The sequence below is a fragment of the Salvia miltiorrhiza genome, chromosome 4 (genome assembly GCF_028751815.1).
Source record: "Salvia miltiorrhiza cultivar Shanhuang (shh) chromosome 4, IMPLAD_Smil_shh, whole genome shotgun sequence".
Classification (NCBI taxonomy): Eukaryota; Viridiplantae; Streptophyta; class Magnoliopsida; order Lamiales; family Lamiaceae; genus Salvia; species Salvia miltiorrhiza.
In genome coordinates, this window is record NC_080390.1 from 35553466 (window position 1) to 35615958 (window position 62493).

At 37.5% G+C, this 62493-nt stretch overlaps 2 protein-coding genes across 2 annotated transcripts; one reads left to right on the plus strand and one right to left on the minus strand.

Annotated features, from left to right (window-relative positions):
* Window positions 1-43805: 43805 nt before the first annotated feature.
* Window positions 43806-44725, minus strand: LOC131021347 (protein SMALL AUXIN UP-REGULATED RNA 51-like). The gene has a single exon (XM_057950510.1). The coding sequence runs from the start codon at window positions 44555-44557 to the stop codon at window positions 44060-44062; it is 498 nt and encodes a 165-aa protein (XP_057806493.1). The 5' UTR covers window positions 44558-44725; the 3' UTR covers window positions 43806-44059.
* Window positions 44726-53880: 9155 nt separating this feature from the next.
* On the plus strand, window positions 53881-56590 carry LOC131023364 (uncharacterized). The gene is made up of 3 exons (XM_057952903.1): window positions 53881-54379; window positions 54831-55676; window positions 55889-56590. Exons 1-3 carry the CDS (start codon window positions 54221-54223, stop codon window positions 56588-56590), a joined length of 1707 nt encoding a protein of 568 aa, XP_057808886.1. The 5' UTR covers window positions 53881-54220.
* The last annotated feature ends 5903 nt before the right edge of the window (window positions 56591-62493 follow it).

The following is a 62493-nucleotide window of genomic DNA, read 5'->3' on the forward strand; positions in this document are numbered from 1 at the left end:
ATTATAAAATATTTTGATATGCATATCTAATTAAAGATCATGACAAGAGCTTTAATTTGATTTATCGTATATAAATATTAGATTTCAAATGTAACAATTATACTCCTCCGTCCCGCTTCAAATGACCCAAAAAATTTGGGCACGAAGATTAAGAAATGTGTGATATAGATTAAAACTTAAAAATAATCTCTCCCCAAAAAATAAGTTCATCTTTCAATTTTTTTTATTTTTATTTTTACATTTTCTTTCCTTTTACTTTAACTTCGTATTTTCTTTTTCTTTTTATCTTTTTTTTTTACTTTTTCATATTATAAATTTTTATTATTGTGAATTTTTTTTTCTATATTCAATACAAATATATTTAGTTACTTATTAATTTTTAAATGATAATCGAATTAGTGTCTATTACTATATACATACATATATATATATATATATAAAGAAATATAAAAATATTTTTTTTGTGTATTGTACAATAACAAATGCTAGTTATTTACATTAAAATATCTATTTCTTTTAGTTTAATTTAGTTGTATGTTTTATTAGGGCGAGGCTGAAAATTAGTACTCCCTCCGTTTCAATAAGCTTGTCTCATTTCTTTTGGGCACAGTTGTTAATGAGAGTTAAATTAGTTTATAAAAGTGTATAAATGTGTGGGGTCATATTATTTGTAGTGTAAAATCATTATCAATAATAGAAACATGATAATATTATTAGGATAATTCAAAAAAAAAAATATGACAAGATTAATTGGACGGAGGAAGTATTATATACGATGTTGGTCTCAAATCGAGTTTGAATAATTGTATATGGGTGGAGGGGGTGGAGAATACATGATATACATCTGATTGCAAATTATTTTGATTTAAAAATTAAAATGAAAACAATTTGTTCATTTATTAAACTAGTTTACTTATGTGGGCTGGGCTTGGTAGTGTTTTTTCTTTTTGTTACAAATTAATTGACCAGACAAATACAGACTTGGAAGCCTAATACGTAATAGCCCAGATGAATAAGCAAACCAAGTTTTCTGAAACATGTTATCCTAACACTCGACCAATTCATTACTGAAATATCATAAAACAATGATTTTCATAGTCAATTAAAATGATTTTTTGTGTGTGTTTGATAAGGAGGACTAATCAATTTAGTGACAGACATTTACAAGAAAACAAGATATTTAAGTGTGTGTTGTTCTAGTAATAAAATAATTAATGATCTTTAAAATTATTATTTTATTTTAAAAATGAGAGACTTGATAGAATAGCAAGAACTTGTTCTTCGTTATAGCGCATTAGATAAATTCACATTTAAAAATCAGATGTGACATTTTCAAGCCTATAGAGACATTAGTGTGATTCAAAACTATGACTTCTAACTTTGAAAATGCACACTTTACTACTAACTCGTTCCAATTAGATAGAAAAATAAGGATTAGTTTGAATGGAAGCTATGAAAACTTGAGAAATTGATATAATGCACAAATAGATAGAGAAGAAGTAGGAGTAATTGCTAATAATATACACACACAATGAAAAGGCAGAAAAGGAGATTGGGGCCTAGAACGGCAGATGAAATGCGTTGGAGAGAGAGAGAGAGAGGGAGAGCGTGGGGAAGCACGCGGAAAGCGAAAGGACGTAGAAGTGTTTGGTAGTTTGTGGTAAATTAGGAGGGACAGATACGGAAGCACAAAATCCGGACGAGATTCCCAAAAAGCAAAAGTCACTCACTTTTTTGACTCTCACACTAAATGACTTTTGGCAGTTATTTCTTTAATCCCTAAATTCATCATCGTACCCCGCAACTGTCAACCCCAACGATTTTCTTCCACTTACCTATGTCACGTGTTGCTACCCCTTTTCATTTCATTTTCATATTCTACTCTTTTGCTAAGAACATCCACATTGATTAACTCATGCGATTGATTTAAATCAAATCAATCGGATCGATAAATTAACTGTGTAACTCGAGGCCCAACTTAGAGCACTCGCATCGCTCTACTCGAGTAGAGGCGACATCGAGTAGGGCGATGCAGCCCATCGTCACTCGAGGACTCCTCGATGCATCGTATAGCACTTGAGGAGGAGAAATTCGGATAGCACGCGCCGAATTAAAAAAAAATTCAGATTTTCAAAATTGGTGGAATGTGAGCCTTGGTACTCGGTCTTTGACCGATTTTTATTTTTATTTATTTTTTCTTTTTTTTTTCTCTTCCTTTTTTGGTATGTTGTAGGATTTTAAACTTATGCAATTTAAATTTGAATTAAATTGTGTTATTAAAATTTAAGCAATTAAATTTAAATGAAAACCATAAAAATCAAACTAAAAAAATCAAGTAGGCTATCAAGTAACCCCAATGTAGCCTCATCTACTCAATGTGGTCCCCTACTATCAAGTAAGCTATCAAGTAAGCCCAATGCGAATGCTCTTATGCCAATAAACTTAGCTCAAAGACGTAAATATTGGACGTATGTATTCCACGTTCTTAATTAATTAAGTTTTTTTGAAATTAACATTGCAACGGGCTTTTGAACGGTTATACTAATTCTTTTTTTCCCTTTTCCCTTTTTTCTTTCTATTTAAACCATATCTTCTTCACACATTTTTTCACATTAAGTTTCTTTATTTCTCAACTATTTCACAATAATTTTCATTTCCTCTCTCAAAATAGTTTTACTTTACTCTTTTTCTTTTTCATCTGACGGGGAGTCGGAGAAAGTAACAAGGTTGTGAAGACGTAAAAAATTGTCCAAAAAGTTTTCAAGAACCAAGCACCCCAAAGAGCTCCAACAAGGGATTCATGTACTGCGATATTCAGGCCGTCCATAAACGGCTTCTTCAAGATTATTTTAACGACTACCAGATGTATGGCCCAACCTTTTTCAGTCGCCGTTTTCGAAAGAAGAATGTGTTATTTTTGCACATAGTTGATGGTGTCGAAAGGGTGGATGCTTACTTCCGAATGGGCCAAGATACTACGGGCTGGGACTTACTTATGCTGTTACAAAAATGTACACTAGCTATCCAACAACTAGCCACTGGTGTTTCTGTGGATACTTTTGATGAGTATCTAAAGATTGCAGACACTACGAGCCGGCTATGCCTCAAAAAGTTCTGCAAAGCAATTATCAAGGCATATATCGTTGAATATCTCATCGCCATACACCGGCCGATGTCACAAGCTTGCTTCAAATGCACAAGAAACGACACATGTTTTCCAGGATGTTCGGGAGCTTGGATTGCATGCATTAGGCGTGAAAAAAAATACAGAATGTAGACTTTGACTGTATATGAAAAGATGAAATAAAATACAAGAAAATATCAATAATAAATGAAACTTGGTTTGGGCATAGTCTAGTTAGGTATGGGGTGTATTTTTCGTCATCTGTTCAAGGTTATTCATTGTGGCTTCGTGTCATTGGTTATGGACCATTTGATCAGTGAGATATGCCTCCATTTTCACGGTGTCACGAACACAAGCTTACCCAACCCTCATTCGCGCCATTTGTATTGGGTGGAAGTGGTCCATTTTTCTCTATCTGCTCTGGTAGATTCCCCGCATCAAAACTTAAGTTGTGCGGGTATTGCCTAGAACGCATTACCAAACAGCTGACCCAAATGGTCAAAGGCATGCCCAACGGCATACTACCACCGCTCGCATCAGCCACACTTTACGGGTAGGATTTCTCCAAACTTTTGTCTGCGTACGGTTTTTAACTTGACCTTGCCCACAATGTTATCGGCCAAACAATATTCTGGTTTGCCCAAGTTGTTTAGAGTTTAAGCCAAATGCTTCGAGAACATGTTTGCATAGTTATTAAGTCCGACTTAGACCTCACAATTTACTACTCTCTATACTCATCATTGACTTAGCCCATACCAGGTATATGAACTTAACTACTCATAATAAAAGCAATAAAGGCAAAGCAAATGTAAGGGAAAAACATACTTGTATTTAAATGTTGCAAGTCTAAGCAAAAAGCAATCTTTGTCCGGAACCAACTTCGGGCAAAGCAAATAAAAATATAAAGTAAAAAATAAAATGCCTTTCGAACTTGTTTCTTTCTCACTTCACTGAAAGCATAATTGATAAACAAAAGAACAAAACAAAGAAGAATCTGTGTTGGGGGAAGCTCTGGGAACTGCAGTTGTGTTGAACTTCTTCTCGCTGAAGTAGCTCCCATATTTATAGAGAGGCAGTGGGCTGGGGCCTTGGCCCAAGAACGTGGCTGACGGCTATGCTGAAGATACTTTCCTTCGACGTCAAACCTTAGTATTTGCAAATCTTCTTGTCTTTTGGCAAGAATCTCTCTTGGAAGGCAAGTAAATTTCCTTCATTTTCTGGATCTGCGTCAGAGTCTGCCTCATTTTTCCCATGTTCTGCCATTTCCTCTGTCTCTCTTTAGCCTTTTCTCCTTGCCTTCTGTTCTTTTGTTTTGATCCCGTCCCTGTCTTCTGGGCGCCAATGCCCTGAACACGACCCGATCCCACACGGTACTCAGTCTGGGCAAAGTGCAACGACGTTTTGCCTTCATTTGACTTTGAGTTCTTGCCTCTCTTGTGGAATGGAGCCCGTTCTACCCTCATACATGCATGAACGTCCCTTTGCCCTACAATGTATCTTCCCAGACACAAAAGATGCAAAAAGATACAAAAACAAAGTTGATCTAGACCTAAGCGTGTACTCCAAATAGCACAAAAATGAGTTCTCACTGATTGTAAAAGACAAGTGTAGAAGTAAGGAGAAGTTAATAAGTAAGTTACTACATACGGTCATGACTGCATAACCCGTGTGATCAACATAGCATAACTTGGTGGTCAAGCTGACTTTCATCTATAAAACAAGGAATTCAAGGTTAACATATTCCCCTGTATATCAGGGTCTTGGACGTAAGAGAGTTTCTCTGAACCACATTAAACTGCTTGTGTCATTTACTTTATGCACTTAAGTTTATGATTACTCATATATTGCTTATTGCTCTACCAACTGACATCACATTCATATTTAACACAAGTATTGAATTGCATCTTAGCATATATTGCAGAATTAACTCAAGTCACTAACCTTTGAACTGAATATTGCTAAACTGAAAAGATAAGTTAAAAAGATTTTCTATAAATAAGTTTTCCAAACCACCATTTCCGCACTTAAGTTAATAGTCCAACTAATAAACTTTCAAGCAGTCAGTATGATTAATAACTGATTCAACTGATCATATTTAGCACAAGTATTAAACCGCATTTGTTAGACCGATTCATCAGTCAGTTAGTGTTCGGAATTAATGAAATATCCTTGTCCTTGTTTTGATGATACCAAAACCCTTAGATTTTTCTTCTCTGGACTATAACTTTTTGAACTCAAGGGTTAGAGTTCAGTTTACTAGCCAGTCTGAAGAATGAAGACTATTGGACTGAAGATCATAGGACTGAAGAACACTAGACTGAAGATTGGAACTAAAAAAAGGCTAAAGACAAAATACAGAAGTATTTGAAGGACGAAATATCACTGAAGATTCAGTTATGACTGAATACTAGTGTTGGTCACGTGGAAGAAGCGGACTGATACTTGAATCAAGTATCGGTAGAATTTTTGAAAGACATTCTTCCTCGGACTGAAGACTTAAGTTCAAAACATGCCACATACACAAGTCTAGTACAACCACATTAAATGCGATTGATACGAAGATCGTCCTCGCCTGAACAAAGTTTTCTATTTCGTGCTATCTTTTCAGAAGCACCATGCTTCTACTACCAAGGTCACCCGTTCTTCAACCAATCAGGAGCCTTAAAGATTGAAGCCTCAGCTGAAGATTCAAATTTATCTCTCACAATGGCAGAAATCTTGAAGACCATCTCACCAACGAATCTATTCAAGACTCCGCCTATAAATAGAGCTTGAGGATCACCTTCAATCTTCACCGATTCAAACACTTAAGATGAAACTCTGCCAAATTTGCAACTCAGCCTACTCACTGCTTTCCAAAGTTTGAATCAAAGAAGAGAATAATCAAAGCCCAAATCAGTTCACTGATTACCAAAATTCTCTTACATTCTTAGGCAATCTCATTATAAACCCTTAGCCTAAGCTTCGATTACTGAGAGCATGTTCTCAGTAATCTAGTTGGTATTCGAACCCTTTTTCAAAAAAAGTGAAAAAAGAGTTTGAGAGAGAGAGTTCTAGATTATTGTCTGAACTCGAGAGTTCTTAGCCTCCGCAAGCAAGACATGTGTTGTCTTTGCAACTGCGAACTGAGAAGGAGAAAGAGAAGTCCGACCCAAAATGTTGGCACTGAAACGAGAGTTTCAATTTAAGGTTTGTTGTGCACCCGTAAGCATAAGCTTAGTGATTGTCAGTTTGATCAACTGACCGTGGACGTAGGAACGTATTTTTAAACCACGTAAAAATATCTTGTTGTTTACTGCTTTCAGTTTTATTGTTCCTTACTTGTGCACAAACCTTTTATCAAATCGAATTTGCTAAACTGAAAAGAGAAACCTAAAATTGACTAAGTGTTCGCAGATACTAGGTTTTGATGCAGAATGAGAGTATTTTCTGCCAAACCCTAGCCTAGTCGCTACCACGCTCCTGAGCTAGAGCCCTAGCCCATTGCTCCTCCATAACTACGGGAATCATTTCAGTCAAAGACACGATTTTTAGAGCTGAAGACTGCAGATCCCAGAGCGATCCCCTACGCAACCCCTTTACTTTATTTTGTTCATTTGTAATTTATTATGCTTTGAGTGAAGTGAGGAAATAAACAAATCTGAAAGGCACTTTAAATTTATGTTTATGTTTTTATTTTCTTTGCCCGGAGTTGGAGTTGGATAAAGATTACTTTTCATATAGACCTGCAACGTTCAATATAAGTATGTTTTCCCTTTACATCTGCGTTGCCTTTATTTCCATTGTTATGAGTAGCTAAGTTTATACACTTGGTATGGGCTAAGTTGATGTTGGGTATAGGAGAATAATAATCATGAGGTCAAAATAGATTTCATAATTGTGCAAACATGTTCCCGAAGCATTAGACCTGAATCCTATATAACTTGGGCAAACTCGAAACTTTATTCGGACAGTAACGTTCTGGGCAAGACTAGGTTCACACTGGCAAAAGCTTGGAGAAATCCTGCTCCATATAGTATGGTTGATGCGGGCAGTGGTAGTAGCTTTTGGGCATGTCTGTGACCATTTGGGTCTGCTGTACTATAATGTGTTCTGGGCATATCCTCACAACTACAGTTTGATGTTGGGAATTTACCAGGGCAGATGGAGGAAGAGAGACACTTCCACCCAATATAAAGGGCACAGATGAGGGCTGTGTGAGCTTGTGCGCAGGACACCATAACAATGGGGGCACAACTTACTGATCAAACGGTCAATAACCGATGACATGAAAGCACAATGAATACCCTTACATCGATGATAAAAAATATACCCCATACCTAACTAGACTATGCCGAGACCAGATTTTCTTTTATTATTATTGATAATTTCTTATGTTTACTTTCAGCGTTTACAGTCAAAGTCTATATTTTGTACTAGACCAAAGTTCTGGCACTTAGACCAAAGTGCACCCCATCAACCTTTGTGACACTGAGTACCGAGATACACTGATTCCTTATGGATTCGACCCTATTCTTGCCATTAACTAATCTTGATTGCAGGGCATAGAAAATACATATTTTATGTTGCCTGAGGTTTTGACGACGGGCTTCGGCAGTAATGTTGGTTTATTATTGTGACAGATAATCAATTAGTACAACAATATATATTTATAATTTCAAACATGTACATGTAATTAGTGAGTATATTAAACATGTTTGACATAAGAATGAGTAGTGAAATCACTTTTAGGCAGTTTGACATGGGGACGTGTGTGTGTGTGTGTATATATATATATATTCTAGATAGGTTTGTGCGATTGAATCCTGGATTCATAATTTGATATTTTAAGAAATTTCACAAATTGGATATTATAAATAAATTGGAGTCTCGCATGTAAAATATTTACACTATTTATTATTAATATTTAAATATTTGAGTTTATTGAGACACATATTTACTTTTATAAACTTTAACGAGTTCGAGGAGTCAGCAAAATGCGGGTTTGAGATAAGATTGGGTAATTCGCGAGTTTTTGTACTATGTATTATTAATGCTTATATTGTAATGTTTGAAATTTACTGAAACATATAATCAATTATTGTAATATTTTATATTTAATTACTTAGATATTTTATAAATATATAAATGAGTTTGAACAATTATTATAATAAAATACGAGTTTAAGATGAAATTGGTACTAAAATTATTTTTTTAAAAGAGTCTGAACATTAATTGACATGCCTACATGAATTTTTCTTTAATTTGTAATTTTGTTATTTATTCTATTTATTAATAATATTTACTTAAAAATGTTCAAATTATAATTGTGACAGATATTTAACTATTATAACAATGATATTTATACATTCTAAATGGTTTGAATAATTAGCAATGATACTCCCTCCGTCCCACTTAAATTGGCACACTTGTCTTTTTTGTTTGTCTCACTTAAATTGGCACTTTCTTAAAATAGTATGTGGTCCTTACTTTCTCTACACACATAAAATAAGTGGACTCCACCTACTTTACACTTTATTCTTAATCTCCGTGCCCAACTCAAAAGTGCCAATTTAAGTGGGATGGAAGGAGTACTATTTAAGACTAGAATGAGTAATAAAATCACTTTTTAATTATGTTTAAGACGGGTATGAGTACACAGATTTTATACGGGTGTGGATTAAGCCATAATAGTCTAATTATTTTGGTTCATCGTCATTGTCGAAGCCCGTCGTTGAGACTTCGGACAAATGATATTTATATTTCCATATGCCCTGCAATTAAAGTTAGTTTAATGGCAAGTAATAAGGTCAAACCCACAAGGAATCGGTGTATCCTCGTACTCGTGTGACAAGTTTTTTATAGGGTTGCCTGTCTCTGGGCAAATGAGTCACTCGCCAGTCTGTGGCCAAAACATAATTGAAATCTATTTATGGGCAGAATGTAAATGCTGAAAATAAGATACATGAAAATAATCAGTAATAGAAAGAACCTGGTCTGGGCATAGTCTCGGTGTGATATGGGATAATTCTTTCGGTCATAGGTTCAAGGATTGTCATTGTGCTTTCACATCTTTGGTTATGGACAGTCGTCAATAGGATGGACCCCTTTTAGGTGTCACGTGCGCATCCTACCCCGTCCTCATCAGCGCGAATGGCGGACTCAAATGACCCATAAGCATGCCCAAAGACATACGATCAACTTTCCCACATTTGCCGCACTATGTGGAGCCGGATTCCTCCTATTCTCCTAACTTTAGTCCACTTGTTGCTTGTAACTTGGTCGTGCCCAGAACAGTACCAGTCGGATAAAGCCCCAGGTTTGCCCAAGTTGTATTGGCATCATGCCAAATGCTTCGGGAATGTGATTGCACAAATCTTGTGCCCATATTGACCTCACGAATTATTGTTATCCCATATCAACCTTAACTAACCCATACCGGGTATAAGAACCTAACTACTCATAAACATAAAAATAAAGGCAAAGCAACTAAAGGAAAGAAACATACTTGAATTGAAATTGTCTGGGCAGAAATTAAACAAAGTACTTGCCAGCACCAACTCCGGGCATAGACAAACAAAACATAAAATTGAAAAGTAAAATGGCCTATGGCCTTGTATCTGCCTCACAGTCACTCAACACATGAACAGAAAACTAAGGCACAAATTAAAAGGAAAGTGGCCGCGTAGAGGGTTGGCCTGGATAAGTACACCGCCGGAGCTCTCCAAGAAGCTTGAGGTGCCGAACTTCCAAACTCTTTCTTCTGGGCAGGTGCAACCATATTTATAGTGAAGGCATGGGCTAGGGCTTGGCCTAGAACAGGCGGCGGCTGGGCTAGGGTTGCATGGTTGGCACTTTCCTTTCATGGCGTGCCATATGATCTGCATGGCCTACGGTCATGGCAATGAATCTCGGTTGGGAAGGTAAGTGGATTTTCTTCCTTTTCTGGACTCGAGGGGCAGATTTTTCCGCCTGTGCTTATTCACTCCAGCTGTGCCCACGTGCAAACTTCTCTTTTAGCCTTCTTTCGTTTGCCTTCATTCCCTTGTCTTTTGCTCATGTGACTTTCATCTGGGCCTTCCGCCCGAGCACGACCCGATCCCGCGTAGTACTCTTCTTTGGTGCTAGGACGTACCAAGCCTTTGCGCTTCACGACCTTTGGTTTTGATGTGATTGCACTTGACACTGGCTTTGCAGGGGCAATGATGTCGTCGGAGGTATAACTCTCCACTGTCTCGGTTCTCTTTGGGTCTACCTTCGTTGGTATCTCCATCTCCTTTCTTTTTTCCTTCTTCGGCTGCAGTAGGTTTCCTCGCCTTGTTTAGTGGCGTCGAAATCTCCACCTTAGACATCTGTTCCTTATCTTCTCCTCTCGAGGGTAACTCCAAATTTCTCTCATGTCCCTCATCACGGGACTCTTCAGCCATAGTCCCAAGAGTTGGAAGATTTCCAAAGACGTTTTTCTCATCAATGATTCGTTACAAGCAGCCAATACTAAGTTGTGGTTATTTCTCTGCATGCCTGTGACGAAGCTCTCCACCTAATCCTTTGGGGATATTTGATGATGGGGGCAGTTGCTCAACAACCGCTTGAATCTCGTTCAATACTCGTGGAAAGTCTCTAACCCATTTTGCTTAATACTCCGGATGTCCCAACGCATTCGTTCTACCCTTGACATAGGGAAAAATTCCTCCAAGAACTATTGTTGGAGTCCTGCCCAAGTCGTAACACTTCGCTCGGGTAGGTCATAGAGCCAACGCCTTGCTCGATCCACCAGAGAGAAGGAAAAAAGGATGAGCTTAACGTACTTCTGTTGCTCATTGCTAGATTGGTGCATAACGGTCATTTCAAAATCTTGGAGATGAGTATGTGGGTTATCTCATGCGTAGCCATTGAACTTCGGTAAGACCTGAATCATAGAGGGCCTCAGCTCATACCGTCGAGGTGTGAACGGGTTTGCTGGAAGAGTGATCCCGTTGGGCCTCAAGTTCAAGTTAGTTGGATAAGCCAACTGCTTCAAAGTCTGCACTTGCTCAGCTTTACCCATAGCAATGCGTCTTGCTATCCGTGCTAGTGCGCGGTTCCTTCGTTCGGTTCTGTCGATATCAGGAGAGAACAAAATTGTTACGCGTCACCCTTGACAACGGCGCCAATTTTGACACACACTTGTCGTGCGGTACGATCAAAATACTTGTGTTTGCCCAAGACGGACATAACACTCTCCTATGCCCACAACCAAAGATTAGTCTTAGTAGCAAGTATAGGGTCGAATCCCACAGGGAGTGATGAACACTTTGTTCTCCAAAGACAAACTGAGGTGTCACAAGTCTCAATTTGTATAACCTGCACAAATAAACTAAATGAAGATCAAATATATCAAGGGGTAAGGTTTCCGGTTAGGTCATAACTATTGTCGATATTTATGTTGGTCATAGGCATACTGATGATCCATCTATTATCCATATAACCTCAAGGCGTGGCCCAAAGACATTGGGGCGTTTCAAGAGATCATACTTCACACTTAGGATGGTTGAGTCCATTGTAATCAATTTTCCCGGTCACAAGGCTGTGCTTCACTTCTCCTTAGGTAGTAGTCATACCCGTTATCCACCAAGTATGACTTTCACCAACCTTCTCTCCTGAGGTCCACGATTTCGCACCTTCAGAAGGTGTACCATCATGGGATATTCATTTTCGAAACTGCATCCAACCAATCATGTGATACCCCTACGGATGCGTAGTGCTTCCCTCAATCGATAACCATGGCTTTATGCCTCGTCACAGTTGATGGGTAGTCCCTAGAGAAGCCCAAGATCGAGGAAGGACAGTGTATCCCATCTATCCTTTCCTCGCCTTCCGAATCTACAACATCTTTTATTGATGCTGCTCAGCTACTCGGCCATTGGCATTCTGGTTGTCACGCCCAAGTATGCCTGGCCTTTGCTTGACATGGACAGTCTTTTACCTAACGGAGATCACCCGTTAGGCCCCTACTGTCCATGGTTCGACATAGATCCATCCGAAATTACTAGACTCAACCGAAAGCACAAATACCTCACAATAGTTTTACATATCGACAACAGTTATTTCCACCCCTTAACCCTACCAAAGAAACTACTCACACATATTGATAAACATAAGTACGAAATAATATGAACGCAACATGTAGTAAGATAAATGCTTGAATTATAAAGAGTGCCTAAGACAAAAGTATTGATCTTGTTCCTTGCAACCGATTGAAAATGTCACAGGTTGGCCAAAAGATCAAAAGTCCTCAACAGACAGGACACATTATTCCTTTATACTCGCGTCTGGTGGAGGGCTAACCCTAGCTGCGCAGGCCTTCAAATCTACGTCAAGATCTTCTTTCCTTTTCTGGCTCCGTCCTTGATTGATATGATTTAAGATTCGATTGATCATTTCCTTCCGGCTGCAGATTAAGTCAACTCTCCACCCCTTCTGGATTCTTCTTCCTTCTTCCACAGCCTCCACGATCCTTCCTCACATTTCCTTACATTAGGTTCTAAATTCTCGCAATGGTTGGCTCCTGCTCTCGGTATTGGTCAGACGGATTGCATCTTCTAGTTCAGCTCATACCAGGTGGTACACTTCGGGTTCCCATGCCTCAAGTAACACTTGAGAGGTACTGCGCATCGGCTCCTTCTTGGTAAACATGACTTCTTGCAATCAGGCCTGGTAATGCCCATTCCGACCACATTTCTCCTGTTTGCTCTCTACGGGACTGCTTTCTCTTTACAATCTAGTTTTCTCCCGGAACGACCTGAACTGACACAAATAAAAGGAAAAAATAGGGCCAAATGGCCCAAAAGTCTAAGACGCATTAAAAGTAAGTGGATTTTCTTCCTTTTCTGGACCTGATGGGGAGATTCTCCCACCTCTGCCTATTCACTCCAGTTGTGCCCATGTGTAAACTTGTCTCTTGGCCTCATTTCATTTGCCTTCATTCCCTTGTCTTATGCTCATGCGACTTTCATCTGGGCCTTCAACCCGAACACGATCCGATCCCGCCCGGTACTCGATATTGGCACAACTTGGGTTGTGCCTCTGTCTGAAGTCGGGTACTTACCTCTTTCGCAGAATGGAGCTTGTTCCCTCCTTATGCCTCATGCACACTCTTGTGCCCAAAACATGCCCTCCCAGGCACAAACACACACAAAAACATGCAAAAAGACTAAATCTAAACCTAAAAATAGACTAAAAAAGAGCACGAAAAACAGACTTGTCAGTCGTGCTCCACTACAATCAACAATTTCAGATGATAGAATCTTACTCAAATACTCTCCCCGTCCTCATAAAAAGTATCCAATTTTCCTTTTTCGTTTGTCCTCATAAAATGTATTCAATCTATTTTTGGTAAGTTTTCCACTCACAATAAAGTGAGACCCTTACTTCACTCACAATATATTTAATTATTTTATTAAAACTCGTGTCATTTACAAATGGTTACTTTTTATAAGGACGAAAGGAATATAAAATTATTATTAAAATTTCTACATATAGATATTATAACTTAAAGTGATATCTCGTATATTTTATTAAATTGTTTGACAATTATTTGAATAACTTTTTATTGCTATGGATAAATACGCATTTTGAATAAGCTTCCACTAAACTGGCCATAAACATGTATATTAAATATTACACAATTTATAAAATGCACTGGGGCAAAGTTTATCCACCTGTATATAGCATCAAAAGTTGGAACCTTATCTTTACTTCCTTCGTTCATGAAAAAATAGTTACTTTTTTATTATTTTGATACGTCCGAAAAAAGATAGTTTATTTTTATTTATAGACATTGTGTTATAAAATATTACTCTTAATATATCAACTTATTTATCTATTTTACCATATGATTGACCATTTTTCACTCATAATAAAATTAATTATTATTATTAACACTACCTTTAAATTTGTTTCCACTCACAATAGAATCAACCTCTTTTATTAATATTTGTATCGTTACCGTCTAGACTATTTTTTTGGGATAGATGAAGTATTATCATTCACTAAAAAGCATTGGGAAGTGGCTACATTAGAGAATGAATGACCAAAAATGAGAGAATATTTTCTATAGTAAGAGCATCTCCAATGAGATGATGAATTGAGGATATACTTAATATCAATGGACTACATAAAGACAGAGTAACAGAGCTACGGGGTCCTGTAGGGACATTGGGCCCACTATAATTTTTCAAAAAAATAGTGTACATATATATAATGTATTTTTCATATTTTGTTTATTTTTTTACTTTTAATATATCAACTTATTTATCTATATTCTACCATATAATTGACCATTTTTCACTCGCAATAAAATTAATTATTACTCCCTCCATCCCCCAAATAACTCCTAGTAGGAGAAGGCACGGGTTTTAAGGAAAAATATTAAGTGTATTGGTAGTGGAGAAAAAGTGTTATAATTAGTACTCCATTCGTCCCAACGAAAGCGGTGTGTATTTCTTTTTTAGCCGTCCCAATGAAAGTGGTGCATTTCTTTTTTTGGTAATAATTTTAGACTACAAACAATGTGGCCCCACACACATTTACACACTTTTACACTGCAATCTTATTCTACTTAAATCTCGTGCCGAAAAGAAGCGCACTGCTTTCGTTGAGACGGAGGGAGCATTAAAAATGGTGAAAATGTATTGTGATTAATATTGGGAATGGTGAAATGTTGAAAAGTAAAAATAAGTAAAATATTATTAGTGGTGGGTGTACCAGAATGGATAGGAAGTTATTTAGGGAACGCCCGAAAAAGAAATATAGAAAGTTAAATGGGAGACGGAGATAGTATTATTAACACTACCTTTTAAGTTAGATTTTTTTTCCACTCACAATACAATCAACCTCTTTTATTTATATTTGTGTCATTACCTTCTAAACAATTTTTTTGGGATATATGAAGTATTATCATTTACTAAAGCATTGGGAAGTGGCAACATTAGAGAATGAATAATAAAAAATGAGAGATTATTTTCTACAGTAAGAGCATCTCCAATGAGATGATGCATTGATGATATACTTAATATTAATGGACTATATATAGGCAGAGTGACAGAGCTAGAGGGGTCCAATAGGGACATTGGTCCCACTGGAATTTTTCAAAAAAAATAGTGTTCATATATATATAATGTATTTTTCATATTTTTTTTATTTTCTTTATCTAATAGGTGAGTTTTGATTCCAAAAAAATTACTGGGTAATTTTTTACAGTGATCTCATAAAAAATTAAAATTTTATTTTAACTGTATAATTCTTTACAAATATACTTATAATTTATTTTTTACTAGCATTTGCATCTTGTGCCATGCACAGAAAACGTTTTTATATTTTTATATTAATATAAAATCTATACCAACTCAATTATTATATGTATGAATATAATAATAAGAAAAAATTAACTGAATATATTTAAGTTGAATATTTAAAAAAAATCACAACATTAAAAACAGGTATTATGAAAAGGAAAAAAATAAAAAGTTAAAAAAATAGATTTATTCAAAATAAGATGAGAGAGGAGAGATAATTTTTAAAAATTTTAATTTTTAAATAAATATAACTTTTTGTTGGGAACTTAATGAAATATCATAATCCTAGTTTTGAAAATACCAAAATCAATAGGTTTCAATTGTAATAGACTAGAACTGTTCGAACTCAAGTGTTAGAGTTCTTTTTCTAGTTTAGTTGTTGTTCTGAAGACTGAAGACTGAAGAACGAAGGACTGAAGACTGAAGTATCAGTCGAAGGATCAGTTTCGACTGATTACTTAATGCGTGCCATGTGGATTCAGCGGACTGATACTAAAGTCAAGTATCAGTTAAACATTCTTCCTCGTACTGAACCTCCAACGTTCAAAGGAAGCCACGCACTCCAGAAGTACAGCCGCATTAAATGCAGAGATCTAAGGATCGTCCTTTCTCTGCAGAGGCCATTCCTTTTGTGATTACCTTTTCAGAGATGTCGCATCTCCTGCTCTTCAAAGCAGCCGTTTTCACCAAACAATGAACCTCGAAGATTGAAGCATCGGCCCAAGTTCAAATTACTCTCTAACGGAAGAAATTTTGAAGATCATCTTCGCCAACGGATATATTCAAGACGTCTCCAATAAATAGCGCTCGAGGATCACTTCAATCTTCACCGATTCAACAACATAAGCTGAAACACTGTCAAATTTGTTACTCAGCTAAACCAAGCCTCTCCAAAGTTTGAATCGAAGAAGAGAATCACAAAGCCAAAAATCAGTCACTGCTGATTACATACATTCTCTTAGACCTTAGGCAAATATTGTATATCCAAAGCCTAAGTAAAACCGACTGCAAAGAACTTGTTCTTTGTGGTTTATTTGACAAGTTTTCAAACCTCTCTTCAACCAACCGAATTGAGTGTTTGTGTCGAAAATGAGTTCAGACCGGTGTTCTGTCTCCGTGAGGTCTTAGTGCCCAGTGTGCGCTAAGAGTGAGAAATCTAACCAGGTGCGTTGGTACTGAAGATAGGATCTTCAGTCGTCTCGGTTTGTGTGCACCCGCAAGCACACATTCAGGTTTGCTGTGCACCCGTAAGCACTAACATCGGTTTGCAGTGCACCCGTAAGCACTTGCCCAGTGAAGTTGTTGGTCTGATCAACCGACCGTGGATGTAGGAAGTATTTTTCGAACCACGTAAAAATCTTTGTGTTATATTTACAACTTTCAGTACTTACATTCTTACTTGCGTTCTTACCTTCTTAAACTGAAAACTGATTAATTGCAAAGAGAAACCTAACGACTGACAACGTGTTTAATTACACAGGTTATTTCAAAACAAAGTTTTCAGTCGCGTGTGTTATCAGTCTAACTGATCTATTTTCTGATAGTCAGTAAGATTCATAACATATCTTTGTTTATCAAACTCGACTGAAGCCTTACGTGTATCAGTTAAAGTATTTGACTTAACTGATAACTCCTTAATTAAGAGTATTCAGTATTAGTCGTCAACCCTGTTTTGGTCAAAACTCTTTTCAGTAAATAGGTTGAGTCAGTTTGTGTTTGAATTTTCGTTTTAACTCAGATAAAAATAGTCTATAGGTGTATTCTCTCCCCTATACACATATTCGAGACCCTCCAGACCTAACAATTTTACATTTGAAATTTAATATTTATATAAAATATATCAAATTGAAGCTCTTATAGTGATCTTTAATTTGATATGCTTATTTAATATTTTATAATTAGTCGAATTTTAAAATTTTAGAAAGAACAAAAAAAAAGATAAAGAAAAGAAAATAAAAAGAAAAATATAATTTACAAATAAATCTTCAATTTTATTATTACTACAAAATTGCCACTCAATTTTAAAATTGATTTGAAATTGATTTTAAATTGGGAGTTGTCTTTTTAATATAGTATAGATATTAAATTCTCTATGATTTTTTTATGTAATAGCTTGCTTCTTTTAGTTTATTCACACATTCAATTTTTATTATAATGTGAAATATTTAAATATTACTATATTAAATTAAAAAAAATAAATTGAAGAAAATATTATTAAAAAAGTTATAGGACAATAATAATGAGACGGATACGGTAAGAAACAAATTGGCATATAATCTAATTTGTGAGGTGTTAAGTCTATATTCGAAGTAAATTATTCCATTTGTTTTATTACCAATGTCCCATTTTTCATAATGAGATGTTCTATTACAAATGTCTTATTTTTTTTGGTAATATATTTTTTCTCTTTACTTAATATGTAAATAATTTTTATTAATTTATTTTTATCTATTTTCTATATATTATTTAATTTTTATATTAAAAATAATGAGATATTTGTAATGGGGGAGAGAGTATTTCTTCCGTCTTTTAAATAAACTATGAAAAGTAAAGCAAAGTTCTACGATTAGATAATGAAAAAGAATGGTGAGAATTATTAAAGTGAAAAGCTGATAGATTAATGAATCATTAAATTGGTGGAAGGCAACGCCGGCATGAGATTCGTAGCACTAATGGTACTTATTTGTACGTACATTGCCCTTTCGTACGTGTCCAACTGCAATAAACACGCATTAATGACTGGGTCCCACTTCTTAAACATTTGAAATTTTCCTCTCTTTTTTATCTCCCCCAACCTCCAACTCCAACTCCAACTACTAAAATATGAAGAATTCGATTAATTTAAACCAAATAGACAAAATCGAGACAATTTTCTTATATTCTTTTTCTAAAATTAATAGACAAAATCGAGATAATTTTCTTATATTCTTTTTCTAAGGATTTTTCTCTCATATTCTTATTTTAACATTTCCAGAAGCGCTATGTGAAATTTAATCGTAACGCATTCAAGATTGGAAAGTATTAGTCAAATGTAAGGAAGAAGGAATACAGCTATTATTGTGATTGTCTATTTGTCATGTTAAAAAAGACAGAAACACTGATGCACTATACTTGAGAATTTATAGATGCAAACATGATTTTCCAAATATTTGAGGAGGCAAGACAACTCATGTTTTCATTTGTTGTTTCTTACTTTTATTGGTAATTTGTCGCGGTAAAAATATTCACACTAAATTTATTGTTTATATTCATTAATTAGTGTGTAAGCTATCCAAATTCTACGGACAATTATTTTAGTTTTATTTATAGTCATAATAAATAAAATAATATTTATATCGAAGTAATATATTTAAATTTATTATGTAAATAATGATTTTACTATTTGTTCTTATCACAAAAATATATGTGATAACATGCGAAAATGTCCCAATCCTTAAGTTGTATGGTTAAAATGCCCACTTTTATAAATCAAAGCATTTTATACCCCTAGGCTATTTCCACTCTTAATTTTACTATGTCCAGAATTGTTATTTCCACTCTTAATTTGCGATGGGCAAGTAAGCTTAAGAAAATTCTCTTTACTTCATTTTATATATTAATCCGCGCTTGGAAAATTGGTATCAGAGCGAATTTTTATTGAGAAATTATATTATATTTAATTTATTTTGTAATTAACCTATGTTGGAGGAAACTTCATTTAAAATTATGGATCCGGACGATTGTCCGAGATGTATGGCATACATGAATTCCCTCCAACATTTGGAGAGAGAAACCACTCGTCTACTAGACGAACTCAACTGGAACAATCGAGTCCTCGTAACGAATATTCGTTGAGGAGAAGACGAGAAATTATTCGTGATATTATCACGAGTATTAGATCCTATCATGACCACCTACTGGAAATCGCCAAGACCAGAGCGACAATTAAACAAGCCAGAGCCGATACCCATCCACCTCATGACTGATGGACCAGAAGGACAAAGCTGGAGAAATCTACCCAAATTACCAGCCTATCAAGCTTGATTCTTCCGTAAATATTGAATTACGGGAGATTCAAAAGACGATGGAATATTATGGCAACAAGCTATATGATATACCACTTGAGATGAGCAGGATATCAATCAAACAAGAGGAAATCTTGATCCTCTTGCGTGATATCAAGAAAAGAGTAGAGGAGATCGAAAGGCAAAAACCATGTTCTGAAAAAATTCGGAATTCATGGTCCAAAGATCAGACATATCCTCTACTGCTTGATGCAACACCCAAGAAGTTGCAGACAGAAGAGATAGCCCGGTTCTTGAGAGGAAAAAAACATGAATGACCTCGAGAGAGTCGGACTAGAAGATCTACAAAAGTTAGCTGAATCATTTGCTAACCTAAATATGGTAGATCTAAAGATGAACCAAGGAGGTTTCGAGCCTAAGGTCGAAATCCCACCACAAGAAGATCCACCTACTACATCTAGAAGAGCTGAAGTCCGCGGAGAAGCAGGCAGCCTCCAACGGACCAGAAGAAAGCGCAAACCCAAAATACAGGAAACCCATGTAGGAAAGGCCACACTCGAGTCAATCCATCCATATGGGTTAGTTCTCAATATTGATGAAGCAAGCTTCAAAGATTGAGAATCACTCATTGATGAATGGGCATCTGCAATGAAGATCGTGGTTGCCACAGTAGAATATGATAAAGACGAATTTATCAAAATCTTTGAGGCAAGTTTTGCTGGAATGACAAAACAATTTTGGGACAATATAAAAACCCACGAAAAGAATGAGCTGTTTACCAAAGAATCTCCATGGGAGATTCTTGAAAAGGTAACAGAATATCTCAAAGTTCACTTTCTCGGAATGGGATTCTTTGAAGTGCGGGAGAAGAAAAATGTATCAAATATTAACAAGCACTCTATAGCCTGAGATTGGTTGTGCTGGAGCCAAAAGCTCTCGATGAATTTCTATGCTTATATGCCTTATATACACATATAGGGATAGTTGATAATCAGATCGCTATGGATCTTTTCTTTCTAACGTTTCCAAGTCCATGGAGGGAAATGTTCATCAACGATTACAAGTCACCTGGAGCATTTCCTCTCGACAGTACATCAAGAAGAATGTCCTATGTCCATAAGAAGCTGTCAGAATGGTGCCAGTAGGCTACAGTCTAGAGGAATCTCAAGAAATTGATAAGAATCAACAAAATAACTCCTTTGATTTGCGATAATATTGACCTACCAACAGAATTTGGTGGGGAATTATTATATCAAAGAAGGAAAAAGAAGAAAAATAGGTTCCAACTCTATGAAAGAGAACTAATGATAAGGCGATGTTCTTGGAGGCCTAGAACTATGTGGTCTAAACAAAAAGTTCGATCTTACAAGTCAGGCCAAAGGAGCGGACCATCAAGAAGTTGGTATTCATCCCAAAGGCAAACTCCGGCAAGGAAAACTTTCAGACGAACCCAAGCTAAGGTGAATGAAAGTTTCAAAGATTGCAACTGCAAGACTTGCGGTGCAAAGGGGCATATCTCAACCAATTACCCTGACAACGAGAAGAAGGGATGGGGAGATTCGAATCTACGCCAGATATCAAAGATGCCATCTACTATCAAGAGCTGGTACAAGTTTATCAGTTCGAAGATATACCCTCAGACGAGAGTATATATGAACAAGAAGAAATCTTTAGTTATTAAGATTCGGACATGTCTGATGGATCATCCGGAACAGAGTCAAACTGAGGATCACGAGCTTATCCACATCGAGCGTGAAGATCAGGAGAGATATTCCAATCATGCCCTGATCCCACAGTAAAAGATCGTGGATAAAATCATGAAGAAAAACCTAAATATACAATTATATCAAGGCTTCACGGGAGGAAAAATGGATCGAGCAATACAGAGCTTGATTCCATTCAAAAGAAAACATCATGTACATTTCGGCATAACAAGCCGAGAAATATCACTTCCGATTGAATTGACAGGTAATCAAGTGGAAATCCAATTGATTACAGCTAAAGATGTGCGAGGAGATCTTGCCAGCATGAAGCCAACAGTTGCAGCAACAATGAAGTGGATTCATATCATAGCAATCCAATTGGTAATCAAATCCTCACTTTCTCATGGAATTGATTTAAGAATCGATATTGCCATTTGCGACAAGAGGATTAGAGATCCTAAAGATTCAATCTTGGGAGCATTCTTGGGGAATCTTTACACGAAGCAAATTATAATAGATCTATACCCACGGATCGCATATAATCTCCAAGATTCAGATTTCAGCAAAGCCCTGACACTTTACCATGACTTCTAGAGAAAAGAGTTATTGATGGATGGAAATAGGTCATATTCTATTACCTATTAGGTATCATATTCCCTATCCAACTCCCATCATATAGATTTATTTCTGGGAAAGAAGTTTATAGAAATACCAAAAATATTCAAAGAAGTTGCCCAGGCAATTAGCCCGGAACGAGTGGAGATCCCAAAGATTAGGGATATTGATATCCAAATCAGAGATCAAAAGGTGCTGGAGCACGGGCAGAATCTCATATTGGGAAAAACACCACTATCATTTCAAGGGGAAATGATTATGTCTCGACCTTTGGAAAGAAGTTTCTCTCAAACTCATGAGAGAAAAATGATCCAAGAGGTACCACTCCAGATTGTAAGGATAAACGTCAAATTGAAATGCCCTGAAGGATGGAGAGGAGTACTCACCAAATTCAATACAATAGAAAGGCAAAATTATTTTCCTTGCAACGTGTTGTATTATCTGCGACATTCAGAGAACAACCGATATTTTGGAACTCTGGATATTGGAGGCTTTGAAATTCAAAATCAATGGCAAAGTCGGACAAGCAATGGATGTGCTGACCCTAGGATGAAATTTCCTCGACAAATTTCTATCATGGGTAAGGAAAGAAGAAGGCATGGAGGTTACGATTGGAATGAAAAGATTGATAATCGAATGATAAGTCCATTCTCTATATACATTTCTATCGGGATGTTATATGAGAAATATAAGGCGGAAGACTTTGCTGCCTATATTGATTCGGGTGCAGGAATATGCACAACAAAGCGAGAAATCTTCCCTGTAGAAATTGAAGATGAATTACCTCAGATAGCTGGAAGGGACTTCTCAAAGAAAATCTTAATCCTATCCAAAGGAGTAAGACAGACGGAAATATTAATCGGGGGAGCTGGACAGATGCCTTGGTATAAGGTCAAAACTCCACCTATCTATTTCCATGATACAAGTGCAGATATATTGTTGGGAAACAATTTTCTGCAGACTTTCAAAAGATTCACACGTGACAATGAATCTAGAAGGCTTGTGTTCACAACCAATTGTGACCAAAATCATTGTACAAAGATTGGAAGGAGCATTCAATCGAGTCATGCCAGTCAACTTTCGCAGCAAGCGTGGTGATGAAGGCAAACTTTGGCATCCACAGATGAAGGACCAACGAAGGTTCAGAGGTGTTCTGCTCAAATGCAGAATCAAGGAATTTCCAGATCTCTCTGAAGAAGAAACTCAAATCCTCAAAGTTTCTTTAATATCACACAAGGATATTAGGGAAGAAGAGCGGGTGTCCATAGCCGACGTCAAAAGAAGAATCCATAAATGTTATCATGAGGATCCTTTGGCATGGTGGGATAAGAACCAACTCAGAGCTATCCTGAAGGTGAAAACTGACAAGGAGCACAAGTTCGTAAGGTTCAGGCCAATTCTGATGAACACTAAAGATCAGCGGGATATGAGAAGCATAATCAAGGAACAACTTGATTTGCAATTGATTGAACTAGGGATCGAACTCGCTTTACAACAATCCCAGATTTCTGGTAAGAAATCATGGTGAGGTCAAAAGAGGTAAACCTAGACTTGTTATTAATTATAAAGGAATTAATGACATTCTAGAGTTTGATGGATATTTTATCCCAAACCGAGAGCGCCTTATCAACTGCATAAGAAGTGGTAAGGTATTCTCAAAGTTTGATTGCAAGTCGGATTTTTACCAGATTCGCTTGAAGGAAGAGAGTAAGAAGTTCACAGCCTTTTCAACTCCACAAGGACATTATGTCTGGAATTAATGTCATGCCGATGGGGCTAGCCAATGCACCCTAGATATTCCAAAGAAAGATGGATAATCTTTTCAAGGATTATTCCTCAATCATGTTTGTCTATATTGATGGCATCTTAATTGCATCGAAAGATATTCATGAACATGTCAAACATTTGGAATTCTTTGTAGATGTTTGGAATCAATCACTTATTTGTTAAGAATTGTGATCTTGATCAAATACACGCATATACGTGTGGAATTAATTTATTTATCTATGCATGTACTCATGATATTTGAAGGAAAAAAGTTAATAATTGAATTTTATGGTTATTAGATATTTAATTATTTAACTATGCATATTTATGTTATTTATATAACCATAATTATAACAATCTTGTAGAATCATATGCAATTAATACTCTAGTGGGGACGTATGTTAAATATGATTTTAATTTAAATTTATCTGTTAAATATAATAGTTTTAAATATTTAATGGTTTAAAATCATATGCATTTTAATTTTTTAAGTTATTAAGAGGAAAGAAATTTTGCTATCTCCAAAAAATTTATGTGCATCTGAATTATAACTTTTCTTGAAATTCATTAAATTTTTATTTATTTAGAAAACTTAATTGTTGGCCAAATAAATATTAGCCAAATTAAATTTTATAATAAAGACCAACTAAATAATTGGTAAAATTTAATTGTTGGCGAATTTACTTATCCTAATAAATAGTACGTTACTACAATTGGTGAAGTTTGTAACAGTTTCGATGTGGGATTTAAGATAAATTGATTAGAAATCAAAGCCGTGAAGGATTAATTTAGTTAAAATTTATTTGTGAGATATAATGGTTTTTAGATATTTAATAATTTTTAAATATGAAAATTAATTAAAAATTTAGAAAAAATAAGAATGAATAAGAATTGAGGAAAAATTAGAATGTAGTGATTATACAACACCACGTAGGATGTTGGGAACCTTGTGGAATATCCTAACCCTTGTTTTGATGATACCAAAATTCATAGGACTTAAATGTAATAGACTAGAATCGTTTTTGAACTCAAGTGTTAGAGTTCGTTTCTAGTTTAGTTGCGGTGTCAAAGACTGAAGACTGAAGACTGCAGTTACCAACTGAAGTATCAGTTGAAGAATCAGTTGAAGATTGATTATTTAATGCGCGCCATGGACTGATACTAAAGTCAAGTATCAGTTGAACATTCCTCCTAGGACTGATCTTCCAACGTTCAGAGGAAGCCACGTACGCTCAAGTACAGCCGCATTAAATGCAGAGATATCTCAATATCTTATCTCTGCAGAGGTCATTCCTATCTGGTGGTTACTTTTCAGAGATGTCACATCTCCTGTCCATCAAAGAGAGCCGTTTCCACACAGACAAGGAACCTCGAAGATTGAAGCCTCAGCCCAAATTCGAATTGCTCTCCAACGGAAGAAATCTTGAGGACGATTTACGCCAACGGATCTATTCAAGAGTTCTCCTACAAATAGCGCTCGAGGATCACTTCAACCTTCACCGATTCAACGACATAAGCTGAAGCTCTGCCGAAATAGCTACTCAGCCTAAAGCTTAAACCGCCCAAAGCTTGAATCGAATAAGAGAATTCCAAAGCCAAAATCAGTCACTGCTGATTACATACATTCTCTTAGACCCTAGGCATATATTCTGTGTACCCAGAAGCCAAAGGTCAAACTTGCTTCAAAGAACTCGTTCTTTGTAAGTATAGTTGGCACTCGTTTAGACCTCTCCCCCATAAGAGTGTTTGAGTGACTCGGAGTTTCAGAAGGTGTTCTGAACTCTGATAGGGAAGTCTGAGCACGAGGTGTGCTTAGCAAGGAAATCCTGCGCGAGCTGTGTAGGTGCTGAAATCCTGCGCGAGGTGTGTAGGTAGGGAAACCCTACGCGAGGTGTGTAGGTGCTGAAGAGAGAGTTTATCTTCAGTTCACGGTTTGCAGTGCACCAGGGAAGCACTTGCGGAGTGGATTGTTGGTCTGATCAACCAGCCGTGGATGTAGGAAAGAGTTTTTCCGAACCACGTAAAAGTCTCTGTGTTATTTACAGCTTTCAGTTTTACATTCATAACTGTGTTATTTCAATTGATAAAACTAAATGCTGACTAACTGAAAAGAGAAACCTTAATCCAACTATCTGCTCCACCGAGGCTATTCGAAACTAAGTTTTATTTCCGCTGCGTATGATATCAATCTGACTCACTATCCTCTGATAGTAAGGAAGAGATATATCATCTTCATCTTTGCAAACACGACTGAAGCCCTTACGTGGATCAGTTAAGTTCCAGTGACTTAACTGATAACTCTTTACTGAAGAGCTTTCAGTATCAGTCGTCAACCCTGTTGGTCAACACTTATTTCGGTTAAACAGGTGTCTTGTTTGCTTGTAAAGTTTCGCTTCTATCTCTGACTGAGATCCCTCTGATTGAGGTTCATAGATAGTCATAAAAATAGCCTATAGGTGTATTCCCCCCCCCCATACACCTATTCGAGACCCCCCGGACCTAACAATTGGTATCAGAGCAGGTTGTTCGCAAGAACTATCTGTCTCTGACTAGTTCTACTTGAACTAGATCCTTATTAAAGGTCTCGAAAAAGTTTTGCTCTTTCTTATTGTTTTGTGCTTGCTACTTGCTTTATCTGCTGTTACCTGTTCTCTCTTTTTTGATGGAGACTAACCACAGCAGATTATCTTCTCTACCTATGTTTTGTATTGAAAAATACGACATATGGAAGTTTCGGCTTGAAAGCTTCCTCATTGCCCAACATTGTAGAATGTGGGAAGTCATCACCAGCGGTCCAATCATTATCACCGAAACTGTAAAAAGGGTTCCTACTGACATCCGTCAGGAACCTTACGATGAGGACCAGCCCAAGTCAAAGGCAGACTTCACCACAGAAGAAAGGAAGCAAGATGAGCTAGACAACCTCGCCAAAAGCATCATCTCCGGCACCGTTCCTGACAAGTATGTCATGAAGATCATCAAGTGCAGGACAGCAAAGGAGATGTGGGATATTCTGGAAAGAATGTGCGTAGGTTCTGAGGAGATCAAGGAGAATAAGCTTTCCATAGCTTGTCAGAAATTCGACTCCTTCCTCATGCTCAAGAATGAATCTGTCGAGGAAATGGAACAAAGATTCAATCTCATATTGAATGAAGTTCAATCCATTTCCAAAGACAAATACACTCAACGAGAAATCAACTTGAAGATTCTTCGAGCACTGCCACGAGGAGAATGGCAGATCTACTCAGTCGCTCATCAGCATAAGCCAGGATTCAGTCAGCTCCCGACAAACAAGCTTTTCTCCGATCTCATGGCAAATGAGTTTGATCTTCTGAGAAATCTTGGTAACAAGAAGGCTGGAGGATCAGACGAAGATGGTCCATCAACCTCAAGAGGAGTTGCACTGAAGGCCTCAACCAGAGAAGGCAAGAAGCAGATCAAGGAGCCAACGGAACTCAACCCTGAGGACTTCTTCAGTCAATATGCCTTGTTGACTGACAGATTCAACAAGATGGAGTCCAAGTTCCAGAAGTACAGAAGGTTCCACAAGCAGCACTACAAGGGAAAAGAAAGAGAAAGGGACTCCAGACATTCCACAGATCGAAGCGGAGAAAGGAAGTCAGCCGCTTACGACATCAAAGAATTGGAATGTTATGGATGTAGAAAGAAAGGACACTTTAAGCATGAATGTCCTGATCTGACTCCAGCTGAGCGCAGGGAACTGAAAGCAAAGAAAGATCGCAGATCTTTGAAGAAGAAAGCGATGGTTGCTGATGATGCTGACTCTTCCAACGACACATCAGAATCATCCGACTTCGACAGTTCCAGCTCAGATGATGAGAGCCGAGCCCTGATGGCCAACGAATCAGAAAGTGTAGCTGACAACAGCTACGACAATGGAATGAATGGCCCAGAGGTAAAATCTCTCACGAAAACTCCATATACTGATAACATCCTGATGCTTTCAGGAGACCACTCAGAATCTGGAGATACCTCATCCGTGGAAACTGACGAGTTTGATCAGCTCCTGACTGATCACTGTCAGCTGAGGAAAATGTTCGAAGATCTCCTCAAGCAGAATCAGAAAAAGGACAAGGAGATCGATGATGAACGAGCTAAACATCAGACAATCATCTACTTTCCGGATGAAACATGTCTTGATCAGCTAATCATGGAGAATAGCCGACTGGAAGAAGAGCTCAGAATCTCCAACTCAGAATGTGAAAGAGCTTCTCATGAAATCAAAAGGCTTAATCACAAGCTGGAAGAAACAGTCAAGAACTGCATGATGCAGTCTCCCATGATGAGCAACTTTCCATCGAAAGGACTGGTCAACAGCATCGGAGGAAAGGTTGCAGCTGCCAAAGGAAAGGATATCATGATCATCTCTAAGAATGATCCTTCTGAAATCACAACCTCAGAAGAATCAAGAGATCATGATATGGATGAAGTTCACAAGCGCAGACTGATGGCCAGATCAAATGTTCCACCTCCACGAAGCTACAGACGAGCTAAGGAGGCTCCCAACCAGATCATTATATTGAAAAGGCTGGAAAGCAGATTTCAGTCAAAGATCCGGGAAGGAACATCAGGAGCCAAGAAGAATCTTTCTCATCAACCCAGGAGAAAGAAAGGCCACATCAGTCAGAAACTGACATCCTCAGTTCAGTTTCAGAAAGAACAACATCCATGGAGATCAAGCAATGCTGAGTCCAGTCGAGCCATGCCACTTCCTCGACGACAAGCCACTGGACGTCAGACAAATCTCCATAAGTCTGCAAAGACTAAAGTATCTCACGGAAGATACTTCGGCGAGCAAAGAAGACCTCAACCACTCACCAGACAGAACTGCTACAAGAGTGAGGCCTTCAAAAGGATTTCTCAACGGAAAAATGCTCTTATGCCACCTGAAGCGCCAACGACATCGATCAGACATCCAACAATGCGCAAGAAATCAGCCAGACCAATTCTGAAGCAGATTTGGGTTCCAAAGGGAACTCGAACTAACATTGAAGGACCCAAAGCTTGATTGGGTGCCTGAAGCAACTCTTTCTTGCAGGTCAATGTCAGGAAACATAAAAAGAAGGAAGAGGCCAAAGCTTCAATCAGAACGTGGTATCTGGACAGTGGCTGCTCGAAGCATATGACGGGCTACAAAGAATATCTATCCCAGTATGTTGAGAAAGCTGGATCCAAAGTTGCATTCGGAGACAACTCGATTGGAGAAACAAAAGGCTATGGTGTGCTCAACATGGGTAACGCCAGTATCAGTAATGTTAGCTTTGTTTCTGGTCTTAAACATAATCTGTTGTCTGTGAGTCAATTTTGTGACAGTGGTTTCACAGTGAAAATCAAAAAGGATGAATTCACTGTTAGAAACAATCAGAAGAAGGTGGTTCTGAAGGGATTCAGACAAGGAAGTCTCTACGTCGTTTCTTGGGAAGACAGCCCACCAGAAACGTGCCTCATCAGTAAAAGCAGCTCAGAGCTCAATTGGCTATGGCACAAGAGACTCAACCATCTCAACTTCAAGACGATCAACAAACTTGCTAAACATCAACTGGTAGAAGGACTCCCTTCTATTGTATTCCAGAAGAAGCAAGAATGTGAAGCATGCCTCAGAGGAAAGCAGACGCGGACATCATTCAAGTCAAATTCTGCATCTACTTCACATGGATCTGTTTGGCCCGATCACTCCAAGAACCTACAACGGTAGGAAGTACACCTTGGTAGTTGTGCATGATTATTCACGATATACCTGGGTTATCTTTCTTTTCAAAAAGAAGGAGACACTGGAGGAACTGCCAAAGCTGTTGAAGAGACTGAGCGTTGAAAAGGAAGTCAACATCATCAGCATCAGATCAGATCGTGGGACTGAGTTCCTCAATACTGTCATTCGTGAGTATTGTGATGAACAAGGAATCAGTCATCAAACTTCTGCAGCAAGAACTCCACAGCAGAATGGAGTTGCAGAGAGAAGAAACCGGTCTCTAAAGGAAGCAGCAAGGACGATGCTAGCCGAGTCAAAACTCCCCTTGAAGTTTTGGGCCGAAGCAGTCAACAACGCATGCTACACGCAGAATCGCTCCTTCCTCACTCAGAGATATGGAAGAACTCCATACGAGTTATGGAAGAACAGAAAACCATCGATTGCCCATTTTCATGCTTTCGGTTCTAAGTGTTTCATACACAACAACGATAAGAAGAGGTTGAACACCTTCGATTGCAAGGCTGATCCAGGAGTCTTCCTTGGATACTCCGGAACAGAACATTCAAGCAAAGCCTATCGAGTGTTCAATACTCAAACTCTATGTGTAGAAGAAACACCTCATGTGATCTTTGATGAGTCTACAGATGGTTTCAGGGAACAAGATGCTGAAAAGAATGTTCAGATCACTGAAGGTTCCAAAGCTGAAATCCATACTGACGAGCCCTCTACTGTCTTGGTATGGGGACCTGGCAAGGATGAAGATACTGAGATGATTTAGTATCAGAAGATCAACCAACGGTCTGAAGTTCAAACTGAAGCCAATACAGATGGCAATAGTCAAGGGGGAACTCCAGTTGCTGAAGTTCAAGTTGAACACGCAGAAGCCGCCCCAGCTCAACTCTCCCCTGCTCCAGAAAGTGCTCAACATCCCAGAGCTATTCTAACTGAAGAAGCTCCACCATCTCCTGAATAAATCAAGAAATATCGAAGATGGTTTGAACTCCACTCTAAGGAGAACATCATTGGAGAACCATCAGATGGCGTCAAGACTCGGAGATCTATGTGCAACCTCGTCTTCGACATCAATCAGAACTGCATCAACGAAGATAAGAATTTCAGCTGTTTCTTATCAACTACATAGCCGAAGGATATTGAAGAAGCTCTGAAGTCCACAGAATGGGTCATCGCAATGCTAGAAGAACTCAATGAATTCAACCGGAATTCTGTTTGGGAGCTTGTGGATCGACCAGACGATGCAAAGGTGATTGGCTTGAAATGGATTTTCAAGAACAAGAAAGACGAAGAAGGAAACGTTGTGAGAAACAAAGCAAGGCTTGTGGCTAAAGGATACAGTCAAGAAGAAGGAATCGACTACGACGAGACATTTGCCCCAGTTGCCAGATTGGAAGCAGTCAGACTCTTCTTAGCTTTTGCAGCTCACAAAGGTTTCAAGGTACACTAAATGGATGTCAAGTGTGCATTTCTCAATGGAGTGCTCACAGATGAAGTCTATGTAGAACAACCTCCAGGATTTGAGGCTGCTGGACCAGAAAAGGTGTACAAGCTGAAGAAAGCGCTCTATGGGTTGAAGCAAGCACCAAGAGCGTGGTATGATACTCTCTCGGAGTATCTAGTTGAACAAGGCTTCAAAAAGGGATCTGTGGACACAACGTTGTTCACTCTCAAAGAAGGAGAAGATCTCTTGCTTGTTCAAATTTATGTCGATGACATAATCTTCGGATCCAAATCCGAACACATGTGCAATAAGTTTGCTGACATCATGAAGAACAAATTCCAAAATGTCCATGATGGGAGAAATGAATTTCTTTCTCGGATTGCAAGTCAAGCAGACCAAAGAAGGAATATTGATCAGCCAGTCCAAGTATGCCAAGGAGCTGATAGCTAAGTTCGGTATTCAGCACATGAAGTCAGTCAAGATCCCAATGAACACAAACTGGAAAGTTGATCCAGGTTCAGAAGGAAGCTCTGTCTCTTCGAAGAAGTACAGAGAAATCATTGGATCTTTACTGTATTTGACTGCGAGCAGACCAGATATCGCATTTGCAGTCGGGGTTTGTGCAAGATATCAATCAGATCCTAAGGAAGCTCATTTAGATGCAGCTAAGCGGATTCTGAGATATCTCAAGGGCACACCCAATTTAGGATTGTGGTACCCAGCAGAGGACGACATCAAGCTCACCGGATTTTCAGACTCCGACTTCGGTGGATGCAAGCTTGATCGCAAATCAACCTCCGGAACATGTCAATTCCTAGGCAACAAGCTCATCTCTTGGTTTTCTAAGAAACAGACTTCAATCGCCACCTCTACAACTGAAGCTGAATATGTTGCTGCCGGAAGCTGCTGCTCACAAATCCTGTGGTTAGTCCATCAACTAAAGGACTATGGGATCGAGGAAAAGGAAGTTCCTATCTATTGCGACAGCTCCAGTGCTATTGCAATCTCCCAGAATCCAGTTCATCACACCAGAGTCAAACATATTGAGATTCGACATCACTTCATTCGTGATCATGTCGAAAAGAAGAATGTCTCTGTGGAATGGATTCCCACTGCTATTCAGAGAGCGGACCTGCTGACCAAGGCTCTTCCAGAAGAGAGGTTCAACGATCTTTGTGCAAAGATTGGCCTCATCAACCCTGAAGAGTGATGCTGTGTTTGAAGATTTTCTCAAACAGTCATGCTGACTGGTGGTCAACCAACTGCTGCTTCTACGATCGTCGACGTAAAAAGCAATGAAGTCCGAGTGCTCATCTGAAGAGGAAGTCATCCTGATGAATCATCCAGGATCACGTGGTATCAACTGACTACTATGTTCAGTTGATCAGTAAGTATTTTAAAATGCTTACCTTTTCAAAATCAGTTATTTCAGTTTAGAGCTTTAAGTTTTTAGTTCAAAATCTTTTCTCTAACTGATCAGTTTCTTTCAAAAACTTTAACTGATTATTGGAATTGTTGGAATTGGAATATCCGAAATAGGACAAGATTTTTATAAAGTGAAAATCTGTTTTGATTGAACTTGTCCTGATCTTTTTGCCAAAAATCCTTCCAACCTTTTTGCCTCTGCAATAAAATTTCTTGAAACGCTCATTGACATGACATATGTAATGATGCCTTTTGAAGTCCCTCGCAGTGACGACGGACGCGAAATTTTTCTTCAATTGCATTTAAGACACAGTTTTCGAAAAACCTTTTCATCTTCTACATGGTTCACATCTTGTCTATTTATACCATGTTGTCTTCATAGTGTTTCTGCATCAACTAACAACTCTCCACAGCTTTCACTGTGAGAAAAAGTTTCAATTGTTTCCAAAGTTGCAAAAAAATTGTTCCGACTAAAGGAGAAATCTATGACTGCAAAGTCATGGAGTGGAAGAATGACGCTCAAAGTCTTGGTCTTCACCGGACCCTTCCACTGGATCACAACGTCTCTCCGGCGTCAAAGTTTGCTCTACCCTCACTTGTATCCAGCGAAGCGAGCGTCTTCCATCCTCATGCCCGGCACATGGATTGGAAGTTCCTGTCTAGAATATGGACAGACTTCACCGGTTTCTCAGGAAACTTCTCACCTTTTGGTGAAGACTCCATGTGGTGCAACAGCAATGCGCAAAAGCTCATTGCCATCCGGCGCAAAATCGACAGTGCTAGTCCTCACGACTGTCACTGATTTGATTCTCCATCTTCACATCTTCTTCTCCCCCATGTATGACGAAGGCATGTTCTGATCCAATTCTTTCATGAACGCCTCGTCATATATTTCCTTCGTTTTTCCTTCCCTCCTCTCGCACTTCTAATTCATCTCTTCTCGTCTGTCTCCTCGCTCTTCGGATAGTATGTATAGTTGCATCTCATGATTATCTCTAACGATACTATGCATACTTTCCTTTCCTTCACACTGCTTTCCATCATTCCTCTGTCTCCCCGCCTTCTCCGTCATTCTTTTTCTTTCTTCTCCACCCACTCCTGACGTCCTTCTCCTTCTGCATTCTCGGGACCTCTCCTCTTCTCAAGACGTTTTCACAACTTGAGAATTGGAGTTGTTGTCTCATTTGATTTTCAGCTTCCATGGTCATCTCTCTCTTTTTGATGTTGCCAAAAAGGGGGAAAGTTGGGAAAGTAAGAGTCAGTGAGTAATCTGTTTGAGAAGATTACTCCTGTCCCTATTTCTTGACTGTAGATGGGATAGCTATGGATCACCAGAAGGATGACGTTTCAGAAGAGACCTCAATTCAACGGAAAACAAGTGAGAGTGGAACAAGCTTAGGAACATTGAAGACACGAAGACAGAAGATGAAGATCAAGAAGTTCAAGGCGCAGCCAAGCAGACTGCTGGAGTCCATGGTTTATCCATGATGTTTTTGTTTTACTTTTTACTCCAATGTAAGTCTTGCTCTGTACCTAGACTGATGGCTTATCAGTCCGTTTAATGAAATGAACTTCTTATTGATCTCACCCTGAAGACAATGACTCTTTGTCCAGGCTCTGATTTATGGTTTTTCTGTCTTCTTGCTGTTCTGTGTTTAGAACTGTTTTCGTTCTTGCTCTGAGTACAAGTTATTTAGGTTCTGTTGTTAAGGGGGAACGGTTTTCACCCCTTGTCTAGAACTTGTACTGTGAGCTCAGTCTTTTTGCTGTCTAGAACTGCTGTGTGGTTTTGGCATCATCAAAAAGGGGGAAATTGTTGGGAACCTTGTGGAATATCCTAACCCTTGTTTTGATGATACCAAAATTCATAGGACTTAAATGTAATAGACTAGAATCGTTTTTGAACTCAAGTGTTAGAGTTCGTTTCTAGTTTAGTTGCGGTGTCAAAGACTGAAGACTGAAGACTGAAGAACGAAGACTGAAGACTGAAGACTGCAGTTACCAACTGAAGTATCAGTTGAAGAATCAGTTGAAGACTGATTATTTAATGCGCGCCATGGACTGATACTAAAGTCAAGTATCAGTTGAACATTCCTCCTAGGACTGATCTTCCAACGTTCAGAGGAAGCCACGTACGCTCAAGTACAGCCGCATTAAATGCAGAGATATCTCAATATCTTATCTCTGCAGAGGTCATTCCTATCTGGTGGTTACTTTTCAGAGATGTCACATCTCCTGTCCATCAAAGAGAGCCGTTTCCACACAGACAAGGAACCTCGAAGATTGAAGCCTCAGCCCAAATTCGAATTGCTCTCCAACGGAAGAAATCTTGAGGACGATTTACGCCAACGGATCTATTCAAGAGTTCTCCTACAAATAGTGCTCGAGGATCACTTCAACCTTCACCGATTCAACGACATAAGCTGAAGCTCTGCCGAAATAGCTACTCAGCCTAAAGCTTAAACCGCCCAAAGCTTGAATCGAAGAAGAGAATTCCAAAGCCAAAATCAGTCACTGCTGTTTACATACATTCTCTTAGACCCTAGGCATATATTCTGTGTACCCAGAAGCCAAAGGTCAAACTTGCTTCAAAGAACTCGTTCTTTGTAAGTATAGTTGGCACTCGTTTAAACCTCTCCCCCATAAGAGTGTTTGAGTGACTCGGAGTTTCAGAAGGTGTTCTGAACTCTGATAGGGAAGTCTGAGCACGAGGTGTGCTTAGCAAGGAAATCTTGCGCGAGCTGTGTAGGTGCTGAAATCCTGCGCGAGGTGTGTAGCTAGGGAAACCCTACGCGAGGTGTGTAGGTGCTGAAGAGAGAGTTTATCTTCAGTTCACGGTTTGCAGTGCACCAGGGAAGCACTTGCGGAGTGGATTGTTGGTCTGATCAACCAGCCGTGGATGTAGGAAAGAGTTTTTCCGAACCACGTAAAAGTCTCTGTGTTATTTACAGCTTTCAGTTTTACATTCATAACTGTGTTATTTCAATTGATAAAACTGAATGCTGACTAACTGAAAAGAGAAACCTTAATCCAACTATCTGCTCCACCGAGGCTATTCGAAACTATGTTTTATTTCCGCTGCGTATGATATCAATCTGACTCACTATCCTCTGATAGTAAGGAAGAGAGATATCATCTTCATCTTTGCAAACACGACTGAAGCCCTTACGTGGATCAGTTAAGTTCCAGTGACTTAACTGATAACTCTTTACTGAAGAGCTTTCAGTATCAGTCGTCAACCCTGTTGGTCAACACTTATTTCAGTTAAACAGGTGTCTTGTTTGCTTGTAAAGTTTCGCTTCTATCTCTGACTGAGATCCCTCTGATTGAGGTTCATAGATAGTCATAAAAATAGCCTATAGGTGTATTCCCCCCCCCCCCATACACCTATTCGAGACCCCCCGGACCTAACATAGGATATGATTTATTATGTTATTAATTAAAATTTATTTGTGAGATATAATGATTTTTAGATATTTACTTATTTTTTAGATATTTCATGGTTTTTAGATATGAAAATTTATTAAAAATTTAGAAAAAAATAAGAATGAATGAGAATTGAGAAAAATTAGAATGGAGCTATTATACGACGCCACGTAGGATATGATTTATTTTGCTATAATATATATATATATATATATATATATATATATATATTATTTAAGGTATATTCGTATATATTCATTATTTGTACATGATTATATAATTATTTCTTTTTTATTATTTATTGCATTTATTTAGTAAATAATACTCCCTTCGTCCCCCAAATAACTCCTTATATTTCTTTCTTGGGACGTCTCCCAAATATCTTTTTATCTTTGGGACATTACCCCACCACTAATAATACTTTATTTGTTCTTGCTTTCAATCTTTCACCATTTTCAATACTAATTATAACACATTTTCATCACTTTTAATACTAATTATTGCACTTTTTCTCCACTATCAATACACTTAATATTTTTTTTCTTAAAACTCGGGTCGTCTCCTAATAGGAAGTTATTTGGGAGACGGAGGGAGTAAGTAAATGGTAATTGGTCAGTAATTCATTTTGGTAATACACAACTTCAATTTGTTTATTAAATAATTAGATTCGTGGGTTTATTTAAAGCATGAATTAATTGTGTATTGAACTCAATTAAACTATGAATAAACGATTTAAGAACATAATTAGTCAAAACTTGAGGTTGCCGTCAGTGATACGAGCTTTCCGTGTGTGCGACAACCTTGAATTTTGACTAATTACTCCCTCCGTCCACGAATCAACTTCTCATTTGCCTCTAAAATTTTGTTCATCAATTAACTTCCCACTCTACTTTTTGGACGTATATATCCTCCCTTACTTTTAAAATTACTACACTCTACCATTTTGGGCCCACCTTATTCTACATTAAAAACACTAATTAATCAAGCTTAATTAATTAAGTGGGCTAATAAAATTGATTTTTCTTTTCATTTTTCGGCCCATTCACCTAACTTGTGTCTCACTTTTTATTCCCTCAAAAGGGAAAACATTCCCATTTGGCGCAAACCCTAATTCTCGAAGGTTCCGCCGATCTCCCACCCCTCCCTATTATCCGATCATCTTGTTCGTCCCACCGATTAACTTCCACCGATCTACCTGTGGCTGATCTTCCAACGATTCCTCCCACTTATCCGCGTGAATGCGAAGTCGAATCGGAGGGGAAAATAGGTGGATCTCGCCTCCCCTCCATGGAAGATGTCGCCATTTCTTATGTGGCTTATCTTCAAGGGGTGGCGCCGGAATCTGAATCGTTCGTAGATTCGATTGAATCCATGGTGTCGAAATCTGAATCGTTCATAGATTCGACCGAATCCATGGTGCCGGAGACTGAATCTTTTGTAGATTCGACGCCGGCACCTGGATCTGTTGAGCCGTGGTTGCCGCCGACTCTTACTTGACCTTTAATGGCGTCGGCACCCGGATCTATCGAGGAAGCCACTTTTTACAACTTTGCTCAGTTTGAAGCCGAAAAATACCCGAAATACGTTGGTATTTCGGAGTCCATCGGTGATGATACTGAGTACTAGGCATGGCTTGCTGCCGATGGCCTCGTCTCTGATGTACAGCCGCCGCCCCACTCGCCGCCACTGTCTTCAGAACCCTGTGCGCGCCGCCGGCGGCGCAGTCAAACCCTATGCATCTTTTTTCCTTGCTTGGTAGATCTGGTCGATTAAGGTGATATCTTTATCATTCTCTCGTCTCTTTTGTTTTGTTGGTGGTTGGTGATGCCAATGGGGTCTGTTGGTTGGCTGGTGATGCCTATGGGGTCTATTGGTTGGCTGGTGATGCCTATTGTATTTTTGGGTGGCTGGTGATGCCTATGGTGTTTGTTGGTTGCTGGTTTTGCCTGAATATGTGCTCTGGTGATGCCTATCCTGTTTGTTTGTGGCTGGTGATGCCTGAATATGTGCTCTGTTCATGTTTGTTTGTTGCTGGTGATGCCTGCATTTCAGAGTTAAATTTATTTTTACTGATACTATAACGTGTACTTAGTCAGCCCCAATGATGATGTATAATTTGAGGGGTCTAGTTTACCTACTAAGAGAGCCACCACTAAGTTTATGACTTAGTTTTGGAAGTTTCTTAGGATATAAACATACAAAATGTGTTTCACTTAAAAAGTTTACATTCCAAACATACAAAATGAATAGGGGAATGATGTTTGGTTTTGTAAACCCAACCCAAAATGGAATTCCAATACTACTCTAAGTGATTTGCCCATGCATGAACCCCTCCATGATTTCTTACATCTCTGCTTCCTCCATGGTTTGTTGTGCTACCTCTTTATTGCTGCCATAATCTTGTAGAACTTCTAGGTACTCCACACACTCTTGCACTAGGAGTTCTTCAACTTGTAAAGTGTCTGGTAGAATCCCTGCAATTCTCAATCTTTCTTTGTTCATATGAGGGATTGTGTAGTTGTTATCCCCTTTAGCTTTGAGTATCTTATGGTAGCATCCCTGTAGAGTGAGGAAGACATGGTTGATTTTCTGTGGTGGATACTCTAAGTATGCTTCATGCACATTTTTTGAGTAATTCAGCCACATCATTGGATGGTTTCTGGTCCTTCAATGTTTGAATTGCTCTAAAGAAGCCAAGATCATTGACATTGGTGTCCGGAGAGTTCGCAGGTTGGCAGGCTAGTTGGAAATTGAAACCATCTGATCTTGCAACTGCTAGAAACTCCAGGTCATCAGGCTTGATGTGTGGTTTGGTATTGTCTTGCTGTATGAATATGTGTTTGCTTGCAAATGCAGGCCACTTGGCCTTAAAAACAGGTAACATTTGTGAAAATAAAAGCTAAATGATGAATGGAATCACTAAATTCTGATAGCATAACATAGTAAATGCGTACCTTAGCGATCATGCAGTCCCTCATGATGTTTTTTGTGATGTTTGGTATTGGTTTCACTTCCATAGTGCCTTTTGTTCTATTCTTTGAGTTTCTTTTTGCTGCCTCTTCATTTGTGAATGGAAAAATGCCCAATTTTCCATAAAAAAAGAACATTCCCCTGTTCATCTATGATTGGGCGTGCAATTGCAGACACAAACATGATTTTGGGAATAAATCTCTTAGATCTGCAAGTTCTATAAGGTTCCTTCTCACCCGGCATAAGGTAATACCTATCCTTAGTTTTGCTTAGGTAAAACCACTTCTCGTCTATGTGTATAGTGTTAAACATTGTTTGGAATTTCCTCATTCTCATCTCACTCACATCAAAGCTGTGATATACTCCATTGCAGCCTTTTTTTTTAAGGAGTTAAGAAGGGCTTGATGGAATTGGTATGTGGTCTAAGTTCCTTGCTTTTCACCCAATTATGAAGAAGTGACTTACTAACACCTAATGAACATGCCATCACTCTAATTGATGATCTTTGTACAACACTTAGATTTTTTACCTTTTCTGCATCGAGTTTGAACTTGTCTTTGTGAGTTGATCATTTTTTCGTGTTCTTTAATGCTATATGAATGCCGACTGCTTGCTACACCGCTGCCTCCTTCCATATCGTATAAACAGTCCTGCCACTTTTGTTGAAGATGTTGGCAGCCTCCTGCTTAGCCCCGTACTTCAATTTACCGTTCGAACTACGTTGCAACAGCCACTGTGCAATTTGATTCCTTTTATCATTTGTTAGTTTAGTGCTTTCCCTAATTTCTGCCATTTTGTGTAGTTGGGGAAATTAAATGAGTTCAACTACTACTCCATGTATTTATTGACTAAGTTAGTAGGTAGGTGGAATTTAAAATTCCCTCCAAATGTTTTGAAGGGTGTTAATATCTGAAATTGGCGCTACTTTATAGGCTGCCAGATTTTGATAAGCTGCCAAACTTGTGATTTGTATTCCAGCATTTTAAATTTCAATAAAGTCAGTTTTTTTTTTTAACCGTGAATTGTGTTTCAGCATTTAAATGGCTCTCATTGAATTGTGAATTGTGTTTCAGCATTTAAACATTAAATGGCTCTCATTGAACCGTGAATTAAACAGTGAATTGTGAATTTTGTTTCAGCATTTAAAAAAAATTAAAGTATAAATAGAAGAATAAATTTAATTAAACATTAAAAAAAAAGCAAGAAATAGCTTATAAAAAAAACTTTAAGTCAAAGCTTTAAAATAATGTGAAACAGCTATTGAAACATTAGTAAAAGTAATCACAATACATTAACACTACCATTTTAGTCTTTTACACAACCTTTACACCACCTTTTTTCAGTTTTCTTAGTTTCTGTGCCGAACACCAAATGGGAAGTTGATTCGTGGACGGAGGGAGTAAATCTTTAAATCATTTAATCATGGCTTAATCGTGGATTTAACTAAATTTAATTTAATTGTTGATATAACTCAATTATTGTTGTTTGGTTAGTTACTAATTCATTATTTGTAGCTTAAGTCATGACTTAAATAGATTAGATAATTGATTTTTTTCATAATTTATTGCATTTGATTATTTTTTTATTAGTAATTGATTAGTCAATTCATAATTTATTATAGGATTTCGAGTTCTGTAGATCGGAGACAATAAATAGGGTTTCAGAGGTAAGCGCGTGCTACAAGGACAAGCAATTTTCGAAGCTGGTGAAAATATTACGAGTAGTCCACCATATGGTGACCACTTGCTCGATTGCTTCAGGGGCCACGTGTTTCGGGCACTTTGCAGATTGGAGGCTCGAGTATAAGTGTAGCATGGCTTTGCACCATGTGGTATGTTTCTTTTTGAGCGGTCAAATAGTGAATTATTCCATTTCTGACTTCGCATTTGTGACGGGGTTCAGTTTTATCCCACTGTCGAGCATGAAGCGCAACACATGGAGGTGTATTGACGATTCTGTGGTTGCCAGGAGATGACTGTAACCGCTTTGATCAAGAGAGTCATCGATACGAAGCATCGAATACGAAACGAGGATGATAGCTTATACCTTCGTGCGGTCCTCGTTTGTGTGGTCCACATTCTTATCTTTGGGTCTAACAAGCTTATTGAGACATAAGTTTGGGCATTGGTTGACGATTTGGAAGCATTCAATTGATTTCCATGGGGCTCGTAGCTTATAAGATATCCTACCACTATACGACAAATACATGTATATGAAAAGTGAAGTGGCACTACTATGGGTCCTAGGGGTGAGCAAACCCCAGACCCGCCGTACCCACCCAGACCGACGGGTTCGGTCCGGACCGGACCGACCCACTATATATGTTTGGTTCGGGCCGGGTCCAATTTATAGAACCAAATTTTTTTTGGGTCGGTCCGGGTTGAAACCCGGTCAAACCCGTCGAACTCAGACCGACCCATACATTTATAATTAATTATTTATTTAATATATTTAATATTTATAATAATATATTAATATTAATAAAATTAATATTCAAATTTCTACATTCCTCAAAATCAAAAATCATAAACTGAATCTTGTGTGTTTGTGTATTTATGTATTTGTATATGTGTTAATAGGCAAAAATGTCCACTTCCTTAAGTTCTATAGTAAAAATGCCCTAAGTTATAAACTTAGGCATTCTATGCTCTAATTATGTGAAGTACCTATTTTACCCTTTGATGTTGATAGGTTTGCTTGGTTTTTTGTGAAAGTCTTACACATTCAGTCATAACAGTCAACAATTTGACAACTATCAGTCAAGAATACATATGACCGGTGGGTGGCTAGATCATGTGTCCGCCCGGGTGAAAACATAATTTCACCGTGCAGACACATGATTTTACCGGGCGGACACACTAAATCATGTGTCCGCCCGGGCGGAAATATAATTTCACCGGACGGATGATTTTACCGGGCAAACACACTTCATATGTATTCTTGACTGATAACTGTCAAATCGTTGACTTTTATGACAGATAGCTGTTAAATCGATCAAATGTGTAAGACTTTCACAGAAAATCAAGCTAACTCATCAAATCAAATGGTATTTAAATAATAGGGCATAAAATGCTTATGTTTATAAAAGAGTGCATTTTTCACATATAACTTAAGGAATATGACATTTTAAATTTTCACCCTTTGTATATTATGAATCTAAGAATCTTGTGTATATGAACTAAAACTATGTGGTGACAATATGATAAAGCGTTAGGCAAGTTTCTCTCCTTGGTAAAAGTATAGGAACCAAATGTTGCGATGCATCACTTTTATTAGATAATCAATCCATGAGCTTAGATTGATAAAAGTATAGGCCTCTTCTGCATTGCTGTAGATTTAGATCGGTTTTTACCTAAAATAATGCTCATTGGATATATTCTCTTTTTAATAATTTATATTTGTGAACTGAAACTATGTGTATCATAAACTGAAATGCATGTAAGATTTTGTGTATGTATAATGTGGAGAAGGTCAATTATTTATGTATCAGTTTGAGGCCTGAGGGTGACTTTAGCATATAGTATATTTTGTGTATATATCATGTGAATTAGCATATTTTGTCAGTTCGTGTATATATGATTCTTGGTTATGTATTTTGTGATACTCTAAAGTCAATATGATTCTTCGTGTATATATGAATATTCGTTGAAAATTACATGCAAAATAGGGGAAAAAATTAGATTATTGGCGGGTCGGACCCGGACCGAACCGGACCCGTTGCTCGGGTTCGGTCCGAGTCTGGGTCGGTCCAATCCTAGAAATCGGTCCGGGTCGATCCAAATTTTTAAAAGTTCCAGTGCAACAAACCCGACGGATCGGTCCGAGTCCGACCCGCAGTGGCGGACGCAGGATTTCTATCAAGGGGTGGCAAAAAAAATTATATCAAACGAAACTAAATATATATATAAATTATCCATAGAAATTCAATCTATATTTAACCACAATGATTCGTCATAGTTTGAAACTTATGTATAATAGTATCATTCATTAGAAACTACTAAACAAGCTTCCAAAATAATATTAAGGACATATTTATTATAAATAATTAATGAGGGGTAATATAGGTATTTCATATAAAAATTCAAGGGGTGGCAATTGCCTTCCCTTGACTCTATATGCGTCCGCCCCTGCCGACCCGCCGCACACCCCTAATGGGTCCTCTTGGGCATTGATGATTTGGGCAATAGAGTAGCTTCCAAGACTAGAGGATAAGGTTGGGAAGCGTGTTGGAGGGGCAACAATGTATCCTCGATACTTAAGATGGAATTTCTGTATTAGACCAAAGAGAGGCGAGGGAGACGAGGGTTGTTGGCTGCGGCGCCCTTCACAAGAGTAGGAGGTGGCGGTGGAGGTGATCTAGTTGTGTGCGCGCGTGTTTTGTGAGGAGATGGGCAAGAGTTTAGGGAGGGAAAGGAGTATTACTAACTCACTTTATACATTAATTACTATTTTTTTTTAATCTTTAAAGTAGCGGGACATTATAAATGCGATAAATGGAGTATAAGTTTGAGACTAAATACAAGTAATAAAATTATATTTTAATCGTGTTTGAGATGAATATGAGTATCTAAATTTTATACGAATGTGCATGATTGAACTTTATTAACCTCATCGATTTAATTTATAATCATGCTCCATCACGACCAACAATTCCAACCGCCCTATAAATTATTTTTATAATTTCTATTCATAAATTATTACCTAAAGTCATTTTTCATTTAATACAAACTAATTCTAATATGGATTCCATCGAGTTTATCAAGTGGGCTGACTATTTTCGGTATAGTATAAATTTTCATACAGATTAAGAAACCTTATAAAATTAAATTTAGTAGGAACAATAAATTCTCAATATATTGATGTTTGTTCCTGTTTTATCCTCGCAATTAATGCATAAAAAGTTATAGTAACACTTTGTTTATTCAGTTACTAATTCACCGGTCAATTGAATCAGTTAGGCGTAGATTTACAAATTACTACCTTATTTCAACCAAAAGATCACTCTCATGACCACTATTTTATGGGATTTTTTATCGCAACTAAACCATTCAACTCCCGATTTTCCAAATAAATCTTATCCACACAATGACACAAACACACAACAAAATCCTAACTGAAAACCAACTTTGTTTGCCGATAAAGAACGCAAACTCACCAACTAAAAAGAACAAAAAAAAAACAACAATCATGTCAAAATCATAGTATAATAAACATTCCTGTTTCAACATTTGAATTCGAAGAAAATCAGAATAAATGTCATAATCATAATCATCGTCATCAAGCACCAGCCATAAAAACAATTTAATTTCAACATTGCCCTAATATTAATACCCAAGTACAAAAATTGGGGATCTCGATCCCTTGAGAAATAAAAAGGGATCGGAAAAAACTAGGCATCACATTGAGCAACCAGCATTCATCCTTTAAACCTCTGGCCTCAAGGATGGGTCTAAAATTAGTTTCACTAAAATGAAAAAGGGGCTGCCAATAAAATAAAATAAAATAAAAACTAGTCCGCCCTAAAAAAAAAAAATCAGAGCATCAATCAAACCCTAGTTTTTTGCAGCAATGGCGTGACGGCGCGGCCGGGCGGGGATGGTCCTTTACACGACGACCGATCATACGAATCGAAACTGGCTTGCAGGAATTCATCGATGCCTAGGCCCCGGAACCGCTCCTCATCCTTTTCCAGGAGGCGGAGGATGTTGGTGAAGAAGACGGTTTCGCACGGCAGCGTGAGGCCGCCGGTGGGCGGGTAGCCGAATTCCTCCTCGGCCTGGTTGAGGAGGGCGACGAAGACCGGAAGGTTGAGAAACCGGGTCGGGATGACGAAGCGGCGGCGTTCCGGGCCGACGTAGACCGCCACGGAGCCCGAGGGGGTGCGGCGGTTCGGACCGGCCGGTTCGTCGTAGTCGGAGTCCGAGGAGGAGTAGAAGAGATTGTTGCCGCCGCCCCTCACGCTCTTGGATTTCCAGCGGGTGACGACTTGTTTCAGCCGGACGATTTTGCTGATCATGTTCACTTTCTTCATGCCTGACGACATTTGAGAGGAAGAGAGAGAGAGAGAGAGAGAGAGAGAGAGCGAGAGGGAGAGTTCTTCAGAGAGCAGAAAGTGAAAGTGAAAGTGAGAGAGTGTTAAGAAGGAGAGTGTGGCCAGCCTTCGAATGACTAAATTGCACTCGTATTTTGGTTTTACCAAATCAGCCCTCGCCTTTCTTTCATATTTCTCCCCCTTTTATGAAAGAGAAAATGAACAATTAAATAAATCTTTCACCCTTGTAACATTAAATTAAATGAATCAAGATCTGAAAAGAAATTAGTAAAAGATTGTTTATCTAACTTTTGGTGCCTTACTCATTGTTTCACTTACAATTTTTTATAGTTCTTTTATTACTATTATTTTTCTTTTAATTTTAATTTACTAAGTTTTAGTAATAATTTTAAAATATTTAACTAGAATTCAATAATTCAATTAGATTTTATAATTATTTTTATAGTTATTTTCTAATGTTTAAATTAATATTATTATTATTATGGTTAATTAATCTAAAGTTAGGGTGTATAGCTATTTTAAATTTTAAATTAATCTAATAAGTTTTTAATAACAAATAGCAACAAATTAGTGAAATTAATAGTGGAATACGATAAAAATCTCATCCATATTTTTGTTAGTGCTAATAGTCTCTTATGGTTAAAATTAACTAAATAGGTAGCTTTCTCTTAACTACTTATGTAGCTTCCTGGTCTCGTTGATACTATAATTAATTATTATTTGTAATAATAATAAAAGTAATTAATACCCAAGATATTTTCTTGGAATATGATCCTATTCCTTCGATCCAATTATAATTTTGACAAATTTCGTTAATTGTAAGTGTGCATATATAGTTAAGACTATATAAGTTATTGATATTAATTTCCCCGTAAGTTGCCATTAGTCTATTATAAGAATTGGAACATTTGTGTGTGTTGGTCTATGTGTAATATGGTTAATGCCTAAGATAAAAAATGTTGGATTCAAGTGTATTGTAACTTGATTTTTAAATTTACTTAATTATTAACTTATATATAAAAAAAATACTCCATCCGTCCCATGATACTTAATTATTAACTTATATATATAAAAAATACTCCCTCCATCCCATGAAACATGATTCAGTTCTTTTTTGCACGAGAATTAAGAATTTAGTATTTTGTGTGTTAAGTGTGGTAAGTGAAAAAGTGAAAAGGTAAATAAAAGGTAAATTTTTTGCCATTTTTAGAAATAGGTCAAGCTTCGTGGGACAAACCAAAAAAGAAACTGAGTTATGTTTCGTGCGACGGAGGGAGTAATAAAAACATTCTTCAAATTCTTGGCAAAGTCTTTTGCTTCGTGATTAGAGAGGATTTTCGCACGTTGCTTCCAAAATACTACAAGCTCCATTGGGTGAGAAAATTAGCTGCAAAAGACTTGTCCAACAATCATTTTTGCTTAAAATGGAAACGTTTCTGCCCATTCTCGGTTCCCATAGGAAGTTCCTGCTTCTCAAGCCTCATAAGAAGCGGTTTATGGCAAGAGCTAAAAGGGTCAAGAATTATCACCGAAAAGTTCATTTGCTTCTCTATTAGGTGAAGAAAAGTAGCGTTCTCATCTTTGCATTCATTATACCAAGTATGGAATTAAGACCACAAAACTTAATGGCCTTATATGTGCTCAAGGTCGACGTCAAGTAATCTCATTGAAATCGCCGACAATTATCCACGACAAGTTGTCAAAATCGCATCACGCTAGCCTCAAGAAGGAGTTCTTTTTGAAACCTTCGGATTCCATAGAAGCCCGTAAATTTCCAAACTAAATCACTAAAGTGAATCACATAGTCGATATATCCATTGGAGTAGGTTTTAATATTGGTCGAGCATGGGAATTTTCAGAACAACATCAATCCCCCACTCGCACCTTTTGAATCCATCACGAAATGACCATCAAAATTTGAAATTATACGTCACCATTTGCATCCACTAACATTAAGTTTTGTCTCACTAACAAAAAGTAACGTCGGGGAGTAGCTCATGGGAGCTCCCCAACCCCGTGTTTTTCAAACGATGCAATTCATAATGTTGGGCGGGGTGTGAGTATTTCCTTATCGACAAGCTTCAGAACCATCAATTTTGAAGGTCCCCTCCTCGAGGGTTCCCCCATCCCCCAACACGTTTTTGCCCCGCATTATGTGTTTTCCATTTTTTTTTCTGTCTCCTTTAATTCCAAGGTAGAGTCCCTAGCTAGGACTTGGGTGGAGAGATAATGTTAATTAATTGTAATAGGAGCCAAACTATGTGGTTCATTCCTGCCCCCGCCATGACCCCATCCCATTGACCTCTCCTGACAAACCATACTATATTATCTTCCTCGTTAATCCTCGAGTCGTTGTCAGTCATGGCCACTAAACCCCTCTCAACAATAACTCATTCATCATAACCAATAAAAGCATATTCGCGAACTTTCAATCCTTTTAGTACAACCTAATTAAGTTTTTAAAAGGCAGGCTAGCCTTTACCGTCTCTCCTGCATCATAGTGTCTAAGAAGTTTCCATAACAGAATCCACAACGTTATCATTTAACCGTCGGACCGAGTCGGGGGTTGGTGGAGGACCTCCCGCTGGCGAACCGAGGTGGCACGTGCTCGGTGCCTTCGTTGGTGTCGGGCACGGAAAAGATAAATGATGAGCACGTGTAGAACAGACGCTGAAGAAAAATGGAAAGAAGAAAGAATGAGAGAGTAGAAGAATAAAGAATTTGTTAGGGAAGAAGAAGAAAAAGAAAAAAAGAGAAGAAAGCGGGCGGCTGGGGAAAGAAGAAAGAAAAGAAAAGAAAATGGGTGGAGTGGGGCCGGCAGGTTCTAGGGTAGTTTTTATTTTTTAATTTTTTTTCAATATTTTTTGTTTTAATTCTGATTTTTGTTTTTTCAAATTTTATTTTTTAATTTGTTTTACCTAAAAATGGGATAAAATGAAAATGAAGATTATAGCTCCTCTTATAGAACCAATGCACTGGAGACTGGAGAGGGGGGAGCTAAGGTGGGGACCACCAATTAGCGTCTCCCACCGTGGATGCTCTAACTCCCACATACAAAGCAAAAGCGAATTCTAATTGTGTGTGCATTGACCAAGCGATAAGCAGTTAATACCTAAGGCCAAAGGTTTTGGATTCGAGTCCCTTTTGAGGTGGCATTTAAATTTCTTTATTTAATACTGTTAATTTATCAAAAAAAAATTGTATTCTAACTGAAGAGCACCATGTGATGTACAATTATGGATGAGGAAAAAAAACCTCCAATCCTTTTTAGAAGATTATTATATAAGATAAACAGTTAGTTTCATGTGTACATTTGTCTGCATGGTGTGGTTCAGACAAATCCGACCCGATTTTTTAAATGTCCAACCCATGAAAATGATATTTTTATTAATAAAAAATGATAGATATATTCTTTTATTAAATACAAATGATACTTTGGATAAAAAATAATGATATATTACAAATGACACTATAATAACAGAATATGATACTTTTAATTTATGCAAAGAATATTTCGCAAATGATATTTTTTTAAAAATTAAATGATATACGTTATATAAAAATAAATAATACATTGCAAATAAATTTTTTAATGCATGCAAATGAACCTTTGCATATGGTTGAGAAGGGTCGTAAAAGAAATAAAAAAATCGGACCGAGCTAATCAAACCGAATTGAATTGGTCTGAACCGGTCTGGCCACACAGTACATCCGTATGTACAGGTGTAAGATAAAATGCATAATGATTACAATGAACATTATTTTAAAAATCTGAATTTAATTAGGTATCTTTAGATCATACTTGCAGCACATTGGTAATTCATCTACGGTGTTGTAACACGCATCTTTTTTTGTTGCAATTTAAGCACTTCAACTTTAGGGTAAAACTGGTCCGACATGTTTGGCAAACGTAGCTCAAACAACAGTAAATTCTTGTGACAAAATGATATACTTTTCATATATAGACACACATTGGACTTGTTTTATCAATGGTTAGATTGATATTTCAATTCCAAATTAAATACTGTTAGTATCGTAATTGTGTTAAATTTGAAAAAGTATGTCTTAACTATCGTTGGAAATTTATTGGGTCTCGGAGGGTCACTGAACAGGTGTATTGGAGGGGGGGGGGGGGGGGAAATACACATGTTGGCTATTTTTCAAAGTCTTTTGTAAATAACTGTAAGAGTATCGACTGATACTGAAAGATGTTGACTGATATGAACAGTTAAAGAAAACTTCAGTTAAAAGGTGGCTGTAGACTGATACTGAAGCAGCTTTAGTATTTTGATTTCAGTTAGACTCAGAGCTTTAACTGATATCCACGTAAGGCTTCAGTATAGGTTTTGTAAACAGAGAAGTGTTATGAATCTTACTGATTATCCGAAGATTTATCAGTTAGACTAATAACACTAGCAGCGGACAATTAAACTTAGAAAATAGCCTGTGTAATTAACATGTTGTCAAAATAAAGTTTCACTTTGCAATTAATCAGTTTCAGTTAAGGAAAAGTTTGTGCACAGATAAGAACAGTAAGATTGAAAGCGATAAAAGAAAAAAATGATTTTTACGTGGTTCGGAACAAGTTCCTACGTCCACGGTCAGTTAAACACACTGACAATCACTCTGGGCTTGTGTTTGCGGGTGCACAGCAAACCTTTAACCGAAACAAAGTTTCAGTGCCAATACACACTGGATTGGACTTCTCGTCTCCTTCTTAACTCGCAAAAGCAAAGATTGCACTTGTCTTGCGTGTGAGGGTTAAGAACTCTTGAGTTCAGACCACTGTCTCGAACTCTCTCAAACTCTCTCTTTTCCCTCAATTGAAAAGGGGTTCAAATTACCAACTAGATTACAGAGAACATGCTCTCTGTAATCGGGGACTTAGGCTTTGGATAGTACAAAGAATTTGCCTAAGTAACTAAGAGAATGTATGAAATCAGTGAACTGATTTTGGCTTTGAGTATTTTCTTCTTCGATTCAAATTTTGAAGGTTGTGAAAGGCTGAGTTGCAAATTTGACAAAGGTTCAGCTTGTGCGTTTGAATCGGTGAAGATTGTGGTGTTCCTCAAGCTCTATTTATAGGCGAAGTCTTAAATAGATCCGTTGGCAAGATGGTCTCAAGATTCCATCCGTTGAGAGAGGAGATTTGAATTTGGCTGAGGCTTCAATCTTCGAGGTTCCTAATTTGGTGAAAAACGGCGTCTCAAGGCACAGGAGGTAAGGTGCCTCTGAAAGGTTTGCACAAAACAGGAATGCTTTGCAGAGAAATGACGATATTCAATATTTCTGCATTTGATGCGGCTGTACTTGAAAGTACGTGGCTTCTTTTTAACTTAGAATCTTCAGTCCGAGAAAGAATGTCAACTGATACTTGACTTGAGTATCAGTCCGCTAATTCCACGTGGTCGTCATTATTAAATCAGTCATAACTGATTTTTTAGTGAGATCCTCATCCAGTCAATACATCAGTATTTGACTTGGTCTTTTCACAAGCTATCTTCAGTTGGGAGAACTTCAGTCTTCGGTCTTCAGATTTCCGGTTTTTAGTCTTCAGGACAACAGTCAAACTAGAAAACATGTACTGTAACACTTGAGTTCGAAAAGTTCTAGTCTATTAAAAGAAAATCTAAGAGTTTTGGTATCATCAAAACTAGCGTTATTTTTTTTTATAGAAAATTTGTTACAACCAAAGAAAGGAAAAAACTCACTCACACTCTAGCTCCTAGGGTGACTCGAACCCCCGACCTATTGGTTGGAGGGGAAGCGTCTTACCAACAGACTGTGCTTCATCGTCATCAAAACTAGCGTTATGATATTTCATTAAGTTCCCAACAAAATTTTATAAAAAAATATAGCACTTAAAACTATAATTAATTATAAAAAAAATCCATTAAGAATTAGTGGAATTAAATTATGATATGCAAACCAAGTTCTAAGTATATAAATTTAGTGTATTTATTATTTTATTTTCGAATTAGGATGAATGAATTATTAATGCTTAAAGTTTACACTTGAAATATATAAAGTTCGTGAATCCTATCGCGCCTAGCTCAACAAGGAATTTTGAATGGCACGCTCCTGTATAAAAGAAATTGAAAAAGAGAAGCAAAAGATGTATGATTTTCATTTTTTAAATTTATGTAATTTTTTATTTAAATTTATGCAATTTTTCTATTTAAATTAAATTAAAATTTAAAAACTCAAAACTAATTCATACGAGTCAACATGATGAGTCAAATCAATGTTGTAGTATGCTTATAACTGGGCCCGGAGCATGGTTGAGCCAAGTAGAGGCTCAACCAATGTTGATGCTCTTAGGTTAGATGCAAATGAAATCAACAATTTGAAAAATGACTTGTGGCATTTGACCTCCAACGTCAATTACCTCAAATGTTAGATATGGGATGAACATACAAACTATACTCAATATGAAATATCATGTACTCCCTCCGTCCCAGCTTTTTGTATCCACTTTTAGTAGTATTTACTACTAAAAGTGGATACAAAAAGCTGGGACGGAGGGAGTAATAATTATAATAAAATGTAACACATACGGTCATAATATTCATAACATTTATTTGGACGGTGACATACCAAGGACTTTAATGTTCTTGACCCATTCAGTAGGCCCCTCGCGACAATAATTGCAACCTTAACTTTTAACATTAAATCGCATTGTGCCACAGCAAGGACTGTGACATCCTAGATCATTCAGCAAGCCCCAAGCGATACATAATTTATAAACTCATATGATAATGTAATATTAAAATGGATAATAAATAATTACAACATGTATTTAAATAAATTCCACATGTGAAATTTAAATTGAATAGCTACTTGAGTAATTCAATTTAAAGTCCATGCCCTAGTCACATCACATATAATCAAATAAATTTAAATAACTTTAGGGGCCTTAATTAAACTTCACAAAAAATTTAAAACTTAGGAATTTATCTAATAAAGCCATTAATATCATTGGTCCAATTAATAATAAAAGATATTTTCCTATGGAGATTCAACTCAATATTTAATTTTAAACCAAATCCAAATTATAATTTTATTTCAGGCTCAAATTATTTGAAATTAGAATCTCAAATTCAATTAATAATACAAGCTCAAAAGTTTAACTATACACGTATATATTAAAACAAATTCAGCCCATTAATAAAATAAAAATTAAGCCCAAATAAGGCCCAATTTTTTTGTCTCTCTCTCTCTCTCTCAAATCTGTGCACTAACATCTGCTGCCGCCGCTCCCTCTCCGGCAAGTCCGCCGACGTCTCTTTCTCTCTCTTCCTCCCTCACCGATAAACGCTGACAAACACACGCCCAAACCCTTCTCCCTCTCTCTTCCTGCTCTCGCCTATACCGCCTGCCACCCTCCTGGTGTCAGAGCAGCTGCCGCCTGCCGCCTCCCGCGGCTTCCCTGCACTCCCTTCTCTCGCCGTGGACGGTCGCCAGCCGCCGCGGCGCATGCAGCACCCGGACAGCCAAGTTTCTCCCATCTCCTTCGCCAGCAGCAACACAACATTCAAACCCCGAATTCCTCTTTTTTCCATCTATGTTTCTAATTTGGTTTCCGTGAAGTAGTAGAATTTTATTCTATTTGATTTTCTTATGAAAAAATTCAGATGAATAATTCATTAAGGGCTCTTGGTTACGTGTCTGTGTGTGGATTCCTTGTTTTCCAGGTGTTGCGTAATTGGGTTAAAGACAGGAATCATTGTGAAAGGTTATTTGCTGTATCTGCTCAAAATAAATGGGGAATAAGAAAAAGTACAGTTTGCTTATTGAAACAAAAAAAAAAAGGGGTTATTGTCAGAAAATACATATACTTTGTCAATTTTCTGGTTTATATCATGACTTTATAATTTGGCCAGAAAATAGATCAATTTTCAATTTAATTACAATTATAACATGACTTTATAGTTTGGCCAGAAAATACACCAAGTTTCAATTTATTCTCAATTATAACATGACCTTATTTAGATTATTTTTAATCATAGATGTATTAATATTTATTGTATTTATATTAAATTGTTATGTACAAAATATTTATAATTGATTGATTAATTTTTATAAAAATTAAGTTAGATGATTAATTATTTCATAATAATTATTTCATAATATATATATATGTATATATATATATATGTATGTATTTTTAAGCCATCGATATAATATAATATCTTGTTATATATATATATATATATATATCTACATTTTCAACACACAAATGCATATATATATATATATATATATATATATATATATAAATTTGATTTTAATGTTCTATTAATTATATACTCCCTCCGTCCACGAAAGAACTTCTTATTTTTCCTTTTTGGGACGTCCACAAAAGAACTTCCTACTTATTTTTGGACTATACCCCACCACTTATAATCCTCTTACTTTTCACTTTTCACAACTCCCAATATTAATTATAACACATTTTCACCACTCCCAATACACTCAACTACCTTTTATTTACTCTCAATACACTCAACAATATTTTTTCTTAAAACTCGTGTCACTCTCTCTTAGGAAGTTCTTTCATGGACGGAGGGAGTATATAATAAGTATTTATTTATTTAAATTATGAAATTATAAAATATTAGGACCAATAAAAAAATTACGTACATATATAATAGAAACTATGTTAAAAAGTAAATAATATTATATATTATTTACATATAGATGTATATTTATCAAATATATATATGTATTTATATATAGTATATTGTGAGATGAAAAGAAAATTAAAAATATTTAATGTATTAAACTTGATATTATTATACTAAATTAATTACAAGGTCTTGTTATAATTGAGAATAAATTAAAACTTGGTGTATTTTCTGGCCAGACTATAAAGTCATGTTATAATTGCAATTAAATTGAAAATTGATGTATTTTCTGGCCAAATTATAAGGTCATGATATAAACCAGAAAATTGATAAAGTATATGTATTTTCTGGCAATAACCCCAACAAAAAACTACAGAAATTTTACAGAATTAAATAGATTACAATAACAGGTGGCTGAAGAAGAAACAGAAATGTGGTTGAGGAAGAAGAAGCCACGAAATTAAAATGGTCTCATCTTTAGTTAAAATGTTTGAGAATATTGGGAGAAAGACACAGGTAACCAAAATGAGATAGTTTAGGACTTATATAGCCACCACTTATAAAACATGACTTTAGGGGTCAAAAGCTATTGAAAAGACAAAACACCCATACTAATTACTGAATAAAAATAAAAGAAAACTTAAATAAAAAATGTTTGACTTTAAAAGTGAAAAGTAAATCAAAAGGGTAAAAAACCCTAAGTAAAAAAAGGATTGAAATTGAATTCAATCGTCTCTCTCCCTTCGCGGTTTCTCTCTCGCGCTTTCCTCTTCTTCTCGTTTTCTCCCAGAAATCGACGGACATCCTCTCCATCCTCTCCATCGTCTCCACTATTATCTCGTTCCCTCGCTCTCCTTGGGTGTATTTCACAGCGTCGCTCCTTGACCAGACGAGTGCGCCGCGACCTTAACCAGCGTGCGACCTCCAGTTGCTGCTCTCCGGCGGCTCGACTTCATCCGACGCCACCTTCCTTCAGCGGCATCTACGCCATCGTTGAGAACTCCATCTACGGAGGTTTTGGGTAAAAATGGTTGAGCAAGAGAGAGAGAGTTCTCCCGCGACATCTGCTCCATCGGAGCACACCACCACCGCCGTTGAAGGACCGTCCACGGCGGCCGCGGCGACATCTGCTCCACCGGAGCAACAAGTAGAAGAAGAAACGGCCAGAGCAACAATTAGAGAAGAAGTGAGTTTTCAATTTTTTTTTTATTATTTTAGTTGGAATTTGACTCTAAATTACATTTGGGAGTTCTAATATGGGGATTTTATGTTGTTTAGATGATTTGTGTTACAATGCATGTGGTTTTCTGAATTTATAGTGCAATTGATCCCATGAAATTGGTTATACACAATTGATTACACAATTGGTGCATTAGGGCACATTTATATAGGGTTAATTGTTGATTTGGGGGCAATTATGGGGCAATGTATGTAATTTTGAGATCCTTGGTGCGCAATTGAATAGAATACTGAACAATTTGTTGCTTATACACATTCGGAAATCTGCACAATCATTACTTAGTACACCATTGCACATTTTAAGACACAGTTGCGCATATTGCACACAGTTACTTATACATTTTAGTGCACTTTAGTACACAGTTGAATTAAATTTTGTTTTTTGTTTTTTATTGCAGCCTCGATTTAGATGGGTTCGACCCAATATGAGGGGATACCAAGCGCGCGTAAATCTTTATGTGCGTGTGGAGGTCATGAATCGGGTTCGACAGAAACTGCACGGTATTGGCAGTAGTGAATTAGAGCAACGGTTCTTAGACGGAGTTTTTGGACATCTGGTCCAATTGCGGCGCTCCGGTAGTGCCAATAATGCGCTGTCCGAGCTCATTGCTCGGGAACTTCATGATGCTAGCTTCTCAGAGTTCGAGAAGCGGTACTTTGTGGGTGGGCATGAGGTTAGCTTCACCGCCCAAGATTATGCCTTGGTGACGGGGCTTAGGTTTGGCCCGTCGGACTTTGACCCCACAGCGGACCATGTCATCCCCCAGAGCAGCTTGTACATGCGTCATTTTGATGGTAAGAGAGTGAGGATTAACACGTTAGAACAAAAGTTCAATGATGGATTGTTCAGGGACCCAGAAGATTTGTTGAAGGTTGCCCACATACTCATCTTATATCATATTTTGATATGTCGTGGGGAGAGCATATGGATTGATGAGTGGGTATGGGCGTTAGTAGAGGACTCCGAGGCATGGGCTCGTTTTCCTTGGGGCTCGTACAACTTTTCTATCCTATGCCATCAAATGAGTGTCTTGGTAAAGCATCCAAGCCAAATCAAGAACAATAGAAAGACTTACCATATCTTTGGCCCTGTGTGGGCTTTTCAGATATGGTCGTACGAGGTGATACCCAAATTGGGAGGCTTGTGTGGGAATCGTGATAGCGAGATGAGCATTCCTCGTTGTTTGCACTGGGACACGCGTGCTGTTCCTGCCATTGACTTTTCAGAGTTATTCAATCGTCAGGTAACCTTTCTTAGATTTTGTTTTATTGGGTTTTCTGATTTTTTCGATAGCTTGCACAGTTAAGCAATATTGTGTAGGGCACAGTTGATTACATTTACACACTTGATTTTTGTTACATAGTTGATTACTTGATACATAGTAGAATTCTTCATACACAGTTGATATATGTCGTTCACAGTTAATTGTTAACACTTTTTATTGATGTTGTGTAGCTTATAATTCGGCCTATGGTACCTACTCCTCGGGAAGAAGGCCATGAGTTCTTTATCAGCCTAGGTACAGATCAGCAGATGGCGGTCACTTTTTGGCCCTCGAAGAGGCATGCCGCAAAAAAACTGCTAGTGGACGAAGACGTTGAGCTAATTGAGGAGGAGTCTGATGAGCCACCGGAGAGGAAGAGAAGACGAGAGCCATGTCATAAGACCGCACCCAAGTCGAGAACTGCTGTAGAGAAGCGACATCATCCCGAGCCGAGTGCAGCAGCCGAGAAGCAGCAGATGAGACATTCTCCAGAGCCACCACATCCATCTACTACTTGTTACTTGCATGGCAATCCATGCAAGCATGCAGATGACGAGGAGGCTCACTTGGAGCGCTTGGCTCGAAGAGTAGCTCCTCGCATACCATTGGATGACTTGGAGAGTGGTTGGATAGCCCGTCTCGTGCATAAATTGCTTGACATTGTGGCGAAGAGATCAGATGAGTCACCCTCCATCAGTGCGACTCTATCAGTGAGTCGAGGCATTCCAACTGCAAACAGTCCTCTTGTGGACGTGGAGGTGGAACAAGCTGCCGAGGTGGAGGTGGAGCAGGCTGCCGAGGTGGTGGAGGTGGAGGTGGAGCAGGTTGCCGAGGTGGAGGTGGAGGTGGAGCAGGCTGCCGAGGTGGAGGTGGAGCAGGTTGTGGAGGAATAGGCCGAGACCGAGCCTGAGACGCCTTCGGTTCCAACTCGTGAGCATTCCCCTGATCCAGAGGAAGATATGCTTCCCGAGGATGAGGATGTGTCTTGCGGAGTATCCACTTTGGCTCCACGAGTGTCACGTCCCTCTGCTGCGTTGAGGAGCCCGTACATGTCGGTTGCGATTGGTCGTGCTCCTACTACCCCTGTTGCGTTGAAAAGGCTATACAATGAATTTCGATCAAAGGATGCCGATGAAACTGTTAAGGTTATCTCTACTGGGCATGAGCTGAGTAATTCCACATTTCAGACCATTGAGGATAGCTCCGCCGAGTTCACCGGGACAGTAATATTTAAATTTTATCTACTGTGCGCATTCTAATTCAACTGTGCAGATTCTAAATTGCTTAACTGTGCAGATCATTCATTTGTATTTGATCTATATGAGAGAGAGATTGAGGAAGAAAAATAGCATATCTTCGGCGGTGAAAGATAACTCGACAGTAATTGTTGGATGTGATTTCTATGTAAGTATCAAAAATCTTTGATATTCTTTTGTTTAGCAATTTAAATATTTCTTGTTGAATCTAACTCATTTTTACATATTTAGATGGTATTGCATAGTGAGTTTGAAAAAATCCACGGACCAAAGCCGAGTGGAGTTCATATGGGTATGAAAAGCCTGTACCATTTTTGGACTCCACCGAAGGGATTGGTGACAGACGTGAGTGAATGAGGGAAGGCGAAACAAGTATGTATTTCTAATGCTTTGTCAATTTTTATCTATCATTGAAATACTAACACAAATTCCTATATGTAATGTCGGTCGTCGTCATTGGGTCATCGTCCGTGTACTATTGCACGAATGGATTGTAGAGTTGTACGATTCTTTGGCCTTCAAGTACGACACTAAGGTCGGGGTTTCATTAGCCGTTCGGACTTCGAAATTGAAGCCTATTACTCGTCTCCTTCCCCGACTCTTGAGGAAGGCAGGTTACTGGAAGCATCACGATTCCAAACTGGCTCTACCCGAGCTGAAGTCGGCACATCCCATGTGTCAGGTTGTGGAACTGGCTCTACCCAAGCTGCATAAGTTTGTAATAAGGCATGTTGTTTGAAATAACGTCCCACAAAGTCATAGACGTTGAGGTTGGCATGCCTAAAATAAAAACAAAAAATAAAAAAGGATCAATTGTAAATTTCAATTAGCACTAAATAAAAAAGGATCAATTATAAAAAGGATCAATAACTTGGAAACATTATACGAAATAAATAACTGAGATACCGTATAGCAGCACAAGCGTGACGACAAGGTATCATGTCCAAATCAAACTCACGACAATCGCATGTCCAACTTTGTAGATCAACAAAGGTTGTCTTGTTCTCTAATTCGACTTTAAATACATGTGTCGTTGTTCCCCGAACAGTATAGCGACGACCCGATTCTACAGATAAAGATAGTTTTCTGAAAGCCTCCTCTTTCATCTCGTGGTCTCTGGCTAAAGCTTCTGCGCGTCGTTGGTCAAACCATTGTTCTACAGTTGAGCGATACACTTCCAACATGGCGCAAACCGGCAGACGTCTCGCCCATAACAATCGAGCATTCATACTTTCAGCTACATTAGACGTCATAAAACTGTAGCGTCGTACCGGACACTTCGATCTTGCCCACCTTATTAAATAAATAATAATCTGTCAACTGTGTATGAAGAATTCAATTGATTGTGTACTCTGTGAATCAACTGTGTACAGTATGTGAATAAAAAAACTAACCTTTCAACCCCAATATCTGTCAGTCTCTTGTAAGCACCCGCCCGGTGGTGGGCTTCCAAAGCAGCAAAGCTTAAGTTAAATACTTCATGTCGATAACTGTAGGCTGCATTTTTGTATATTTCAGCTACGTGACGGCTAAATCGCGCCAAGTTCTTCTGTATATGATAAAAGCACAACCCGTGAGCAACATTCGGGTATATGGACTCAATGGCACTCCGGATGCTCGTGTGTTGATCAGACACGATCAGTAAGTCATCCGGTGGATCTCCTAGGCTCGCACGCAGCATCGAGAAAAAATATGTCCATGATTCGTCATTCTCGATCGGACCAAGACCAATTGCAAGTGGAAAGACCCCTTCGTTACCGTCTTTGGTAACTGCGACAAAGAGAACCCCTTTGTTCTTTCCTTTAAGGTGGGTTCCATCTACTACAATGACAGGCCTAAGATGATTTTGAAAGGCGTGAATAGACTGTCCAAGAGCTAAAAACATGTAGCGGAACTCACCCGTCTGAGTAGTCTGAACATCATATATGGTCCCAGTATTACGCTCCCCCAACAAGTATAGATAAGTCGGGAGCCTCTGATAAGACTGCTCGAACCCACCATACATCATCTCTAGAGCAATATCCCTGGACCGCAAAGCAAACTTGTAGCCCATCTGAATGCCAAATAGCCTAAGCATTTCATCCATCATCTCTTTCGGTTTTAGAACAATCCTCTCCACCGATAATTTTCATGAAAAGTATGCAGCAACTACTCTAGACGGCACCATTCTTGGAGCAGTGCGAGTCAAATTCGAACGACAAGTGTGGTTTGGAATGAACTTAATGATTCTCCAAAGTCCAACTTCTTGTACTGCACGCAACATGAAAGGGCATTCGTCGTCATGTTTGCAGATATAACCCAAACGTTTGTTGGTGGATCGATCCACCGCGTACTCCACTTTTTCCTTCATGTGATAAAGCCCTACAACAATTGCCAACTCATCCTTAGACCGAAATGTGGCATTCACCGCAAGTTGGTCTTTATCTGGAAACGATGGTTCAGCCCAATTCAATGGTAAGGCACTATCAAAATCTGGGATAACAATCAACCAATTGCGGAGTTCATTACTTGAATGAGGAACGTCATCTTCAGCAGGCACATCTTTGTTACCATGATCATCAGAAGAAAATTTACGATTCCCAATCATCTTCTCAAGGTGACCAGGTTGACGAATCCAACCTGTAAATTCATGGATTGCCGCCAACACTATCTCTTCACGATGCTTGTCGACGACCTCATCATCTGAAGACTCATCATCTGAAAACTCATCATCCGAAGACACTATCTGAGCATGCGCGTCGACTGTTTGACGCTTGCCGTCACCAAAACACCTTGACTCTGTGCGATTTTCTACATCTCTAGTTGGCTGCTTGCCTTTCTTGACAACATATACTACTGGATAGTCATTCTGTTCCAAAAGCAGTCGAAAAAAATTTGTATCACTTTTCAAGGCAACTTTTGTTCTCCTACCATCGCTCATGCTCGTCAGATAACGAAACAAATAATCAGAGGCGCTTTCATCACAATCCAGTTGCTCGTTAATCCCTCGTACTAGATTATCATAGGATAACAAACCCACATGCATGTATAAAAGAACCTCGTCCCCACCTATGTAATTAGATCTCTCCCAATGACCACCATGACGAATTGCTACACGTCTTGACGACATATCTGCAAAAGAAGTGCATATAAATTAGTAAATGTGTTTTCAACTGTGCACAACAATTAAAATCAACTGTGTACGCATTTTAGTCAAGTGTGCGCAAAATAAATATTATAACAATAATAAATAAATATATGAATTAATTAATAAAAAATTAAATAATAAGCTCAATTAGTATTTTAATTAAGTATCTAAATTAACAAAATTAAATATTAATTAATTTTAATATGAAATAATTAAGCTAATTTATAAATAATATGTCAACTGTGTATATTGTTCAACTATGCATACATTTATACGGTTGATTTTGATCAAACGTGTACAAATTGAATCAACTGTGTACGCATTATAGTCAAGTGTGCTCACAATGAATATTATAATATTAATAAATAAATATGTAACTTAATTAATTAAAAATTAAATAATATGATTAATTAGTAATTTAATTAACTAGATAAATTAACAAATTTAAATATTGATTAATTTCTAATAAGAAATATTTAAGCTAATTCATAAATAATATCTCAACTGTGTATGTTGTTCAACTATGCGCACATTTACACGGTTGATTTTGATCAAATGTATACAAATTTAATCAACTGTGTACGCATTATAGTCAAGTGTGCTCAAAATAAATATTATAATAATAATAAATAAATATGTAACTTAATTAATAAAAAATTAAATAATATGATTAATTAGTAATTTAATTAACTAAATAAATTAACAAAGTTAAATATTGATTAATTTCTAATAATAAATATTTAAGCTAATTCATAAATAATATCTCAACTGTGTATATTGTTCAACTATGCACACATTTACACAGTTGATTTTGATCAAATGTGTACAAATTGAATCAACTGTTTACGCATTATAGTCAAATGTGCTCAAAATAAATATTATAATAAAATTAAATAATATGATTAATTAGTAAATTAATTAACTAGATAAATTAACCAAGTTAAATATTAATTAAATTTTAATAAGAAATAATTAAGATAATTCATTAATAATATGTTAACTGTGTATATAGTCAAATGTGCACAACATTTATACGGTTGATTTTGATCAAACGTGTACAAATAGAATCAATTATTGTGCACGTATTAATTTAATTAACTAGCTAAATTAAATAGTATTGATTAGTGAATTTAATTATTATACAAATATTTAAGTATTATAGTCAACTGTGTATATTATTCAACTGTGCATATTATTTACACTGTTGATTGACTTTGTACATAGTTGACGTTTTACAACTGTGTCGTTGTGGATGCAACTGTGTTTATGTTTATTTTATATTTTTTACACTCAATGTGGTCTTAGACGTGAAAAAAATAAAATTTTATCATACAAAACAATAAATCATGATTTTGATATCAATATATTCTTAACTGTGTCATTTACATATACAACACAGTCAACATAAACACACTGCACAATTTAGCTCAACTGTGTAGCTAAGAACACCTTCATATCTTCCAACTGTGTCCTCAAAATCAAGCATTTATTTTATATTTTTCACACTCAACATGGTCTTAGACGTGAAAAAACTAAATTTTATCATTACGCAACAATAAATCTCGATTTTGATTCCAATATAGTCTTAACTGTGTCATTTACGCAGAGGCTACTGTGTACTGAAATTTTCTCACCAAAATCAGAAAATAAAACATACAATTGATATATTTGCTATGAATTTAACATACATACCTAAATACAATCAGAATGCCCAAACAATTTCGTCCGACCCAAGCTTTTCCAAATAAAAAATCGATAATTTTTTCTGAATTTTCGTGGGTTTTCGATAGAAAAACAAAGAGATGAAGAATGAACACACATCCAAATATTCATCTATTTCTTCACCAACCTACCTTAACATTTGCATTTACTATCACATTAATTGATTTGTACGGTGAATCCTTAACATGCGAAATTCTCATGGCTGAGGAAGATAACTTCATTTATGAGGAATCAACTCAATTCGAAGAGAGAGAGAGAGAGTTGTTGGCTGAATTCGAAAGAGAGAGAGAGAGAGAGTCATTTCAATGCCTTTTGTTGGCTGAATTCGATTAAATGAGGGTTGTTGGCTGAATTCGAAAGAGAGAGAGAGAGTCATTTATGAGGAAGAAGGTGAATTCGAAGAGAGAGAGAGAGAGAGAGAGAGAGAGAGAGAGAGAGAGAGAGAGAGCCATTGTTGGCTGAATTCGAAAGAGAGAGAGAGAGCCATTCTTGAGTGAATTAAGCCAGAGAGAGAAAGTGTTGTTGGGTTCAAAAGTCAATTTTATTTTTCTTTTATTTTTATTACTAATTAGTAAGGGTGTGTTTGTCATTTCAATGCCTTTTGACCCCTAAAGTCATCTTTTATGTGTGGTGGCTATATAAGTCACAAACTATCTCATTTTGGCTAAGGAAGAGAATTCTCACATATAAA

Excerpts from the sequence above, each read along its gene's own strand:
- LOC131021347 (XM_057950510.1), bottom strand. The coding sequence starts at position 44,557 with ATGTCGTCAGGCATGAAGAAAGTGAACATGATCAGCAAAATCGTCCGG.
- LOC131023364 (XM_057952903.1), top strand. The coding sequence starts at position 54,221 with ATGGTTGAGCAAGAGAGAGAGAGTTCTCCCGCGACATCTGCTCCATCG. Across the intron at positions 54,380-54,830 it reads GAGCAACAATTAGAGAAGAA|CCTCGATTTAGATGGGTTCG; the intron begins GTGAGTTTTCAA and ends TTTTTATTGCAG. Across the intron at positions 55,677-55,888 it reads CAGAGTTATTCAATCGTCAG|CTTATAATTCGGCCTATGGT; the intron begins GTAACCTTTCTT and ends GATGTTGTGTAG.